Source organism: Nelumbo lutea, chromosome 2 (genome assembly GCF_056320005.1).
Source record: "Nelumbo lutea isolate HS-2025 chromosome 2, American lotus-T2T, whole genome shotgun sequence".
NCBI lineage: Eukaryota > Viridiplantae > Streptophyta > Magnoliopsida > Proteales > Nelumbonaceae > Nelumbo > Nelumbo lutea.
This window is the reverse complement of record NC_142685.1, coordinates 34,139,311-34,211,399: the sequence shown is the minus strand read 5'-3', so window position 1 is coordinate 34,211,399 and position 72,089 is coordinate 34,139,311. Positions and strand designations below refer to the sequence as shown.

At 36.2% G+C, this 72,089-nt stretch overlaps 3 protein-coding genes and 1 long non-coding RNA gene across 8 annotated transcripts; 2 read left to right on the top strand and 2 right to left on the bottom strand.

Annotated features, from left to right (window-relative positions):
* Positions 1 to 19,183: 19,183 nt before the first annotated feature.
* LOC148869763 (putative leucine-rich repeat receptor-like serine/threonine-protein kinase At2g24130) lies at positions 19,184 to 22,818 on the top strand. Its single transcript, XM_088968093.1, has 2 exons — positions 19,184 to 21,755; positions 22,469 to 22,818. Exons 1-2 carry the CDS (start codon positions 19,184 to 19,186, stop codon positions 22,816 to 22,818), a joined length of 2,922 nt encoding a protein of 973 aa, XP_088824219.1.
* A 2,870-nt stretch (positions 22,819 to 25,688) lies between these two features.
* LOC148869762 (uncharacterized) lies at positions 25,689 to 27,402 on the bottom strand. The gene is made up of 4 exons (XR_016107718.1): positions 27,315 to 27,402; positions 26,661 to 26,708; positions 26,448 to 26,499; positions 25,689 to 26,196 (listed from the first exon to the last, which is right to left on the bottom strand). It is a non-coding gene; the product is annotated as an uncharacterized LOC148869762 (long non-coding RNA).
* A 7,767-nt stretch (positions 27,403 to 35,169) lies between these two features.
* Positions 35,170 to 37,296, top strand: LOC148869761 (hydroxycinnamoyl-CoA:piscidic acid hydroxycinnamoyltransferase-like). Its single transcript, XM_088972899.1, is given in 2 exon segments — positions 35,170 to 36,243; positions 36,246 to 37,296. Coding segments are annotated over 2 exon segments (1,341 nt in total). The 5' UTR covers positions 35,170 to 35,801; the 3' UTR covers positions 37,145 to 37,296.
* A 2,896-nt stretch (positions 37,297 to 40,192) lies between these two features.
* On the bottom strand, positions 40,193 to 59,420 carry LOC148869760 (Thioredoxin superfamily protein). 5 transcript variants are annotated; one of them, XM_088970213.1, is made up of 9 exons: positions 59,267 to 59,384; positions 59,109 to 59,143; positions 51,881 to 51,964; positions 51,587 to 51,685; positions 49,668 to 49,787; positions 49,475 to 49,553; positions 46,976 to 47,062; positions 41,730 to 41,792; positions 40,193 to 40,751 (listed from the first exon to the last, which is right to left on the bottom strand). In XM_088970213.1, the coding sequence occupies exons 4-9, from the start codon at positions 51,640 to 51,642 to the stop codon at positions 40,674 to 40,676; spliced, it is 483 nt and encodes a 160-aa protein (XP_088826339.1). In that variant the 5' UTR covers positions 51,643 to 51,685; positions 51,881 to 51,964; positions 59,109 to 59,143; positions 59,267 to 59,384; the 3' UTR covers positions 40,193 to 40,673. The 5 variants fall into 5 exon arrangements, with proteins under 5 accessions (XP_088826339.1, XP_088826337.1, XP_088826340.1 ...); XM_088970211.1 differs by lacking the exon at positions 51,881 to 51,964 and having other exon boundaries at positions 59,267 to 59,420; XM_088970214.1 differs by lacking the exon at positions 51,881 to 51,964 and having other exon boundaries at positions 40,193 to 41,011; positions 59,267 to 59,390.
* Positions 59,421 to 72,089: the final 12,669 nt, after the last annotated feature.

Sequence of the window (72,089 nt, the reverse complement as noted above, 5' to 3'; positions counted from 1 at the left end):
CATGCGATGAATTTGTTATTTCATTTAACAGTAATCATATTACTAAAATAAACAGTATATCCACCAGCACACTGTTTAGAAACAGAAATCAAATTTCTTCTCAAGTTTTGTACATAAAGACAATCTTTAAGTACAAGCACTCCTTCTCTAAAACTAATTCTATGGTTCCTATTGCCGCAGCTACAACACTTGCAGTTGTTCCCAAAAGTAGTGTCACTTCGCCTTCACTCAATCTTCTACTAAATTTGAACCCCTGTAATGAATTACACGCATGAGTTGAAACCCCGGAATCAACACACCAGGACACAGAAGTAACTAACATATTAGTTTCTATAACACAAGTTTCGACGTTACCTTTCTTAGATTCTAGGTAGGCAGGACAGTTCCTCTTCCAGTGGCCGGTCTGCTTGCAGAAGTGACAGACATCAGATGCCTTGTTCTTCTTCTGCTTCTTGGGCTTGGCAGCTTTCTTCTGGGGCTTCTTTGCCTTTCTCTTTTTCTTGCTCGATTTGTTAGTTTCAGCAAGCATAACCACAGGCTCATCCTTCTTTAATAGATCCTCGGTCCTCTGCAACATATTGTTGAGTTTCTGGACGCTAACATTCAGCTTATTCATGTTGTAGTTTATTGTGAACGCATTGAAGGAAGAGGGCAAAGAATTCAGGATGGCATCCACTTGCATGCCAAGATCTAGCCCGGATCCAAGGGCTTCGAGTTCGTTAATGTAGCCCATCATCCGAAGACAATGGTCATAAACTTTCTACCCCTTGGACATTTGCACAGTCATGAACAGTTTTAGGACTTTCTGTCGAGTAGAACGGTTCTGCTCTTCATGCATTGTCTTTAGACTATCCAATATGTCCTATGCTAGTTCGATCTGATCGAACTGCCTCTGTATTGAGTTGTCTAGTGAGGCAATGACAAAGCATCGGGCTAGGGAGTTCTTATCCTCCCAATCTTGGTAGTCCCTCCTACGGGCCTCAGAAGCCCTATCACCCGGACGCTCTGGGGCAGGATTTTTCACCACCTTATCTAACTTTTCAAAAGTTAGGACCAGCATAAGATTTATGTATCAGCCGGCATAGTTTGGGCCCTTAAGCTTGTTATCATCTAGAAGCTTTGCGAATTGACCGTTTGCCATTTTTTGATAAAACAACAAAATCATTAGCCCACAACCTTAGTTTGATTTAAGTTACCTACATAGATATGGCTTTTAATCTATATTCCATTCTCATTTATTCATCTCTAAGATTTCCCTCCTTTCTCAGTGACGGAGATGACGAAATGTCTTTGGAAATGTGAGAAATCACATGGGGTGCGTGAAGCCAACTATTTCAGCTGCATAACCCCACCACCTTTCTATGACGGATCATATCCACTCATCAGATGAGTTTCCCTTTGGCCTTTGTCAGACAAGGTTCAGAGCCGTTTTCAGGTAAACATTTATATCCAGTGAGTGCACACCCATCATATTCAGGTTACGCCAAGGTACCGTGAAAGAGTTCCCATTTTCTAGTGAAGCCCCTCCCACATCGGTCTATAACGCCCCTATCATCTTATGAAACACTCTAACAGATCCAATAGCAAATGGATAGCCCAATTTTATGGTGTGTTTCCTCATTACTGATGGACCTATCATTGTGCTAATGACGGAAGGCCTTTCGAGAGTCCATCATATGGATCTCCGTATCACATGCATTCATATTTGCTGGAGGGAACAAAATTATGCCCTAGTTTCTAATTTAGGTCAAATCAAAGTAGCTCCCACTGACTTTCATAAAGTCAGATTTCTGGTGGGCCTTAATCAGCTAGGGGTTCCGTACACATCCCTTTTTAGGGTTGTGGGGCCCACCAAGAAAGGAAGGGTCATCCAATGACCTTAAGGGACACCATGGCAATGATGTGCATTCAGCCATGGTGTGCGCAAGAGCCACTAACGAGTCATCATGGGCCAAGTGCTTATGGCCCATGGTCGCAACACATCAAACATCCAATCATCACATGAAAAAGGAGGAATTGATCAAATCAGTCAACTACTGTAAAGCCCATTAAACGGCCCATTTGAAATCCATAACATTAACAATTAATGTCTACTAGGTGTATGGGCTAAATCGTAGTTAGCAGTTCGGCCCATACAGTTTTTCTCACAAGTGTGGGCTTTTACAGTTTTAACCTTTTAAAATTGGGCTTTACTGGTGGGCTGAATTAATCCCTGTAATTGAACACCAGATTTGGAACGAAAGTGTGAGAAAAGTGGACTGAAAAATAGCCCCCTTCGAACCCCCAGATTCGGTCCAAACAGTTTTGGTCCAATCTGGTCCGAAATGATCTGAAACTGATTTTCAATTCAAGAATTAATTCATGAAAGATCTGAAATTAATGATTTTGATTTTAGGCAATCACAAATCAATTATGGACTATTCGTACCACCTGCAAAGCAGAGGTTAATCACTAGGGTTGCAGTTTCACAAATTGCAAATCGCAGAGAACGATTTCTGCATCTGCAAATCTCCAGCGCCGCCTTCTTCTTTAATCAAGAAAATAAATAAAAAACAGAAATCCTATTTCTATTAATTAATTACATTCTTGATCAAATCCTATACATTCAGTCTAGAAAAAAAAAGTATTTACAGACCGAATTGAATAGAGAAAAAAAAAGGGTGCACAGACCATCTGCGCCAAATCTGCACTGCGATCTCCAGGTTCGAACAGTCCATTAAATCAAAACTAATAAAGAACAATTCTAAATAAATTTTGGATTTAACAGAAATTAATTTCAGATCAATCGCCCTCAACAAGAAACAATTTCTTGAAATTAAAAAAAAAAAAACAATCTGCGCAAATCTTGGCAGAACATCTTCTGTCCATCTACACAGGTTCATATCTGATTTTCTTTTGGTTCAAGATTCGAACCTGTGGCTCTGATACCACTGAAATAATGGTAGGATCCATCTGATGGACACCATGAAAGGTGTAGAATGGGTGAGCGAATTTCAAAAATTTTCCTACCTTCTCACAACTGAGAATCATATTCCCTAAATTTAGAATGCAATATTCAAGGATTCTACTTGAACCATAATCAAACCAGATCTGAACCAAAAGGAAACATGGAGGATTATACCTAATCCAGAGAAACAGTATCTCCCAAAGTTGGTGTTCATGCCCAAAGAAGATGCCAAGATCCGCTCCTGCTGAAAATGACACAGTTGTGGATGGAACGGAACCAGCAGGGCGCGTCCTACACACTGGATCCTTCGCAAGAACCCACTAGAAACTCTGAACACTGATTCCTTTCCAGCCTTTTTAGCAAGACTAATGTCAAGAAGTGATTTCTTGACTTCTTTCTCCTACAAAGACCGAATCTTGCAAGAAGGGTTGGCGGCGATTGGAGGAGAACTCCTGGGACAAAGATGGCTAAATAGCTTTTCTTCTCTCTGGAGTTTGTGAGATCTAATCTCTGTATACAGAAGACTTTCTTCTCTCTTGGAAAAAAACTTGGTTCGAAATCTGGTATATTCGAATCTTATTTTCTCCTCCTTTCTTCTTGATTAAGAAATCCTCATAATTAAGAGTTATCACAATCCAAATCAATATTTGGATAGGGGATAATCTTAATCCTATTTTCAGATTAAGTTAGTTTACTCCTGATCTTATTAGGAGGTTACCAGATTCAAATCTGATTTGAATTTGGTCTCCTAAAGTGGATAAGGTAAAAGGCCCAATCCTTTCACTAACATTAATCTCAGATTTACCCCATAGATGGGTGATCATATCAGCCCAGCTCGTAATGGGCTTTTGACCCATTAAGTGTTCAGTGTTTAATTAGTTTCCAATCTGTTGCTCAGTTGGGCTTCTTTGTATGGCGTGGGACCCAAGCATTGATCTACACACCAGTCACATGGGTTTGGCCCAACCTTTATTACAAGGCCCAGCCGAATTCACTGAAGAACTCAGTGACCCCCTTGAGCCCATCACATGGACCCTATGGGCCCAACACTTACATTAAGTGGTCCCTGGGCCAAGCCATCTTATAAAAACCCAGGGACTATGGGCAGGTGCAAGATTAGCCCATCAGGTATTATCCTAAATGGTCTTACACTTAACCTCTTAGCCCTTAATGATCAAGCACTGCCCGACAAGACCTCTCCCTCGGCTGCAAGGAACAGTGCCGCACTCTTAACTCACATGGATCCCGAGAATTAAAACCTTTTGCAAATCTTTTGAAACCGTACATATATATTTATATATATATTAATTTTGCAAAAACAAAATTCCAACGATTGAAATCAACTGCTGGCAGTTTAGTTTCCATCAGAGAGAGTGTATTCCCGATCATTACCATTGTCCGACAAAGGGGCTGATCATGTCACTATGATCACTCACTCAAATGAATTCTCATACTGCCCCAACATGTCCAGGTTTTGACCCCCACTAAGGATCTCACTGATTGACATATCAAATATAGCCCGATCTGACACCTAGTGAAGTGTCATAATCGAGTCCAGGGGTCAGGTGTAATTTTTCAGTTTTGCCCATCTGTCTCCAAGGTCTAGGGCAATACTGGAAATCTGGTCCGGTTCAAGGATTCAAGCAATCCCATACTGCATGTGCCTTGGGTCTTACCCTGATGGCCAAGACAAGTCATCCCAACACTTGGTGGTACATCAGTATCAGCTTTGGCAAGATAAATCTCCCCAGACTTATCCAATGGCTGTGAACATTTAAAACTAACACGAGTCTCTATAAGTGTCCAATTTTAAGGTCTTACACAGAAATATACCAAACTACATGAATCAAACATGTACTTTATTTATTTACACTAAATGTCAAAAGTACATCAAATTGGATTGAAGCTAAGTGCATACAAAACTGTCTAACTGAGTCATAGGCCACTTGGGAGCAAATGAGATGACGAGGTACTTAACCAAAAAATGATACATGACCAGAAAACGTTACATCAGAATACATCAATAAAAAAGACATTAATGAAAAAAGAAGTAAATTTGCATTGACAAATGGCAGATTAATGCATATTTACATTGATAATAAGATGTAAAAGTACATCAATAAAAAATAAGTAAATTTGTACTCAAGTGGGCTTTTGATAAAAAAAAAAAACATATGCTTTATTGAAATTCATTTTTGCATCCATTACAGCTAAAAATTTGTTTGGTAAGAAGGTAAATTTGTCAGTACAAAACTAATCTAACCTTGCAATTTATATGAATCGCTTTATACTATATATTTGTATTCACACTTATTTGCATCGCTTCCAAACCCAGCCTAATAATTTGATAATTAATCATGTAGATGCAGCTGATCCGTAACCAAATGAGTGATTCCGCGTAAAAGCCGTAATCACCCAAAAAATTTTCTCAATATGTTTTTTCATTATGGTTTCGTTTTCAAGTTTTGAGAATGCTATAAAACATTCTTTCTTTTCTAAGGGTAACAAGATGATGCTTTTTAAAGAGGAGTCTGCATTCCTGCAAAACCACCCAAACATGAAAGCCAAGAATGTTGGCTAAGAAACCCATGAGCAGTGGTTGTCATGGATTGGAGATTTCTACAGTTGATTTGATTGAAATCTCGTCATCTAATGGAAACAACTTGAGATGCCATAATGTCAACGGACTTGCAAAGATGACAAAGCAAGCAGAAATTTTCATTGACCCTCTAACATGGGCCATGTTTAGCTCTTCAGAAGTCTAAAATCAAACCATAAGGGGGTATTCATCAACATGATTTTTTTCATGGGCTTCATCTAAGTTGAGGCCCATCAAGTCATTTGGTTTTATATTTTTAGGCTCCATTTGGAAAGAGTATAAATACAAATATGTATGGTATAAATGCATACAAAATAATATAAAATATAAGATTTTTCATTTTACATATTTGTATTTATACTCTTTCCAAATGGAGCCTTAAATGAAAATTTTGAGATAGTATTCTTAGGGGTGTTCACAAATGTGTATCGTTTTGGTTTGTAAACCAAAAAGAACTATTGCGTCAAAAAATAAATAAAAAGAAAAACCCTTGAAAGGTCTTTGTCAATATTTGCTGATGTGGAAATTATTTTGATTTTAAAAATAAAAGGAAAATTATAAAATCCTCCTTTGAGTTTTCTAACAATCATATGAACCTTTCATTTTCTCCCTGCAAAAACCTTTCCAAACATTTTGAAAAAGGGTGAAAATGCCTCCCTTCCCTTAGTTTTAAGCTCCATTCGTTTTTTTTAAACATTTACTTGGGTAAATGCAGTTACCCCAGAAACACTTACCTAGGTAAGTGAAATTACCCATGTTCTTTTTCTGTTTAATTTATCTTGGTAAATGAGATTCTTTACTTTCCCATGTTCTTTTGCAACATCCACTTTCCTGGGTAAATTGGTATTTTTCACCTCTTGCCAGTTTTATCCTTTGGGCCCAAATCCATGTTTTTTTAACGTTTTGTCCCAATAACTTAGCCAGTCCAAGAAATGATAAATAATAAAACAATTAACAATGGCTGGTCAATTGTTTAACAAACAGACCCATTATGGTGCAAATGATAAAAATAATACGTACTTCAGATGAGAAGTCCCATGTTAAGTTATGTAAACAACCACTAAGAAGACTACTAGAGAAAGGATGCCCATGGTCACTGACCCATAAATCTGCAACAAATAACAGACAAATATTAGTCTCACAGTAGCAGCTCTTCCAAATTTGCAGTTCTGTAAGTATTGTTTCATATTAAAAGCTTTGAACTCGACTAATCAAATTACATATCTAGGATATCAGTATCCAACTTGAACTCGACTAATCCAATTTCAAACTGGATTAAGACATCACAAATTCTTAACAAATAAAGTAAAAATACGGTTATTGAATCAGTTCTACTAAAAAATATGTAAAATACATCTATCTTTATGGTAAGGTTATCAGATCTGGTTTCTATCAAATAAATTTGAGTGCATCTGGACTCAAATCCATTGATCAAACAGATGTATCATTAATATCCATATTTGACTAAGCAGATCCAAGCCATGACCTGATTCACAGATCCATAACCTTCTTTCTAAATTAATCTTAATCAAGTTAGCAACTAGCAAACCAACAGTATATTTGGAAAGGTCATATTTTATACAAAAGCCTTAGTTCCAAAGAGTGCGTTGGATTCTTGGGATTTATTAATGAAATTATCCAAATCTGAGAGAGAATTTTTATTGAGTCCAAACTCATGTCAAACTTGGTATCAAAAAGACCCAAATTCTGAGTTGAGTTGATGAATGGCTCCTCCCTGAAACATAAATCCATTCATTTTAATGCATATTATACAGGGTCAGAAATGACGAGGGAAGGCAACAGTTGAAATAAAAGTGACTCTTCAGCAAATGATATACTAATTAGAAGTAAGAGCTCTGATCTAAATATGAGAAAAAGAACAACCACTGCATAAAATTTTGGCTAAAATTATAGATAGAATTGAAACTTAATGCAACCAAAATTTGAAGCTTAGAACATGAATCAGGACCCTAATTTGATGTCTGTTCGGCACTTTGAAGCAACCCAGTTTAGGTTAAGGCCTGAAGAGTTTTATTTCCCTTGATGTTTCATGTAACTTTTCATTGGGATTGACAGCTGGAATTTTATTAAACATCAAACAGAGAAGATCACGGGGGCTAACAAGGCAAAGATATTTTGGTGGGGGAACCACAATGATTTCTGATGATCTATTTCATTGCAGATAAGAGTGATAATCCATGAAACAAGAATTTTCAAAAGAAAAACTACAAGAAAACAAAAAGCAAATACATCAGTATGTATCTCAAGAATTTTCAAATAAATGTAGAATGAATGTAGACCTCTCTAACAAAATTAATAAAACCCTAAAGAATGTAATGGTGTTAATTATAATTTAAAATCAATAGAAACAATATCCCTCCATTCAGCAATTTATCTAGAAAAATGACGCGAATGGCAATTGACAAACAATCAGTCATCTGGTTGAGAAATGTTTCATTCTCAAAGATAAAATCATGCAATTGGCAAAGAAGGGTTAATTGACTTAGACTTAAGCAATGACGTTGCTACTACAAATGTCACTACTGTTGCATTCGAGTCCTTCAATTCGACATCTCTCTCTAGCCCTTGTAAAACTCCACCCCCACTTAAGAAAGCTATGGGGAAAAACATTCAACACATCAAAATATTATCAATACCATTGAATAATCAATTATCTGGTTGAGAAATGTTTCATTTTCAAAGATAAAATCATGCAATTGGCAAAGAAGGGTTAATTGGCTTAGACTTAAGCAATGGCATTGTTACTAAAAATGTCACTACTGTTGCATTTGTATCCTTCAATTCGACATCTCTCTCTAGCCCTTGTAAAACTCCACCCCCACTTAAGAAAGCTATGGGGCAAAACATTCAACACATGAAATTTCTGTTGGATCTTTTGACCTTATTGTTTGTGATTTTAAGTCTGAAATATCATTAAATAAAGCACAAGATCAAGTCTTTTTATTCTAAATAAGTTATTTTGTTTGAATAAGAGATGACATTGTTAGAAGATGACTAGTGGGCTACGATTTCTTGACATAAACATCATGTTAAGCCATTATCTCTGATTTGAGATCAAGACAAATGAAGCAACAAGTAAAACCAAGGAAACCCCTTAAAAGAAAAAGGTTCAGAATAGACAATCAAGTTACATCTTTCACACAGGTCATCCATAGTGAGATTTTTGTACAATCTCATCAACCAAGAAATCCGTGCATGTTTTAAGTAGAAAGGCAACTGTGGATCACATTACAATTTAAGTTATTGATGATAAGCCCGAAAAGATAATTAAGCAATGTGTATTGGCATTTAATAGGTTGGGAATGCCGACATCTCGTAGTTTGATGTTTGATAGATTGGGGCAATCAACATCAACTCAACTATTATTCAGATAAAAGGAAGATTGGACATGGAGAGAAACAAATAAAGAAAGCAAGTGGACAATCACTATGAGGTGGGAAAATGTAGTGATGACCACTGCAATTCTATCCCTTTTTGCATAAAGTGCAAAGTTGTTCTTGATATAAATTTAGTTGATGCTTTGACAATCAAGCGACAAACATTGGTGTTCACCAATCGAGTTCCTAAATCAAAGTTGAAAAAGAACAAGTTAAAAATGATGATAATATTGTTTTTGTAAATTATGAAAATTCTTCACAATTGTTCCTAGATACGAGCCTAAATTATCTATCGGTGCTTTTGGATACATTGTAAATTACTCAAATACTACTCCTAGATACGAGCATAAACTGTTTATAAGATTTCCGAGTATGAATATAAATTATTCAACTTCTTAAAAAACAAAAAATTTGCTCCTAGATATAAGCCTAAACTATCTATAATTGCTCCTGGATACGAGTCTAAACTATCTACCAGTACTTTTAGATACATCATAAATTACTCAAAATTTGCTTTCAACTACATGAAAATTTGATCCCTTTTTGGTATGTAAGCAACCTTAAAAGGCACAATTGTCCTCCTATCAAGTCCTCTTCACCACTAGGCAATTTTTTTTTTTTTTTGTCCTTGAAACTTTGGATTTTTTCCGTTGGGAATCCAAGTTATTGCCTGAGAAGTTGGGTTTATTAGCATGAAAACTTCCATGGAGGAACTGTAAATCCAAGAGCTTCATTCAATTGCAGGTATATCTCTTGGATTCCCAGAAACTTCGAGATTATTACAGAAACTAGTGTAGTAGATCTTCAATTTCTTTGTAAAGTGAATAGCATGTGGTCAGTTGTGAGCAACCAATTCTTATGGGTCTTAATGGTATGATTCGGCTTCTGTGAATCTGCAGTGTTTGAAAGAAATCAAAATGTGTTTTCTATTTGTACTCCCAACTCTTGAATTAAAGGTGAAAAGTCATTCAACTTAGACAATAATTCTAGGTCAATCAGCTAGTCTTTGAATATTTGATAAAGCTGGGATTGTATCTGTCGGCTATATATACATTAAGCTTTATATATCACTGAAAATGACTTTCGATCAATTAAAATATTTCTGCAGCAGATGGTGAATGATCTCTCTTGTTTATGGTACCATGAGCATAGAAAAGTTAAGTATCTTTCCAGCAATAGCACTTGTATCATAATTTAGGGTTTCATGGGGATTTTATCTCAACATGGCTAATGTTATCTGTGTGAACCAATGAAGGATTTTGGGAAAAGAATGACAAAATATAATCAAACATTGTCAAGAGGTTAATAAGAAATTTAACAGGTGATGAAGATAAAATCAATCCAAAGTCTCAAGCACAACAAATTGAGAGACTTCGCCAACAAATTGCACCGACTAGGCCAAACCCTACGGTGGGCAACCACAGTTCATATATATGTTTCTTTTATCTCGTGGTGGCATGTATGCATCCTTTAACCACAAAGGATCCATTCCTTAAGCATAGATCAATATTCTACTTGCCACCTCCTCCACAATGGAAGTAAATTTTGAAATTGTATTCCTTTTCTGGATACACTCTAGTTCTTATTTGTTGAAAAAAAAAGCTAAGAAAAGAAGGAAAACAATGAATTAAATTATCTAATATATAAGAAAATTATAAGTTTGAGAGCTAGCTGCAGTTGTGAAAATACATTTTTCAAGTTAATTGGACAATTTTCTTCTACTTTTGGGTCCATTTGAGACCAAAGACATTGCGATAAAACCATGTAGAGGACAGGACTCTAGAGATTGAAAGTAAGTTCATAGTACGAGAGCCACGCCGGACCTGAGCAATAGGTCATTTGCAATGTGATGATAGATTAATCCCTAGTATTACCGTATAGAATTAGAGATCAAATCAGCCCCCCACAAGATTATCTTTCCACAATGTTCCATAGCATATCCTTGTCATGTATTGAGAACATTTCCGATAATAATACTAGAAATGATGATGTCATCATCACGATTGAAATATAGTATCGGACGTTATGGGGGGCTGATTTGAGCTCATAGAATTAAAATTAAACAGACCAAAGGTTTTCTTTTGAAACGAAATAAAAAGTGAAAGAAATGTAAAGGTTCATCATCAGAATTTTCAACAACAACCGAGGTTGTATCATGTCCCATTGGACTGACCAAAACACCTTTTTCACTTTTCAAAACTATAGGTTGCATTTTATGACATTACATTTCCAATATAAGAAAAATTAAGATCTCTTAGGTTAAAAGTCTTCTTGATAAGAACACTGAACCACCTACCCGCATGCATTTTCTTTTTGGGGATCTAGTAATGAACCACCATGTGTGGACCAAAAGCTCTATTTTTTATAGTTAATTTGGTATGTAATCTTTTAAACTACGAAATGTTCTCTCATTCTCTTTACATTCAACTTGTTCCCTACAAGTATGCTCTCTAAGTTTAGTATTCTGACCCTTGGATTTTTTTTTTTTAGTAAAATAAGATTATTCTAACGTTTAGAATTCTCACCCTATCCATACTGACTTTCTCTTTAATCTCATGTAAAAGATTTGCGACGAAGTTAACACAGAATTGTCTTGATTGATTTTACCTGTTGAAATTGTTTTTGGAATTTATAATGTCTTTTTATCAACAACTATTGATTTCCTGAACGTTAAGCCAAACAGTTCCCACTGCAACCAAGATCCTAATAAAGTCAAAATGGATCTATAAATTTAACAGAAGTTTGTTGTCAATATGCAGTCATAACAACTTTGTAGTGTAAAACATGGTTTTCAAAACCGGACCGGATTGGATGGTTGGATCGGAAAAATTGGGAACCGGTCAGGTTCATTTTTCCCCAAAACCAGATTTTCTCCAAAAACCGTTGTTTTTGGTCAGCAAACTGCTGACCTGGACAGTTAACCATTCAAACAGTTTTGACCATTTTTTTATTTTTTTTATTTTTTGTCAGAATGGGTTGACCATTCAGTTTGAACGGTCGGATCATTCTACCCGATAACCGAATCCCTGACCAGTTCGGTCTGTAAGTTGGTTTTAAAAACCATGGCGAGAATATGAAGGTTTTACATGTTTGAAACTTTCTATTCAATGGGCAAGAGAGAATTGAACTACTGCTTTTTTTTACTATAAAAGTGTAAAACTTCCAAGACACAAGAACTAAGTTGTATTTAGGTAAGCTTTTGGTTTTGTGCTTTCTGAAGCACAAAAGTAAGAAGTTGCCTTTGTGCTTTTACTGTATACCTTTATATATATACTAATGGGACCGGTGCGATGTATAGAAAAATCTGAAAGATTGAATAATTTTATTTACTATTAATTAATTGATAAATTAAGAATACAAAATTGTTATTAATTAAATAAAAGTATTCAAAGTTATTGTTAATATTTAAAATTTTAATAATTGTGTTTTCATTTAATGTTGATTCATAGAAAATAATTATTGTTAATTAAATATGAACAAATATTTTTAATAAATTTAATTTTATTAATCATTTATAGTAACTTTAATAATTGTTATTATTTTTAAAGGATTAACTTTAATAAATAAAAATAATTACAAAAGCTAAGATTTTTATTAATTTCACTAATTATTAACAATTATATAGGAATGACAATGGGATGAATTTAAGGCAAGTCACTTTTCCCCATCCCTATCTCCGTCCCGTATTTCACCTTCTATATTATATTTTATAAACTTTGTATTTGCATCATACATATTTATATTTATACTCTTCCCATACAGAACCTTAATTTCTTTTTTGAGATGCAATCTTATCCTACAACAAACATGAGAGATTAGCTAAACGAATGATATCAACAGGGTGGCTTATCTTAGCTGCAGAACCAAACCAAGGAACAGAATAAGCTGGTTTAGAATGCAACTTGATATAACATTTTGTGCTTCAAAAAATGGTGAAGTATAGCTGCTTGTCATAAACTGATTTAGATGTAATGATTATGATCTTATGAATGGTTCGTGGAGCCTCAAACGAGGGCTTTTCTGAGCATCTCATGATAAAATTAATTGTACTGCAAATGGAATGAAAAGGCTTAAGAGTGAACGAATGATCAGCAACTTTTTGGGCTCCAAAATAATTAAATAATTTTGTTGGACAAGGAAGATTTGTGCATCAGTTAGAGTTCTTCAAAGTTCTTCACAACAAACCCATATATTTATTATAAATTCGCTACAAATCACAACTATCATTATAAAAACCATTAACTTCATTTAATTTGTTTTAAACTGCAACGAAGAATAAGAGTAGTATACACCTTAGGCTCCTGTCTACGGGTTCAGCAGTTTTCTAGGCTCAGTTTGGAAGAAGTACAAATTTAAATATAAATATATATAGAATGTAAAATCTTGTATTTTATATGTATTTATATTATATATATTTGTATTTATACTCTTACACAGAAACAAGAGAACAGACCTTGGCAATTAGAACTGGTTTAATTCACAGTGAATTGGATGGTGAAGGATTCTTGTCACAGTTTAGGCCATACCAACCCTTGTATTCAAAACCTTTGACAATTCCTTGGTATTCCATTTTATATTAAATATTTAAGTAGATCTAACTTTTCCTAAAAGGAAACCAAAAATCTTCAAAAGTGAAACAAGTTTGAATAATGTCTTTTCTTGGACAGAGACGGCCGACCCGACTCAGAAAAATAGCCTTTTCGGCCATTACACAATCTGCAGATTGTATTTTTGAGACATTGAATTTCATATACAAGATCATATCTCTTGGGTCAAAGTCTTCTCGGTTAATTAGATGATTGTGACCACCAAACCCTGGCATTAATTTGTTCATCGGCTATATATATGAACTAACAGCTTATTGTTTTATTTCTTTTGGTCGGTGTTAATTCTTTTAACTGAAAAATACTGTCATATACTTCCCTTTAAATTCATCATGTTCTTCTCATGATAGATGTGCGATTCAAATCTTAATATACAAAGTCAAAAACTTCAAATAGCAATTGCTACATTCCGAATATTAGTTAATTTCTTTCTCTTTCATATATATAATTACCTATTTTCTTTGGGTAATCATGCATTCAGGAGTATTTTTAGAAGTATTCCTAATTATACTCTACTAAGACAACTCTTGTGAAAATGTATTAACTATCCCCTCATCCCCATAGCCCTGATAGCTCTTCATTACTCAATTAATTACATTTTGGTCATGGCCCAATAGCAAGGTTTTTAAAATTGAATCAGACAATGAAACGGTTAGAGGTCTGGTTCTTGGGTCAAACGGTCTGATCGTTCGAACTGAATGAATAGTCCATTCTGACAAAAAAAATAAAAAATAAAAGATGGTCAAAACCATTAAATGGTTCGAACGGTCCAACCATGCCCAATAGTTCAGTTAGTCACTTGGCATCCCTCTGAGGTCTGAGGAGACAAGCATAGGTTCAAATTAAACCACAGAAAGGCAGGCTCTTAATGCCATGGGATTCATGTGTGTATCCTTGATTCCTTGTTACTCTAACCCTGCCAATTGGGTCTAGAGTAGGGGTGTTAATGGACCGGGTTTGGATAGGATTTCATTCAAATCAAAATCAATTTGGGTGCATTAGATGGACCAATAAGACATTAAATTGAAGCGGTCCAGATTTATGATCTCAAGTATTTATTGAATTGGATTGGACCTTGTCTATCCATAATGGATTTATATTGGATTAGGTCAGATTGAATCAATATCTAGTTTATTAAAGTCTATTGATAAAAGATAAGAATAAAGTATCAATGAATTGGGCTTGGGTTAAAACCAATCTAAATTAAAATCAATTTGAACGGATTAGATGAGTCCAAACATTAAATTGGACTGATCCAAAAATGGTCTAGAGTATTCATTGGATTGGATTGGACCTGATCCATCTGTAATGGACCCATCAGACCAAATCGAATTATAGTACCCTGTCTTTTTAGGTAATAAATAAATAAAAAAGATTAAATAACAATAAAATACAGAATCTGGGTAATAACTAATAAAGTATCACAAATAAATTGAAAAGAAATGGTAAGACCCACAAACCCAAGCACCCAGCCACTGTGGTGGGGTGGGGGTGGGGGAAATCCGCATCACATGCTTAAAAAAAAAAAAACAGAAAAACAGAAAAACTTATTACCACGATTCTCAAAAGTCTATCTGATTATCTTTTTTTTTCATTAATTAAAAAGTCGTTTAGATGAATCAAATGCTGGTGGTAACTTGTGCATTTAGGTAGGATATCTTATCCTGCAGACAATTTGATATTAGATTGATAATATATGATATATTATTTTAAAAATTTTTATAATATATGATATATTATTTATTATTTAAAATATAATTTTTATATATATTTATATATTTTATTATATATATTTTATAAAATTAAAAAACTGAAAAACAATGAAATCAAACCAATGGTAACCAAACTATCCAATCGATTATATATATTTATAATATTTTATTATATATATTTTAAAAATTAAAAAACTGAAAAACAATAAATCGAACCAATGGTAAACCAAACTGGTCAATCGATTATATTTTAAAAACTATATAATATTTTATTATATAATAAAATATATTATATTTTATTATATAATATATAAATATTATATATATTTATAATATATATAATATTTTATTATATATATCAAAACACCTCTGTTTTGATATCTCTGACCTCATTTCTCTATTTATCTTCAGGACAGCGGTACCCATGAGTTTCATATACATGCTGTTTTGGTTGCATTCCTTTCCTGGTTTTTCTTGATCTGAATTCGATTTGTTTATAATTGGATAATGATGGATTGAATTAATATGAATCCACCCCAATCTCATCAGATATAATCCAAATATGACAATACTTAATATGTATATGCATGCACAACGCGTGCATATACATACACACATGCCTAACTAAGATTAATATTTAATAAAGTGTATTTTGTGTGTTTAATTATGAGTTCAACTCTCAAAGTCATTTCTAGTTTATCTTATTAATAATATATATAATATTTTGATCTCACTTTTAGTTTATTTTATTAATGATGTACTTATAATATCCAAATCTGATGCAAGTCTGATTTCAATCCTACTGATCAGATTATCTTGGTATATCCATTAAATCAGAACCATTTGCAGCCCTACAGCCAGTACCAACACACTCTTCAAGCTATTGGTTAAATTGTCTGATTTCTCAAGATATGAAGTATCCAAAAGGAGCCCATTATGGGCCCATTAGGGCACTACCAACTAAAGTGATTCTTCAGCAGAGGCAGAGAGGAAAGCCCACACTTCACCCTTTCTTTTTCTTTTTTTTTTTTCTGAAAAAGGTCAGCAGAATGTGTTATACATGTATGCCATTGTCTCCAAACGTAGTTTATTCTTGAACTCCCATGCCGACCTAAGTACCTAGTATAAAATATACTAATCTTCTCTTATAATATATATATATATATATAGATATCCATTGTGATCAGAAGATTGATGGCGATATGCATTCATACTGTACAAATAGTTAGTCTTTCTCGGTGTAGATGCACTATGCTTAATATAATCTATCCTACTACATAAGCTAACCCTTTAGGGTCTATGTGTGTGATTGCGGTAATTTATATGTATATATAGCTAGTAAGAGGAAGAAATGTTACGCGTTTGGTATTGAATTCTGGTTTATTCTCCTACAACACTTCATCCAGTTAATTATCCAGTTTTTTGTGCAATTGCCAAACACTATGCTTTGTTTAAGTGTTTACATTGATATACATACCGAATCTTTGGTTGGTGAAATGGCCAAAAGATGTATTGAGTTTTTGGGGTCAGATCAAGATTATTTGATAAGTATTCTGATCTATCTATCCTGGTTTATGGGGTGGTCTATTTTCGGCTTTCGTTATCAAAATAAAAAATAAAAAAAAAAATCTACAAGCTCGAAAGACCGTACGAAAAGACTTGCCCGCCAGATAATTTGTTTACTTTTACTGATTGCATTTAGACCTAACGTACATTTTCTAACATTACCAATCAGGATTAAACACGTACCAAAACACCGTTAATTACTTCTCCCAATGGGCTAATGATGCCTCGTGTCGCATCCTGATTGGTCATTTTGAAAAACTATTAGTTACCCACCAAGACTTTTCTAACAATCCCCAACTGTGTATAATACGTGCACGTTATGGATGCAAAATCTCCCTAGGCTAAAGCAAGGTTACGTATCGGGCAACATGTATCGAGCTGATGACTTCTTCGTACGTTCCCACGGGAATTGTATCGGATCAATCACTGGTTCAGAGGGTAATGGGGCCTTAAATCGGTCCCTCTAAGCCAATTTCGAAAATAATAATAAGTAAAACATAAAAAAAAGCACCAATACATCGAGTGTCAATATAGAAACTTGGCTACAAGAGTCCACGTTCTATGTTCTATGCATTAGACGTGTAAACCCACCAATAAAAATGCTACATGTCAGCATTTCAATTTGATCTTAAAGTTAATGGGATTTCATCTGTTAGCGACTGGAATCCAATCGAATCGGACCCAAAAGGAATAACTTCTTTCAAGGGATTTCATTCAAACTCCCTTTCATTTCTTCCTCTCCTTCGTGCCCTAATAATGTGAAATCCACCGGCCGACAAGAAATCCGGTGGTAAGAAAAAAAAAAAAGGTACTCTCACTCTCTCACTAACGAACTTCCTCTTCTTCCAATCTTCTTCTTTCATCCTTCATAATAAGTTTCCACATCACAGTTTCTGCAATAAATTTTAGAGTCAACTTGCGTTGGTTGTGATCATGGATCGGCTGAATTTTTGTTTGCTTCAGGTTGTGGTGGGTTAGATTTCGGTGGTTTTATAGGCTCTGGGGTATTTTCTAGTGGTGATCCTACAGGTTCTACAACTAGGGCTAAGTCATCTACTGATGGAATCATTGTTTCATCAGGCTTTACAGCCTCAGGTGGAGGATCTACTGGTAGGTGGGTCAGTCTCGGCTGGCTTCTTAGTCGCTATTTCAACCTTGATGGCATCCGTTGTTGTTGCCTCTGCAGATGTAGGTGCTTCAACCTTTGGTAGTGGTTTCGGTCTTTCGGAAGTTCTACGGGCAGCTGGAACTCAAAGAAACATCTCATTTTCCTAATTCCCGTTTTTTGTGGTTGATTTTACAACTCTATTTAAATGTGCAAAACCAAAATGGATCTTCTTCCTTGCCCTGTATATTTTCCTCATGTAGGGCAGAAATCACATCCTTTTGTGTCATGTCTTCTGGTTGGTTGTACTGAAGATGAAGAAGAAGAAAAAGAAGAAGAAGAAGAAGAAGGGCTCGGAGGAGAGGAAAAGATGGGAGGGAGTTCGAATGAAATCCCTTGAAATAAACCATTTTATATTTTTTGCCTTTTTGTGAGAGATTCAACCAGACTTATTCAACTCACAGCTGAACACTCAAGTTATCAAAGTTTTAAAATGCTGATGTGTAACATTTTTATTGGTGGATTCATGCGTCCAATGGGTTTACAGAATGAGATCACATCTCCTTCCCATAAGGAACCGCCCACATCCCCGCTGTGTATTGGGAACATCTACCAATTATACGATGTACATCAATCATCAGGAGATGTTCCCAATGCACGGCAGGAATGTACAGTGGGGGCGTTGTGGGGCGGCTCCATGTGAAGCGGAGATGTGAACTCTCACAGAACGCGGGCAATACGCACGAGCCTATATATAATCTACTCTCCACCATCACCCGATCCGACTACAATAACTGAATCAGCAAAACGCAGTTGCCAAATCATCACCCTTCCCTCCAAACAAAGCCTAACTTTTCTAAATTAAGCAAATTAAAAGGACTAGTAGTACCAGAGAAACCATCAAACTAAAGTAGGCTGCAGAGTCACCTATGACCCAGTTTTAGTTAAATAACGGTGCTTACGTGTCCTAGATCACGTTCACAACTGTTGATCTGCTGTGGTCTTCTGGGTAGCTCACAGTCAAAGAATTAAGGCGCCAAACGACTGTTTCATTAATTTCATTCCTTCAGCGGGAGTTAGGCAGGACCTTCATTCTATTATTTCTTTATTTTTATATCTTCCTCTCATGGATGACGACGTAGAGACAGCACTGGCGTTCTTGTTATAAACCCCAAGTGGTGAAGGTCATGCTTTCTCCATTCTTTCGTTGTCTTTTCTTCCTGAGAGAGCGATTTTGATAATGATCATGATGATGGGTTTCTGTATATTTGAGAGATTTAATTCCCTCTGTCTGTTCATTCTCTTTCTTTCCGTCTCTTCACAAGTTAATGCTCGAAGTTTGAATGATAGAGCTGCACTTCTCTCCTTCATGTCTGGTATTGATTCCGACCCCGGACAAGTGCTCGAGAATTGGAATTCTTCGGGTGTGCACTTGTGCAACTGGACGGGAGTTGAATGTAACAGTGCGAGAGATCGAGTTGTGAAGTTTGATCTCAGAAGTCGATCACTGGGAGGGACTGTTTCTCCAGCTCTCTCCAATTTATCATTCTTAACTGTGCTCGATTTGTCGGGCAACTTCTTCCATGGTTCGATACCAGCAGAGCTTGGAGCACTTTCCAGGCTTGAACAGCTCAGCTTGTCATTTAACGTTCTTCAAGGAAAGATTCCTTCTGCATTTGGTTCTCTCCGGCAGCTGGTTTATCTCAATTTGGGGAGTAATAAGCTTGTGGGTCAGATTCCAGACTCACTATTCTGCAATGGCACCACTACATTGGAGTATATAGATCTGACTAACAATTCTCTGAGCGGCGAGATTCCTTTGTGGAATCAATGTAAGCTAACTGGGTTGAGATTTCTTCTGCTTTGGTCTAACAATCTGGTCGGTCAGATTCCTCCAGCCCTTGCAAATTCAACCAGGCTTCAATGGCTTGATTTAGAATCGAACTCTCTCAGTGGGGAGTTGCCAGCAGCAATTGTAGATAAAATGCCACGGTTGCAGTATCTCTATCTGTCCTACAACAACCTCATTAGCCACAACGGTAATACAAATCTCAGACCCTTCTTTGCTTCTCTTGTTAATAGTTCTAATTTCGAAGAACTTGAATTAGCGGGAAATAATCTTCGTGGAGAATTGCCTTCTTTAATTGGTGATCTTTCTACTAGCCTTTCGCAGCTTCATCTTGGAGAGAATCTTATAGTTGGTTCAATTCCTGCAAGCATTTCCAATCTTGTCAATCTCACCCTCTTAAACTTGTCTAGCAATCTCTTGAACGGATCTATCCCACCCGAGCTATGCCGAGTTGCAAGACTAGAGAGGCTTTATTTATCAAACAATTCGTTGTCTGGCGAAATTCCTTCAGCTTTTGGCAACATTTCCCACTTGGGTCTTCTCGATTTGTCGAGAAACAAGCTCTCAGGTTCAATTCCAGATAGTTTCTCTTATCTTTCTCAGTTAAGAAGACTCATACTCTATGAGAATAATCTCTCTGGAACAATACCTCCAAGTCTAGGAAAATGTATCAACCTAGAGATTTTAGATCTTTCGCACAATAGAATATCTGGGTTTATTCCAAATGAAGTTGCAGGACTGAGCAGCATGAAATTGTACTTGAACTTATCAAGGAATCTCTTGCATGGGCCACTGCCATTAGAGCTTAGTAAACTGGACATGATTCTGGCCATTGATCTGTCATCGAATAATTTCTCTGGCGTAATCCCTCCCCAACTAGGGAGCTGCATTGCACTGGAGTATCTCAACCTTTCAGGTAACAACCTTCAAGGCCCACTTCCAGTCTCCATTGCAAATTTGCCTTATCTTCAAGTGCTCGATGTATCTTCAAATCATTTGGTTGGAGAAATACCAGAACCTCTACAGACATCTTCCACTCTCAGAGAAATGAATGTATCTTTCAACAACTTCTCTGGGACCATTACAAAAGAGGGATCATTCGCAACACTAACAATGGACTCTTTTCAAGGAAACCCAGGCGTCTGTGGATCCATCTCTGGAATGAGAGCTTGCCAGAAGAAACGGAAACATCAAATTGTAATTTTGCTGATTGTTCTCTCACTGTTTATTGTTACTCCTGCACTGTGCTTCTTGGGGTACCCACTAGTACACAAGTCAAGAAGACGATCATCAGCAGCAGTTTTTGCTGGTAGCAGGGACTCTGGTAAAGAGGAAAAAGAAAGAAAACAAGAACTCAAGTACCCGAGGATCTCTTACCAACAACTAGTAGAAGCCACCAATGGATTCAATTCCTCGAGCCTAATTGGGTCAGGTAGTTTTGGGCATGTTTACAAAGGAGTCCTTCAGGACAACACACGAATTGCTGTGAAGGTGTTTGATCCCAGGATGGGCGTTGAGATCTCTACGAGCTTCAAAAGAGAATGTCAGGTACTAAAGAGGACCAGACACAGGAACCTGATTAGGATTATAACAACTTGTAGCAGGCCTGACTTTAAGGCTCTTGTTTTCCCGTTAATGCCAAATGGAAGCCTGGAGACCCATCTCTACCCAAGCCAGAGGTCAAGGCCTGATCTCAACTTGGTTCAGCTGGTGAGCGTATGCAGTGATGTAACTGAAGGGGTGGCCTACTTGCACCACCATTCTCCGGTCAGGATTGTACACTGCGATCTAAAGCCGAGCAACATCCTTCTCGACGACGACATGACAGCTCTGGTAACTGACTTCGGGATAGCCAGGTTGGTGAAAGATGACGACGGTGGTGGTGGTGATGGGGTGACGACTGTCACCATTGATTCTTCTTGCATGGACTCTACAGCCGGACTCTTATGCGGGTCGGTTGGTTATATTGCTCCCGGTAAGTGGTTTCCTTGCCATAATAATATAATGATCTTAATTCTTAAAGGGAGGGGAGGGGTATCATAACTAGACGATTAAAACTCCAGTTCAGTCAGATTTGTCGATTATCATAATCAGGTCTTATTGGGTCAGATCCATGAACCCGGTTAATTATAGATTGGTTCTGGGTGTTCTTTCATCAGTTAGGGACTTTATCTACCTGCCTGCCATAAACCCAGATCAAGTAATACCAATTATTGATGGTTAAGATGCACAAACCCACATCACCATCCTTATTAGGGTTGTCAATGGTGGATAGATCAAACAGAACTGAACCGAACCGACCCAAATATATATAGGGTCTGGGACCTGCATTATGTATGGCAATTGTAATTGGGTAGGTTCTGGTTTTCACTTTTCATAGTTTGTCCTCGTTATATAATCGGGGTTTGGATCGGATTTGATTGTTCTAATGAGTCGATCTATACATATATAGTTGTACATATAATTCTGATGTCTAATGTATCAATTTAACAAATAAGTAGGTTTCTTGACAAACTACAGATAGAATCGGGTCAGAACCGAGTCTATCTTCACCCAACCCGACCCATTGACATCACTAACCATTCTCAAAAGAGTGTTGCATGTATCTCTTTCATTAATATAGTATAAAATATATCCCACCATATAGATCTAGTTGTGTGCTGTACTTATCATCTCTATTCAATGCAGAATACGGAATGGGTAAGGACGTTTCAACAAAAGGAGATGCCTATAGTTTTGGTGTTCTACTACTAGAGATCTTAACAGGCAAACGACCAACAGATGTGTTATTTGATGAAGGTTCAAACTTGCCGGAATGGGTTAAGAGCCATTACCCGGACAATCTGGAGCCCATAGTTGAGGAAGCTCTGGTAAGGTTTGAACCACCAGAGACGCCAAGGAATTGCAGCGATAGATGGTGGGGTATCATCTTAGAGTTGATCGAGCTTGGTCTAAGGTGCACGCAGAGCTCTCCTTCAACGAGACCTTCCATGTTGGACGTGGCCCTTGACATTGGTCGGTTGAAACACTATACCTAGCTAACCAACCCTCATTCCACCCCAACTGTTGAAGAAGCTTAACTAATGGCCTTGCTATAAGCTGATCATTCTTGACCTTAGAAAGAAAAGAAAGAAGATTGACTAAATTTGTTCGATTTTGTTGAGTTTGTGCTCATTCTATTCTTTCGTTTGATCAAAAACCTCAAGTTGGTCCACATTGTGCCTCGTGGATTTATAGATAACCAACAGAGATCATGCATTTCTATTCATGAATGGAGATATAGAATTTATTGATAATGTTTTCAAAATTCAAGAAGATTTTTTTTTTTTTCTGCATGATTTTTAAGGTACTCAGGGGTAGCCCACCACTGCTGTACAACCTTTAATTTGGAGCCTATATATATATACTAAATTAAAGTAAATTAATATTTGATGTTTCCATGAGATAAACATGAAGTAGCTAGTGAGGTTAAATCAAAATGAGAAAAATTTTAGGCTCCCTTTATTTCTCACTTTTGTTTTAAATTAACTCTTAGGTGAAGTTTTCATAGACGTTGGAGGCGTTTGGGTTCGGGCTTTTGATTAGAAGAAAAAATGTCTAATAGTGGCTACGAATTTCACGAGTGATGTCATTTTTTTTTTGGTCAAACCATTGACCCAGAAACCGGTGGCCAAAATGGTTCCGGTTCCGGGTCATTTTTTTAAAACATTGACTATTAGTATTATTTATTTAATATTCTTTTTATTATGTTTAGTATTATAAAAGGTCTATTTCCATTGGATAAAATAGTAACTTTCATAGTTTTAAACCATGGAGGATTGCTCCAACTCAAACCATCTGATCTTTTTAGAGACTCTAAAAATCAAAAAATAATTTCACTTCTTCATCAGTTTTACAACTGCAACGATAAAGAGCTTATGTTGCAACATTTATAGTTTAAGGTGCATTTTATGGTATACAGTAATTAAATTTGAGGTAAAGTAATCACTACTAAAATCCTATTTGTTGGTTTAGGAACCAAAAAGGTCCTTAATGGAATTGCTAGGGGAGTGTTAGGAAAAACCTACCTTTTTATTTATTGTTGAAAAGGTCTTCAATGGAATTGCTACAAATAGGGAACAAAAGACAATTTGATCACTTAAAAAACGCAAAAGTGTCATTATTTTAGGTTGCATTTGGATACGATGTAAATCAAGAACCGGTGTAAATTTTACATCGGTTCGGTTTTGTATGCATTTGGGAAGAGGATGTAATTATTATCAACGTAAAACTATACTCTGATTCAGTTTTATGTGTGTTTTAATGGATTATAATTTTACGTCGATAATAGATGTACCTCTAAAGTTTTTACTATATTGATTTTATGGATGTAAAACTTTAAACTCTTCCACCCATTACTATTTTCAAAAAAGCCACGATCACTTTCTGGTTCAATTAAAACGCCATTAATATATTTTTACACTGATTCAAAAAGTGATTTTTTAAAAGACGTACAATACTATCCCTCATGTAATCATCATGTAATTGACAAATATGTCTCTTGTATTTTCAATTCAACATGGGTGTGCCCAATTATCTAAAACATGTATTTTCCAAGCTATTTCTTTATGATCACATAAAGTATACTTTATGATTGCTCACGGTGTTATTAATACTGTAGAAAAGAATATGGTGGACTATTATATTCGGTTTTTGTTTTATTTTTTGAGTAAATTTTAAATAGGTATCTGTACTTTGGGGTAGTCTTTTAATGAATGTCGATTGAGATTCTTAGTTTTCAATGGAAAGCAGTCCCACTGAACACCAATTCATTCATATGCATTAAACATCAAATTGTTGTTGCCCTGCCAGGCTGCCATTGGCTATTACAACAAAAAAGGAAGAAAAGAAATATCAAAGATAAAATGAAAAATATTTCAAACACATCATATCCCTCTTCTAATCTCAAGATAACCATTTAAGACAAAATGCAAAAACCAAGCTAGACTACATTTTATGGAATCTCGTTTGTCTCTACGTGCAACTTCATTAATCGCCTAGACTTCATAAATCATAACAAGGCCGTCCACCATTCCGCATCAGATCTCTAGGGAGTCTTCAATGCTTCAATTTCCTTAATTAGTCAATGACTTTTGCTTAAACAAATTCAAACATCACATTAGTTGTTGTACTTGGAAATTCCTGAGAAGAAGCCAAATATACGTCAAATGATCGAAAAAATAAAAAGAAAAAGAAAAAAAGCTAACCTTGTATCATGGACACCCATAGAATCTCTTTATTGGATTTTCCTCAGTCCAAGCTACCAATTTAAGTCCTTTCCGCCCACAACGACAAAATACAAGTGGCCGGTGTCCCTTTGGAGTCGAAACTCGGAGATCGATGACTTAAAACCGAAGAGGAAAACCCTTCCATTTCTTCCACCGTTCTATAGTTTTGTTCTCTAGTAAAGTATTGGATTTAGAGTTCTTCCATTGTAGTTGAGGACAAAATAAGATGATCGAAAGTGAATTTTTGCCCTTTCTTTTCATTTTGGGGTTTGGGGGATGGGTGGTGACTTTTTTTTTTGGTGTGTGTGTGGGACCCACTTGTTAATGGATGATTGGGTGGGATTTTCGAGTGGGACCCACCTCTTAATCAAATTCACTAACTCAGCATTCTATTATATTTTAATGATTGTGTAATGGAGTTATGATACATCGTTTATTTTTATTATTATTATTATTACTACCATTATCATCATCATTATTATTATTATTTGGATAGTTAAGGTTTGTATTTCAACAACAGTATGAAATTTGCACAATTTATGGAATATTTACTGAATATCAAACTCACAATCCAATTGTCATATATATATATTTTTTTTTTTGGAATAAATTCTTGAAGTGAAAGTACAGAGCAAATTGAATTGCAGGTAAAGAGTTATTTCTTCTTATAGATTGATGACTGCAAGTTCCCCAAATAATCTTATTTTTTTTTCTAATGTAAAAATGCCCACATACTCATTCATTCACTAGCCAAACCTGAATATTACAATTAAGCACCAACTAAAAATTAAGTTTCCCAAAATAAACTACATTTCTGTACGAAATCTGATTATCCGGGAATTTGAATTGGTCACCATGGAGCAATCTCCATGTCTTTCAGAAACATGAGATCCTCAAAAACAGCCAGAGATTCCTTAGCTTATACAATATTTTCTTTATCCTATCTCTTGTATCAATTTGCTTATCATCTTCTCAGATGCTTCAATAGCTTCTGCAGACGAAATTTCTCTCTCCACCTCTAATTCTGTATACAGTTTTTGACCTTTTGTAAAAGCTGTTTGTTGGGCGAGAAGTGCTTTCAGAGCAGATGTCTCAGTACTTCTGCGTTTAGCCATTCCTAAACATACACTAATTTCAACCATAGCACATCTACGCCAGATCAGAAGTAATCAAACATAAATAACTCTAGATGAAAGGCAATTTTTGTTCAATTTGTACAGAAACCCAACTGAAGAAACCAATATCCATTTTCTGTAATGGAAAATTTAAAAAATCAAAAACTTTTAAGCAAGGAAAATTTAATAATGAAGATTCAAAAACCAGGTAGATAGCATCTCATGATGCACAAAAAGAACAAAAACCATCCAAATCACATACTGAAGATACCACCAGGAGATTACCTTGGAGTAGAAGAGAACCAGATGGATAACATCTCAACTTGATAAAATGATTCTGAATCAGAAAACACAGCATATATCAATCATCTTAATCTAGAAGAGAACTAAGCAATTTCATAAGTGGGTGCGACAAAGTAGAAATTAGTGAAAAAGCTGTTAATACCATAGGAGAAAAAGCGAAAGAGTGGCTACGGATGATTTAAATTTCCAACTTACCTGATAGGTTGCTTGAGATGCCAAAATCAATTCTTGAGCAAGACCCAACTGAGAAGAAAGCCACTGTTAATATCCAGAACTCTGACTCAAAAACTATTCCAGCTAACAAACCAAAGGGTCTATAAGCATCACTGTCAAGTGTCAAAATTTTTCCTCGTGAAGCTCTCCCAGACAACAAATTAGATACTTTGTGTGTTGAAACAAACTAAAGAAAAAACAGAAACAAAACAAAGAGACTCTAATTTTACTTCCAAGCTAACAGAAACCTACTACATCTGTACAGAGAAGAGAGAAAAATGAAAAATTCTTAACAGAGAGAAAACTAAGACTGTTCTCTTTCCCCTTTTCTCTTTCAAGAGGAGTCAGATTTAACTTTTTAAAGTATATATAAAGCAGAAAGATAAGAAGAAACAAAAGCAGAAGCATACAACCGGAAAACCACATCGTTACAGATAAAACAAAACAAACAGAATAGCAGCAATCAAAACCAGACAACCATAGATGTTACAGAAATACATCGTTACAAAGAAGCAGAAAGCATTCGATCACATTTCTTTGCAGACTAACTCCTTTAGTTTAGTTATAATTAGGATCGCTCCTTTTTTCTAATTGAATGAATCTTCGGTTTTAAAAAGTCGTTAGTGAGAACCCCACAATGGCTATAATATCCTTTCCTTGGTGCGTGCTTTGGAGAGTGGAGTCCAACATTATCCAACAAAACCTGAGAAGGACCTGTACCTACAAACACAACTATTGGGGAAGGAGGAATCAATCGAGGAAGAAGCCGCTTAGCCAAAACCATAGATACCATTAAAATATGGATAAATTACTTGTTTTTGGTTAACCAATATGGATGAATTAATTAAATACCCCTGACGCTTCTGAGAAATTCTTAAACCTCCCCTGATGAATTTTGACCTCTCCAAATACCTCCCTGACCTGATGTCTTTGGGGGATTGTTAAAAGTAGGAATGATGTCTCAGATTTCTGGGTTTTTCTTGAACAGAATACCCTTAATTCTTCATTTGGCTCCTTTTTAGTATGAGGATAATATAAAACACATAATTTGGATTTCCACTTTTCACTTCATCTTATTACCTCTAATTAAGGCATATATAAGGTATTAACTCCATGCATTCTTTAAAACATTCATCTTATATCTAAAACATTTTTATTTCTCATTATTGTATTATACTAATTAATTTCAGATAAAAATTCACTAATTAAATATATGATCCATATTTTTAAGGCTAACTTAAAAATAAAATCGTTTGTCCATTTAGGTAGCAAGTTAAAAGCTCAACCATTTAAGTCAAGGTTTTTAGAACCGAATCGGACAATGAATCGGTCAAGGGTTCGGTTCCCAGGTCGAATGGTACAATCGTTCGAACCAAACAGGAGGCCCGTTTTGACAAGAAAAATTAAAAATGGTCAAAACCGTTGGACGATTTGAACAGTTCAACCATCCGGTACGATCCAGTTTTGAAAACCATGATTTAAGTCAAATGGATCAAAACATGATATCATAATTAAATAAGAAATTTCAAAAATAAAGGATATACAGAAAAAAATTAAATTTAGACAAATTTGTGATATTACATACTTATGATATTAAACATAAATAAGTGCGGTAAACAATAATTAAAATTTAAAGTTTATCAACAATGTAACTTTTTTGTCTAAGTGGTGGGTTAACAGTTTAACCATTCAACTTAAATGGATCAAGCCATGCAGTCATAGTTAAATAATAAAATTAAAAAAGATAAAAACACAAGGGTCTAACACATCTCAAATATTATACATATCCATCATATTTAAACAAATAAGTGTGACATGTAAAATTATTTTTGTTAATGATGGAAATGGAATTTTTAATGTTTTTTCTGAGTAAAAATAAAATTTATTAAGAGAAAAAAATGAATAATTTTTGTTAATGATGGAAATGGAAATCTGCAATGTGGACCCAAACTATAGGTCGGTATGACAGAGAAAGGGGAACTTAACACCAAAGCAAAGGAAGATCATAGATGAAGAATTTGATAATGTCCTATAGGTTGACTTCTTAAGGAAGTCAAGTATCTAGATTAGCTAGCAAATGTTGTCATAATGGGAAGTGGCAAATTTACATAGACTACACGTAACTAAACAAAGCTTTCCCAAATGATATTTTCCCTCTACCTCAAATAGATCAAGTTGTTGAGGCCACCTTGAGATACTCAACTTCATTGATGCATTTTCTAGTTATAATTAAATTCAAATGGACCCAATAGATCAGGAGAATACATTTTTTTATTACCGAAAGAGGCTTGTATTGTTATAAAAGTAATGCCTTTTAGTTTGAAAAATGACAGAGCAACTTATCAAAGATTAATGGTGAATTAAATCTTTAAAAAGAAAATCGGTCATAATATAGAAGCCTATGTTGATGATATGCTTTTTACTTAACTAAACCTAAATCCAAGAAAGTATGTCTTTGGTGTCACCTCGAAACAATTCTTAAGGTTCATGATAATTCGATGTGGCATCAAACCAAATGCCTAAAAGATGTCAGCTATACTTGGCATGGAGCCACCAAAGTCTATAAAAGAAGTAAAGGCATTGATGAGGAAAGTTATAACCCCGAGCAGATTCATATCCAAGTTAGTTGGGTGATGCTTGCCATTTTTCTGAGTTATAAATAAGACAAGAGAATTCCAATAGATTGATGAGTGTCATAAAGATTTTGAGGAATTAAAAGACTACCTCAGTTCGCCACCATTGTTGACCAGCTAGAGCTAGGAGATGAGTTATATCTCTACCTATCCACAAGTGACAAAGAAATCCGTTCAGTGTTGATACGAGAAGTAGATGGAATTGAAAAGCCTGCCTATTACATTAGAGATGGATTCTCCCACAAGTAGAATGATAACTAAAGAAATCCCATTCAATATCATGTTCGATATTGAAGTAAATCATACCAACAGAGATCAGATTTCTCACTCTACCAATCAAGCTGCACAATAAAGACGAAAATAATATAGAACCATGGGGAAACTTGGACTTATTGGAGGGAACTCAAGAACAAGTTCAAATCCTAACTATGACCCATCAATAAAGAATTGCCAAGTATTATAATACTCAAGTGAAACGAGGTAGTTTCAAGATAGAGACTTCATCCTCAAAAATGTCACAGTTCCTAAGGTAGGTGCCGAAAACTCACCCCAAACTAAACTAGGAAGGTACTTACAAGATAAAGAGGGTGCTAGGACCAAGAAACTATCAACTCGAGACATTAGAGGGAAAATCAGTACCACATATATACTTGAAACTCAAAAAATCTGAAGATGCATTATCTATAACTGATGTATTGATCCTCTCTCAGATCAATAAAGTCTCATTTTCTTGTACAATTTGTATTTATTAATTTCAACTCTGCTTGGCCACTTCAATAGCCGAGCAAGGATAACTGATCAGCTCTTGCTAGTTGGGATAACTTAAGAAAACTAATGAGTTGCCCGGGAAGCAAGTTGTGGCTCTTGGCAAAGTCCTAACCAAAAGTTAGGCATAGCTAGGGTGATAACACACAACTCAAAGTAATTACATGTCGGCTCAGGTGACTCAGTTTATACTCTTAGGCATAGTTTGTATGACCTCAAGACTTCAAAAGAAAATGAAAGTACACCTAGTATAAGAAAAAAAATCTCGAAATAAAAGGCAAAAATGTTTCCATTATCTCTGTCAAGCTCTATTACTTGTGTGTGTTAGAAAAAAGGGGGCAGCAAAAGAAGTCTAAGTACAGAAGCCCAGAAAATCTTAAGTATACAAGGGCAAAGAAAAAGGGCAAAACAACATCAAGTGTTATTGGGGGCATGTCATCTCTAACTTCCTCATTGTCCCTTGCTTCATCTGTTCTATCCTTCTCTTCTCCATCATCTACTCCCTCGATCTCCCGCATGCTAAGCTTTAATAAGTTAACTCAATTAAGGTCAAGGTCGGGAAAGCGAGAGGCAATGGCTCAGTGGCAGATCTTTAATTCCTTCCTTGTCAAGTCCAAGGCACACTCATTGAGGTTGTCTATATGTACTCTTGAGAGGCTACTTAGTCTTTCACCACCTTAGCTTTGGCGTCCTGTATCTTTTACACATGCTCAATTGATCCTCTTTCCTACTTAACCAGAAGCTTGTCGAACATCTTTTGGGCCTCAAATGCTCTCTTCTCTGCTTTGGATTCTCTTTTCACTTCCCAGCTACTTGGTCCTCAGTAGCCTTTCTTAGCCGTATGCCCTAAAACCAATTGTGTGACACTAGAGAGGGGCAATTCTGTACTGTTCAAATTTATCAATTAAAAGGGAATTTTTCTCATTCATATATATTTGCAATTTTTAGTTTCATATTAATTAGGCCATAGTTTCTTTGTTAAGTAAACATATTACTAAATAAGTTAGAAAATTCGAGACATGTTTCCACTAACACAAAGATCCTAATATGGTTTCTAGTTATAGGACTATCAAGAGAGCTTTAACAGTTCGGATAGACTAGCATGTATTGTGCTTGCCTTATAGAGTGATGAATCCTATGCCACTTATGTAGAGACACTAAAGCAAATATGTGGGTCCCTGGTAGAGAATAGGTTCACTGAACATGACCCATAATAGAATAATTACACGGAGTTACTGGTTAATAATTGCTTCTAACATCCTAGTTATATATACAAATAATCCTCAAACTTGAGGTGTCATGGATATCTTGTGTGGCCATAGTGTCTTATACATGGAGGAATGTGAATGCACAACATGTAATCTATCACAATCCATGAGGAGAGAGAATGTCCTAGTGGTTGAAGTTGATGAGTTCAAGATGTCTTTGGCCAAGGTGGAAAGTTATATGGAAAGATTTCTAAGTGCTACCATATGAATCACCATTAGGTTGGTGGTATATGGCTAAGCCAGTAGGGCTTGACTTATTCACCATGATTCTTTGCTCTCTTGGGACATTATATGATAGAAGGATTTAATTATATGGTAATTAGAAGCAGAAAGATGGTTCAATACTAAATTTAAGCTATTAGGATAGCCATGGCATACTACCAAGTGTCACTCATGGTTTCTAAAACCCCTCGTGAATATTAGTTGATTATTCACATTCAAGGGAGGATTAGAAGAGGTTTAATTTAATTCAAATAGAAAGACTTCTATCTAGGATGTTGAAGGAGACCAACATCATTTGCCACTGCCAATAGCATTGAACCTAAGAAGCCACACACGCATCAAGGGGCAAAACACACACAAAGTATGGAGGAGGGTGTTTTCACTAAGAAGAGTTTTAGGAGGATTTATTGGATAGATCCTTTCCTAATTAGAAAAGGAGTGAAAACCATATAATATATAAAATGGGCGTCCCTAGGGTTACAAAATGCACTCTTTCCATAAAACCCTATCTACCAAAAGATTGCTAGCACAATCTTGGAGCCACCCAATAATCCTCTTTCTCCCTCTCCTCTTCTCCTGTATCATGATCTACATAGAGAATTGGAAACTTTAACTGATGTTGCTTCATGTGGATCAATATTGGAGGCCAAACAATTATGAGGCTACAGTTGTGATCAGTTTCTTAAGGAACTGCTACATTAAACCGAATCTACATAAAGGTATGCAGTTATGTTACATAATCAGGGTTTTGTGTAGCTCCATGGGTGTGGTCTTGATTATTCAAGACTCTTTGATTTTTAATTTCTACTGCATTATGATAACAAGGATTCACTAGAATCTTTCATCCTTTGTCTTCCCCTTGGATCCTTCCAACCCAGACTAAAAGGATTCCACCTTTAGCTTCAAACTTGGCCTTTTGCCTCAGTAATAGTTTTGAGCTCAACAATTCTTTTTTCCTCCTGCTTCATTAGATGTTCAAGCTCTATCACTTAACCATCGAAACGATCTATAAGGCTATTCACTAAGGTGTTCCCTTGTTGAAAGAAACTTAGAACAAATAAAGAACTCTCATGCAAGGAAAAACAAATTCAGATTAGGTGGCGTTTTGGACCACCACCTTAGATCTTAGAGAAAATGGTCAATTCCTCTAGATGATGGTCTAAACTGCCACCTTAGATCTTTCCTAACCATCGGTTTAGGTTTTGTCAAAAATGATCTAATTCTCCAGGTTGTGCTCTAAACCACTAGCTTTGGTTCTATCGGACCACTACATTAGGCTTTGCTCAACATCTCCCGCTTGATTAGGCGGTGGTATGACCTGTCGACTTAGATTCAGATGACCGTTGCCTTAGGTCTTGTTTATGGCTAATTCGGAAATTAGATGATCACCGGCTATACAGATTTTTATGCCAAGTTAATTCAAACATTTTTTGGTACCTACACTTTGATTGATCCATCACTTTAATACCTTCTTAATACAAATGTCATGACAATACATGAAACTTAAGCAACTTAAATAAAAATTCATGAAACTTAAGCAACTTAAATAAAAATTCAATTTAAAACAAAATCTAAAAGATTAATTATTATAATATCCAAAACAAATTATTCAAATACAATATCCAATTGACATATAAAAATTATAGGGACTTCAAAAAAGTTCAATTTATCAAATAATGTAGCACATCTTCCAATGAAAATTCACTTAGCATAATGGTTTAACTTGTAAATCATAACATATAAATTGTTAGAGATTGTAAAGTAAATGATATATCAATAAAAAACTGTATAAAAATAAGACATTGAGGGAGGTGATCATGATTGAAATTTAAGGAAAAAAGTAATTCCTAGAATGCATATATAAATTTTCAACCAAAAAATAATAATAATTTATTTGTAAATTTGGTAGGTAAAATCAAAACCTAAACCCATATTGACCGACCCAATATGGAGATTGTAGTGGGTTAGGATTGAGAACAATGGATTGAAGTTCAATTAGGGTTAGGGTTGGGGTTTCAACACATTATATTGGGCTAGGATTGACCTCAACCCAAGACTACCTGGTCCAATTTGTACCTCTAGTAGGAAAGAAGCATACCTAAAGGCATGGTCTGATATCTTGTTTCAGCATTGATTTCAAGTAGGCCAGCCTCATCTTCGTTGCTTGTTGCTCCCCGATGTACATCTAACAGCCCACCTCTTTAAGCTCAAAGGCATCATAATTTAGCATTCTCATATCAATAAATGAAAACCCCAAAAAGAAATGGAGGAAAGTAGTGTATGAGCATAAAAATCGTCTGCGTTGGGACATGTTGTACTTTTACCGTTCTTTCTGGGGAGAGTTAAGAGAGTTTACCCCTCCATGCTTCTATATCTGTTTCACATCTTTTTTTCATTAATGAAATGGTTTTGTTATTGATCAAAAACTGGGACAACAGAACACCACAATGGAGTTAAAAGGGAGGACATGGAGGAACAAAAACAGGGGCAGAGTAGGATAAGTTTACTACTTCTCACACCCTCTCGCAACTGGTCCAGGAGAGAAGTTGGATCTCCTTGATCCTTATTGTGAGTTTCATGGTGTGTGTGTGTGTGTGTGTGTGACTTTCTGGTGGTATGGATGGGCTTGTGTGGCTTATTAACTCCTCTTGTTTTCTGAACTGCCTTCTGCACTAGCTACTTACACAGTCAGTTTCATTACATCTCTTTTAATGAAGCAAAATGGAAAGATAGTTTTGATTCATTGATTATAAAATTAAAGGAGTTTGGAATATGAATCCAACTAGGTTCAGGTAAAGCTAAGTAGTAGAATGACAACCTATCACAGGTTAGAATATGATGTATGTCACTACTAAATCATCATGTCATTAAGCATTTAAAGTGTTTTATGTAGATATTAAGTACTGATTTCATTTTCTTGCTGAGTGATGGACCAGCTAGTGATCTGAGTTGAGATCTCCAACAGAGGTACCACTAGAGGCTTCTGAAGTGAGAAACCCAAGAATTAATCATACAGAAAATATGCGTTTCCAAGTCTTAATAGGAACTGACTTTGTAATCAAATATTCTTCTGTTTCTTCGTGACTTACTGTCCTCCAAAAGATTACATTATGCTTGACTATAATTTTGAAAACCAAGGAGAAACAAAAATGTAATCCACTTCACAATACCTCTCTTTCATTTTCTTCCTTTATTTCAGATTTTTGAGAAGGTAAATGAAATTGTATCAGTGATATTAGAAAATACTGTAAATTAAGTCTTGAGAAGGGAAAAGGGACATTACTGTTCCACTCTAATAGCCAATGATCATAATGGAAAAGAAATTTTGTTAATTATCAGAGATTATAAGCAGTAATATTATGAATTTGTTTCATCTTTCACAAATTCCTTTTACAGACAACATGTACTAGAGTAAGTTTAAATAAAATATGTCTGCTTTAGATGAATTTCCACCATTAACAATTAAGAGAAAATCAGTCCCTTATTAATCTTTTGCTTTCAAAAACAGTAAAATCAGACAAGTATATATATATATATATATATATAGAGAGAGAGAGAGAGAGAGAGAGAGAGAGAGAGAGAAAACACAATGAAATAAAAATTAAATAAATCAGGAAAATAAAAATCTTTTAATTTGGGCTTTTGGCCTACTTCATAACAATAAAAATTACAATTTTGTTTTTTTAATAAATAACAGAAAATCATACAAATTTATAATTAATATAGCTGTTGAAAGAAGAAAGTACAAAATGGTGGCCGGTGGACGATTAGTCCCCATCTGCTGCACTTTTCCGGACAACTGCACTCAGCAATCAGTGTTGGAAGGTGTTCCATTTATCCATTGTAGTTGAAATTCACAACTTCACATTCAAATCGAACACTTGTGTCACAGATTGCTTAGAGCAGTACGTTCTTTAATACATTTGACAGAGCAACTGAGTAATTAGATTTAAGATGAAGTCCTAGAAATTTGGTAGACTGATTGATTAATGCAGCGAATGAGATATAGAGCGGCACAGTCATCGACTGGTGTGGGTTGCACTTTACATTCATGGCATCATCCTCGTCGGGAATTGAGATATCTTACTGTCGAGATCATGACGGATTTGTTCATGGGAAAGCTGGATTTCTGATTACGAGAAGCTGGATTAATCTACAGAACAAAGGTTGGCTTATAAATAGAGCTCTACTCACTGCTTCACAGCAGCCCAACCGTAGAAGAAAGCTAACCAAAAATGTTGAGCATCAAGAGTTCTTACACCGTCAAGCAGGCTTCTCCAACCCCCAACTGCCGGCTCTGGTTATCGGACTCCGATCAGCTCGAACCCTATACCCATGCACCCACCATCTACTTTTACCGATCACCCATCGGCGTTTCACCGTCCTCGGCGGTTGAAACCATGAGAAGCTCTTTAAGCCAAGCGCTGGTGCAATTCTATCCATTAGCAGGCCGTCTGCAGTGGATTGATGGAACTCGGCTTGAACTCGATTGCAACGCCATGGGGGTAGAGCTCCTTGAGGCTGAGTCAGAAAACAGAATCGATGACTTCGGCGACTTCCGGCCAACCCCAGAGATCAGACAACTCATCCCTCGGGTTGATTACGGTCTATCCATTAACGAGATCCCGCTATTACTGGTGCAACTCACCAGCTTTCGCTGTGGTGGCATTAGCATTGGGTAGCTATATCACACAGCGTCGTGGATGGAAAATCCGCCATTAATTTTATCGGTGCCTGGACCAAGATTGCCCGGGGTGAGAAACCGGATCCGACCCCACCATTCCTTCATTGGACGGTTCTACAAGCGAGTGGACCTGTTGTGGCCCCACGTTTTGATCACGTGGAATTCGAGTCTCTACCCCACTTGATTGGCCGACCGGACGATAAGGAAGAGAGAGCGAAGGAAACAACGGTGGAGATGTTCAAGCTGACGAAAGAGCAAGTGGAGAAGCTGAAGAGCAAAGCTAACGAGGGTCGAACCAAAGATTCCGGTCGAGCCTACACTCGATACGAAGCCATTGCTGGACACGTGTGGAGATGCGCGAGTAAAGCACGCGCGCACGAGAGGGAGCAATTAACGAAGGTGCGCATCATAGTTGATTGTCGCAACCGGTTGAATCCTCCCCTCCCGAAAGAGTATTTTGGGAATGCAATTTTTCCGACGATCGCCACCGCTCGATCTGGTGACTTGATGGATCAGCCATTGGGTTACGCAGCAGGCAAGATCAGAGAGGCAGTGGTGAAGATGACGGATGAGTACGTGAGATCTGCCATTGATTTCCTGAGAAGTCAACCGGATCTGATGCGATTTAGGACTTCTTTCCATTCAATAGGCTGCTCAGAGGGGGTTTTCTTTGGAAATCCAAATCTAACGATTACGAGCTGGCTGGGCTTAGCGATATACGAAGGAGACTTTGGGTGGGGAAGGCCCATACACATGGGCCCAGGATTAATTGCTTCAGACGGAAAGTGTAGCGTCCTGTCCGGTGGGGAAGATGGATTTCTGGCCATTCCGTTAAGATTGCAGGTGGCCCACGTGGATGCTTTTAAGGAATTGTTTTACGAGGATATTATGTAAGGGTGCAATGATATCTGGTCTGACATGGGTACATATGTTTACCACTTTCAGAAGTAGAGAAGTCATGCTTCTTAAGGGCCCACTGTAGCCCATTTGAAATAATCGCAGTGCCAAGAAGTAGAACAGTCATGTTTATTGAGGGCCCATTAGGGCCCACTTAAAATAGTGTTAGCTTGTATGGGCTTTTTTCCTTGAATAATAAACATGGGCTTTGGGGATATTAGAAGTTCTAATTAGTTCTTAAAACAAAAACATAGAAAACAAGTTTTTGGTTATCACTGTTTTTTGTTTTCAAAATTGAAGCCAAAAAAACTTGTTTTTGAATTTCTTCTTTTTAGAATATGTTTTCTTATCGTTATTTGAAATTGTATGATTTATAAGCACAATTTGATAAATACACATTTGTGTTCAGTTATGCTTGGATAAATACACAATTTGAAATTTTCCTTATAAATCATACAGTTTCTACAGTATAAATTTTGTACAAAATCAGAGTTGAAGAATATGTTTGAACCTTAGATAAATACACATTTGTGTTCAATTATTCGTATGTATTTGCCAGTGTTTAATTTCAACCCATCGTTCACCCTGCTAGTCAGACTTGTGATTAGGGAATGGCAATTTTCCCCATTCCTGCTGGGTATCTGACCTCCCCGGCCCCATCAATAAATTTATTTTTCAAAAAATACTGTTCATTAAAAATTTTGGGGATTTGGGTCCCCTGCAGGAAACTTGACTCTATTGGGAATCGGGGATGGAGGACAACTTTTATCCTTGGCAGGGATAGGGGTCAGGAGTAAGAATTTATTTGAAAATTGGAGTCAATGATGGGGAATATGATCCCCGCCCTGGTACCATTCTTACCTGTGACCCAGCAATCAGGTCACAATTCCGGTTCATCAGGTCAATTTCTAATATACTATGTTATAAAAGCCCGCTGACTTGATCAAGAACCCATTAATCTGATGGTTGAACCATTGAGGTCAATTTCTAATATACTATGTTATAAAAGCCCGATGACTTGATCAAGAACCCATTAATCTGATGGTTGAACCATTGATTTGTCTAACCCGTTGCGTGGCTTATAGGTTGATAAACTTTGATAAATGACCCTAGACCAGCTAAAATTCTGTACTTGGATCATAAAATATTTGGAGTTTGCTAAGAGTAAGATTAAATCAAGGTGAAATATCATGGCCCACAACAAAGATAACATTATCATGGTCTGATGGAAACCACTTACCAAATCCTCTTTCAAGATCAGCTTTGATGCATTAATGTGGGGGCAGCACAGTTGAGTGGCAATTGGTATATAGAAACTCTTAAGCCTTTCGCTTTTCGGTAAGTTATTTAGTCGGGTAAATGCACCTATCCGAGTAAATGTTTCCCAGAAAATACTTATCGAGTATGTGCATTTACCCATGTTCTTTTATTTCCCAGGTAAATAAGGCAATGACCATTTTAGCCATAAAATTCTATTATTAAAAAGGGTATTTTTGTACCATTCAAGTGTTGACAACTTTCCACCCATGTGGAATTTTTATGCTATGGAGCTAATTTTTCATTCTAAAAAGAATGTGACCCTTGGCAAGAATTTTGTAATCAAACGCTCTAATGTTATTCATTCTTGTCCATTCTTGGCTTTCATCACTTAACTCGGATAAGCGATTCCCAGGAAAATAAAGTTTCCCTGATCACCACATAAATCTGAATAAAGAACATGGGTTTATTGGTCATTAGGAACCAAAATCCTATTGACCAACTTCTCCCCTTTTCAAAATCCAAAAAAAAAGAATGACCCCTTAATTGAATGCCTGGAAGATGTAACGAACCCCTTGAGCTTGAAATAGTCAAGTAGTTGGTGTTCTGTTAAGATAGAGACATAGAGTGATAGTCTTTTAAAATAAGTAGAGAATTTCCCCAGTAGTTAATATATTGAATGCTGCAAATCCTAACTCACGTATCTAAGCTATTTTTCAGTTAATGAAAAGCAAATTTGATCTTCACCGGCTGGCCAAGTCTCCCTATTGCATTTAGACCTGGCAATTGGGTTGTGTGGGTTGGATTAGGGTTGGGTCATGGTATTTTCGGGTTGATTTTGGGGTTGGGTCGAGTTTTTGGGCTAAGTTGGTAAATTCTAGAACCTGACCCTAAATGTTTGGATTAGGGTTGGCCCATGGGTCAATTTGGGTCAACCCTAAAAATAACTTCAATATCAGAAAATAAAGAAAAAGACATGAAAATGCCAAAATTAAAGAAATTATCCTTAAAATTCCAAACTCAAAAGAAAATTTTGATAATTCAAGTAAAAATTAAAGACTAAATGGTAGAGATTAAAGAGTGAAAACTTTTAATAATATATAAATAGCCCCACTTGAACTTGAAAATCGGGTCATCAGATTGACTTGTGACCTAATCCAAAAATACTGGGTCGGGTGAGGTTGTGTAGCTAGACCTGAGACCCTAACCCTGTTTTTTCAGGTTGAGCCATTTTTTTTCCAGGCGTATTTGCATCATATTACTACCTGAACTCTCTCAGGTATAGAACAATATAGGGTATACCCCCTCCCCCCCCCCCCCGTTGTGTAGCCCCGTGAAACAAAAAATAATAAAAGAAAAACATGAATATATCTAATTGAATCCGAACCATTTGCAATGCTATGGGGGTTTTATAGCCTATATCCCATTATTTTAATTTTTGATGACTTCCCCAAAGGGATCGTTCCCTGATGTTGGACCCAGCTAATCTGAGTCTTGGAGGGGCGACTAAATAAGGAGCTATAACCTTCAGGGTTTTCTTGCATGAACACTATAACCTTCACGTTTGTCGGCCTGAGGTTTTACTTTTGTTTTAAGCAATGTCATCTATGGTATATCTGCAATTGTGTTGTTCTCCAATATTGCCATAATAATCAAATTCATGCAGCCTTATTATCCCAGCTATATGGGATCGTCTACATGAATCTGGTTTTGCCACCCCATTCTGAACAGGATAATGTTGGCTGCCAATTTGATGCAATCCTCCTTTATCCGGCTTGGGACCAGCAGTTGAAAACAAGCTCAAACTAGCGAAGTAATGTTCTTCAATATTACACACTTGATTTTTCTTGGGGTACAATCGAGTTAAACAGTCAAGACTAAATACACTGAACTGTAGCCCCATGGACATCACAATAATTAGAAGCTACCACCTTAGAATGCAGAAAAAGTTCTATATGTTATGATTGAGAGAGAGAGAGAGAGAGACAGAGAGAGAAAGAGACAGAGAAAGAAGCTACGAGAGAATCATCTCACAAGGAACTGGAAGACGCTATCATCTTTTGAACTCAAATCGTGTGCAGCTATTAACTAGGTTTGCTGCATCAGTCTGGGGGCTCAGTTAGACTTTGGACTAGATTCTTTTAAGTAGGGGTGGTAATGTTCTCCTTGATAACCAACCAAACCCGGAGTCTTGGATCATCCACAAGATCAAATTTTCTAGACAGAAGCTTCAGCTTGTGAAGCACTTTTGACTGGGTTTGTTGCATCTTCAGCTTGGATCTGATGTACGTATTCCATGTCGCTTGAAGAACTCTCTAAAACCATATGCACTGACATCATAGTTGAACTGGAAATCAATGAAGAAATCAGAAAACGTATCTCATCAATCCCATTAACTGAAATCATATAGTAGTACATGAGAAATTACAATAACTAATAAAAACTTTATTAATCAACAAATTTTTGTCTGTCGTAAGCATATGTCTTAGAAAGGTGAACATAAAGACCAACTGCTAAGAAATGGCTCTGTTTTTTTCTGAGAGGAAGCTTTGCCATTCTATGATTCTGCTAGTCCTTCATAAATAGTTCCTTGTTCTCTCTCCTTTTCTGTTTCCCCCAACCATACAAAATCACCACCATTTAGATGAAGTAATTTATATTCTAGTGATTATAATTACACAAGTAACTAAAAGACTAGAAAGTTACACTGCATGCCTGCAACCATCACAAGGCAATGTGCCTTGTCTTATTGCAAGTTCAACAGTGAAGGACCATCTCAAGCCAGTGTCCTCCCAAGACCCCAGGATAGCTAGGACGGTAGGATGGACATTGGGTAATGGTCTTTCTTTATTAAAAGTATTTGGCCTTTGAAAATAATAATGAAATCGTATGCATGGTGCAATCCCAAATTTGGGTATTGCAGTGTGAACTAGAACCGGAACATGCCTCAGGTTTACTGTATGTAGTAATGTTGTAACAACTGGACCAGACTGGGTGATTGAATGAGTGACACAATGACCCAGTGACCTTTCTGGGTCCTTGTTAAATAATAGTTTCGTGGTTTGAAGGGCTAACTGTCCAGTTCCGCGACCCAATGAGCATAACAGTTTTATGTCCAGACTGAGTCTTACTACATTGGTATGTATAGACATAAAAGAACTCGGTGTTTTTTTGAGAAATAGGTTATGTGTCTCCAGCGGTCTTATTTCAAATAACAAAAGAGTAAAAAGTAATGTACCAGAGCATGAATGGTTTCAAATGAAAGGGAATAGAACCAAAAGAACTTAAAAATATTTAATGACTACAAACAAGATTCAGAACTTACAGGCATCACTTTAACTGAGAACTTGGTAATGTTGGGATCAGCAATTCTTCCTTGGTTAGCTGCCTATACCAAAATAAAAAGGGTTCTTATTTGTAAGCTTACATAAGCAATGACACAAAACTAACATGGGAATACATATTTGAATCAGGGTTAACAAACTAAGACAATCCACAGAACAATTCTCAAGAGAAATTTGCACAATAGTTAATATAGAAACAAACCCAGCAACTTCACTTTGTAAAAGATTTTGAACACCATATTCACTTTCAACTCTTAAAGATGCTTTCCCCTCCCTTTATTCACTATCTTTATTTAAAAATGAGCCAATTTCTTCTTTCTACTCAGTTGCGGAGGGACTGTCTTGGAATTTAGGTTTTAGAAGAGGTCTAAGAGAGGCTGAATGTGTATCAATCTCTAAGTTTCCACTCATTCTTGACTCAGTTGTAGTGTCTCCCTCTACCCCAGATGAAAGAATTTGGATTCCAGACCCTAAAGGCTCCTTCTCTTGTGCCTCCTTTCATTCTCTGAATGCTCAAAGCTCCTTTAAGGTCTTCCTCTCCAATAAGTGAGGTGTGGTGCAAACCAGTTCCCTTAAAAGTAGAGGCTTTTTGTTGGGAGGTCTTTCATGAAAAATCAACACTTTAGATATGCTTCAAAAGAGAGAAAAATGCTTGTCTATCCCTTAACTGGTGCACACTCCGTAAGGCAAATGGTGAGACTGCTTATCACATTCTAATCTCCTGTCCATTTGTAACCACGATCTGGGAGAGTCTCTTTGACCTCTTCGGATGCAGGTGAACTCAACCTACAAGCTTAACTAGTCTGTTTGCAGATGGCTTTTTTAGGTGGCCAAGGAAAAGAGGCAAAATTTTATGGAGATGCACTAAGGATGCTGTTGTTTGGACAGTTTGGGAAGAAAGAAATGCAAGACTCTTCAAAGATGAGAGAAATCTGGAGGCAATCGTAGATTATATCCTTCTAAGGGTGATTCATTGGGTTAGAAAAGCTGGGAAGGAGGAAGGTGGATATAGAAAAGCTGGTAGAAAGACAGATAGTGGTAGGAAAAACTTTAGGTCTATTTTTCCTGGGAGGAGAAGAGGTGGTGAGAAAGGCTATAGATCAGTACGAAAGAACTAGAAGAGAAGAGCAGGACAAAAGGGCTACTTGGGGATTTTCTGAAGAAGGGGAGGAAGGGGAAGGGAAATTAGCAGGCTCGACGGAAGAAAAATAGGACTGCTGGGGGGAGTGTCACTATCTCAATACGCTTTCAGATGGTGTATGGGCCAACTATAGAGGGGAAAAGAGGGGAGTTGTGAGAGGAGTTGGAAGAGGCAAGGAGAGGGTGGGGGCCTTGGTGTTTGGGGGGGGAGTAGGGAAAAGAGGGGAGTTGGAAGAGGCAAGGAGAGGTTGGGGGGCCTTGGTGGTTGGGGGGGGATTTCCTAAACGTTCTCAGGCTTCTTGTGGAGAGTGTTCACATCTATGCTTGGGGTCTCTGGTTTTCATCCAATTTCAACAGCAGAGATTTTCTCTAATTGGCCTAGGCTGAGTAGGAGTAAGAAGGTGAAGGTGTTATGAAGTCGTATCCCATTTGCAATTTGCTGGAACATATGGAAGAAGAAGAGGAACAGAACAATCTTCGAAGACAAAGCTTATAGGATGGACAAGATGATTGTGGCTGTGGGCAGCTCTGTGACAGATTGGGTGCTGATCCTACTAGATTTTTGACAGCTAGAAAAGGTGAACCTCGGAAATAGATTAGGAGAGGTCTTGGGTTTTCAAATATGTAATGTGGAGTTTGTTCGTCAGTCTTAAGTTGGTCTATGCAATTGGGTGACAACTTGCCACCCTTATATGTAATCTCTTTTTGTTTCTTTAATAAAATTTCTTCTTTACTAATAAAAATAAATCATTGGGTTAAATCCCTGGAAGTGTTCTCTCTATTTTCCTTTGATGACATAAAAAGGAATTGGAGGGAAATGGCCTATTCCTCTACAAGAAAGAATAGAATAGTACAGGTTTGGGAGCCACCACCGGAAAGTTTTATAAAACTCAATTTTGATAGGAACTGCTTTGGTAACCCAGGCCCTTCAGGCATAGGAGGGGTTTTCAGGGATAAAGAGGGAACTACCTTAGCTCTATTTTCGGGCCCTATTGCCCAAGAAGATTCAACCAAGGCTGAACTGTCTGATGTACTGTATGGGGTCCAATTAGCAGAAAAAATAAATTTCAGAAGGCTCTCTTAATAGGAGACTCCCAAGTAGTAGTAAGCTGGCTAAAGAACAGCAAGAAGACAGCTTGGACCTACCGAGACTTGGTAAAGAAAATCAAGTGGCACCTGAGAGGTGTGACAGTATCTTTCAATGGGTTCCAAGGGTGGCTAATGGGGTAGCAGACTCTCTAGCAAGGCAAGGGGTTGTTAGGAACAGGTATTTTGGGCTCAGCTGTTTTAAGGAGAAAATGTTAACCTGATCCTGCGGGTAAGGGTTGGGCAGGGAATGATTGTATAGGACTTAATTGTTACACATGCTTTAAGGGGTACTCATTCCCTGGTTATATCACCTTCTGTATATTCTTGTTTATATTATGAAATACTTTCTGTTACCTATCAACACCAGCTTGGGGGTGGATGAAGGGGTGGCTACGAGCTATTCGAGCTCGGCTCGTGAAAAGCTCGGCTCAGCACGGTTTCAACCGAGCTTCGAGCCGAGCTCGAGCCTAATAAAGCTCGGATAAACAAGAATACATAATAATAATAATAATAATAATAATAATAATAATAATAGAAAATTATAGAAAATATTATATATAATATTTTTATTTTTATATATAATAATAACTAATTATTATAATTCTTAATTTTTTTAAATATCAAATAAAAAATATTTTTTATATATAATTTTTTATTTTTATAAAAAAAAATCTCAAGTCGAGCTTGAGCCAAACTGAGCTCGAGCTCGAATAGCTAGCTATTCGGCTCGGCTTGGCTCAAACCCACCCCTAAAACTGAACTTTGATAGGAGTACCCAGGTCTAGGGGTGCTCATGGTCGATTAACCAAACCATTAGCACACTTTGGTTCGGTTAACTGATCTTTTTGGTTTTCTAAAAGTTTGAACTGAATCTGACCACATCAACCAATTAACCAGTTGACCAGTTCAGCTTTTCGGTTTTATATATATTTTGATAGATAACAAAGACTTTTATTAAAAGATAATAACAGAAAAGGTACAAAAGAAGGGGTAAAAACTCTTAACCCTCCCAAGAAAGCAATTCAGATTACAATGTTGCCCAGAAGAAATTAACTCTTCCCACCCCTTGTTTGGCCAATGAATCTGCCAAGGAGTTGGCGCACCTCTTTATCCATTGAAACTTGACTTCCATATTTTGTACGAGATGTCTAACTTTCTTTTTTTCATTCAGAAACTTCCACAGACTATAAGTATCCTTCATCAACCAATTTATAGCCAACTTAGAATCACCTTCCACTATCAATTTTCTGATATTTAACTCTTGAGCTCTTTTTAACCCTTCCAAGACGGCCAATATTTCAGCTCTAAGAGAGTCCCCCCATCCAATAGAACCAGAATACAATGCGATAATTCGACCTTCATCATCCCTGAAGGCTCCCCCTATACCCGACAGACCTGGATTTCCTTCACTACTACCACCAAAGTTTAGTTTAGTGAAACCTGAAACTGGAGGGGACCAAATTGGGTGAAATACATATTATAAATATATATAAGTGAAAATTAGGGTTTACCCCACCTTATAAATTTTTATTTGTTTTTGTATTTTATTTTGCAAAACCCCCACCTATGACACACATACCCCCCCCCCCTGTATTGTGTCAAATTCCCCCACCTGTCACTGTTACAAACAGTGACAAATTTAAGAGGTGGGGGAATCAAAAATTTGCCCTATATATAATATAAATACTATAAAATATTTAATATATGGTCATCTACTAAAACACCCCTACAGTTCGAAACTGATTTACTTAATCAACCTTCCATTAGATGGAAGTGGGAAATGACAGTTTTGACCTTAATGTCCATTAAACAAATGTAATTAAAAGAAAATAAAAATAGAAATCTTGTTCTTGCCCCTGATAAGATGTGGGCAATCACTCCATTTGGTCAGTTTTCTTCTTTGTTGAAAGAAGTTTTAGGGGTACTTTTGGAATATATAAACATGGGCCCATTCCCTTAAACATTTTCCACTCAGTTTAGATGGCCACACAACCATTTCTAGATAGCAATAAGAATGGTTCTTAACAGAAGGTTGATTAAGTAAATTGATTGCGAACTATAGGGGGTGTTTTAATAAAATGCAAACTATAGGGTAGGTTTTAGTTTTAGTAAATCCATGAAACAACAAGGAGTGTTTTAGTAAATGATATCGGCCAGTTTGGTTAACCATGCTTTTTTATAGGTTAATCAACAACCAAACCGATCGCTTCGGTTAACCAGATTTTTTTATTTGGCTCAGTTTTCGGTTTTTGAGGAGAACCCCTACTGAGGTCCATCTGGAATAGGGGGTAATAAGGGATGAGGACGGGATTTTAATTGCACTGTGTTCAGGTCCAATAGGGGAAGGAGATTCTATCAGGGAAAAGCTTAAGACAGCAGTGTTTGGGGTGCAAAAGGCTAAGGAAATTGGAATTGATAGATTGATTATTGAAGGTGATTCAAAAGTGACTATTAGCTGGTTGGCGAAGAGCAGTGGAGCTAATTGGATCTACAAAAATGAAACCAGATGCTTTAACTGGATCTCAAGAAATATGCAATTAGAAATACAATGGGTACAAAGATCAACCAATAGTTTGGCCGATGGGTGAGAGAGCAGAGGCCATGCTCACAAATTCTAATTGAAAAGTAAACTGGTAACCTCTTGTTGCACCTGATTATTTCTTAATTATGAAATTCCTGTTTTCTGTTGCCAATCAAAAAAAAAAAGAAAAAGAAAAAGAAAATAACCTGGAAGTCAACCAAATAAAGCAGCACAAAGTTGTATCTCAAAACAAAATTTTCTAAAATAGAAAGGCAAAGGCTTGTACAATGAGTAAAGTCTGCCTTATCTACTAGTCATTTGAATGCTGCCTTGTATTAGTAAGCTTCACTTCAACTAGTTGAAATTCAATTTAAGTTGTTTCAACCACCTAATGGTTTTGGAGGCACTGCTTTTAAGAAGTACAGCAAGTAAAACCAGGATAAATAAAGCCAAAGTGAAACAAAGCAAGCAACCTACTTGTTCAGGACTGTGAAATATTTCAATGAAAGGATAGTCTTTCTTTTGACGTGCTAAACAGAAACCAGGATATTTTGGACATTCAACCTGCACAACACCATAGAATAAACTCAGGATTAAGGAGGCAAAGGATAAACGACAATGGTCAATGAAAAGACTCCTGAACTACATAGTGTTAAAGGTATCAAATTTTGCTTATAGTACATATTAAATTTCAAGAACAGAGAGAGAGAGAGAGAGAGAGAGAGAAGAAATCAAGCTTCTAACAAACAAGTCTACAAAGCAATGGTATCTATATTGCACAATTGGTGACACAATTTAAGGTCTAGATGCCCACATATAGATATCGACATAAACACATACAAGGAAAACAGGGACACAACTCCTCATTTCCTAAAATCGCACATACATTGGTTGTCTATTTCTTTTTCTCAGTTACTTGGACAGAGACCTACCTTGCAGCCCTTCCCAGGCCAAAATGCCTAGATGTTGCCAAACTGCCTTAACTACACTGAGAAAAAGGCATAGACAACCTTCCCTCAATACTAAATTTAAAGAGGTAAACATCAGTCATATTCAAAAAGAACCCTTTACACCCCGGATCTTGCATATCAATCTGGCAAAGCATATCTCTTGGATTCACCTAATCTGAACCAAAATGTGCTCCATGCTCTTGGATTCCACCTGATTGTGTAAGCTGAATCATTGCAAATGGAAATGAAGAAAAGCAATGCTGCTTGGCAATTACTGACCAAAAAAATTCTGCTTGGTAATCCTAATACCAGTGGAAAAATAACCACATCAGCATTAATTCAATCTGCAGCCACAATGGGTCCAAAAAAAGCCCACAATATACCACCATCCACAACATAGAAACACAGCACCTAAGATGGCTCTTTAACCTAAATTTTTTTCATAGATAAATAAAGAAAATAATTACTAACTGTAAAAAGATTACAAGAGAATCTGCTGACAAGGAGTCAGCATTCCAATACAGAAAAACAAAAAGCATAACACACCTACTCTACTTTTCAAATATATTACATCAAATAATATTCATTGTACATTGATGGAAAATAAACTCAATGTCTGGTCTCAAATAACACAAGTTTCCTTTGAAAATAATTAATTATAAACAAAAAAAATGACAAAGTCGAGGATTAATTCTTAATTAAATTTATTTAAATTGCACTTAATCACAAGAATTGTATAAATCATAAAATTTATGAATCAAACCACATGAGTCAAACAAAAATCTTAGGGCTTTTGCAGAAAAGGATTTAGGCATAAGATTCAAATTGAAACCCTTGGGATTCATGATTCAAATTGTGAATTGTATCATAAATCATAAGACTATGACAACATTGTTCAAACATTCTTTTCTCTCTTCTTCTTCTTTCTTTATCTTATCCTTTTTTTCTCTTGAGTTCCTATTACAATTCTGCATCTAAGTGAATCAACTAATAAAAAAGGTCATTACCCAATGTTGGTCCTAGCTACCGCAGGTCTTGGGAGGGATAGACTGGATATGGTCCTAACCTTTGGCATCTTTGCATGGTGGCTGCTCTCAAACTTGAACCAGCATTCTCACACTTGCAGCCCAAGATTTTACCATTACACCAAGTAGTGGCCCCTCTAAGTGAATCAACTAATATTATACAAAATAAATAAATATGTTGATGCCTCACAATTTTCTCCCAAGGGACATGGATTGAAGTAATGAGAAATGCTCAAGGGTCCATAACTTAGCAATGGAGACGGCACTACTAAACATGGCGGAATGGTGGAACAGGATTTATGTAGTGAACCCCATATAGTTTGGACAAGGTTGTGTTGTGTTGAGTTAAATTCCTACCAGTCAAAATCTGTTCATATCCTTAAGTTATCTTAGATAAGTATTTCCCTAGTACAGTAGTACCATTAACCATGTGAAATCTTCTTGGATAAGCATATTTCCCAAATACCATTAACCATGTTAAAGCTTCAACAGTTGGAGTTAATGGATTTTCCCATATTTTTGCCATTCCACATTGATCCTACCACCTCTTTATTAGCTTGTTGCAAAAGGTTTTAGTTTGGAATATCCCTCTTAGTCATCTCTCCACAACCTTCAGCCTTTGTTGTACAACTCCAAGGAACTCCTCCAGTAAGATCATACTGTGAGGGTTAACCATCTGAGTAGTGTATTGTTTGTGATGCCAGAGGTTAGGCCAGTACCAACTTGCTGCCAAACCATTGCTAAATTTAGTCTTTATGTAAAAACAAGAATAATTCTACCAACATACATGACTTGTATATTACACAACCATTTTTTCAGAAACCAACACAAAGCAAAAAAAGGACCTAATTTCCTTTTTTTATTACAAACATTTTTTATAGATTTTTTTATTAGAAACATTAAGGACCCATTTTCGCAACTCACTATGAAATGCATCATTCAGAAGAGAGAAACATTAAGGACCCATTTTTATTAGAAACATTAAGTAACTGTAAGCTTACACGCATAAATTTTATATGTGGATAAAACTCGGATGCAGCTTCCTCAAGTACTCTGTCAAGATGTTTTGTGTAGTTACATCTACAACAAGCATCCAAAAATAGATCAGGCTTGAGATCACTCTCTATAAGAATTCCTAAAAGGGTTTCAAATTGAAAAACAACGGAAACAAGAAGGGACAGAAATCTAATCTACCTGATGGTAAATGCAACAACAACAGGATGACCTTCATGCAGCAGCTGGACAAACTCACGTTCCGAGGTAAAGTGAATAATACGTGAAGGCCCAAGATCCTTTGGATAACCAGTGTAATACCTAACAGCATCAAAAATCAAAATTAGGTCGTCCTCTATCTTCTACAATAGAAGAACTGAACAGACATAGTTAATCAACAATGCTAAAAGACTCCGATTTCTGAGCTATGAAGGGCTGTCAATGGGTCAAGCAGACCTAACAGAACCAAATCAACCCAATTATATAGGGCCTGGGTATGCAATACATGTCCCAATTATAATTGGGTCAGGAGCGGTTTTGGTCGTTATGAACCAATTAAGACCTGAAGCAACCATATTGGCATATTACAAAGATACCTCCAGCCTAAAAGTTATTTTCTCTTTCAACAATAAAAAGTAAAACCTATTTTTCTGATTTTCCCATCATATACTTGTAATTTAATCATATTATGATGTCCAATTCTGTTGATTTAACAAATAAGTAGGTACTGTAAAACTACAGTTTAAAAGTATAGCTATCACTCATAGTTGGGACAAGGCTTAGATGATGATGATAATGGTGACAATTGGGTTAGACCCGATAGTCCTGATTACAGACCCTATAGGGTCTGGTTCATAACTGGTTCTGCACATTTACCTATTGGTTGGGACCAGGTCTACCCTGAACCAGACAAGACCCCACTCATTGACAGCACTAGAGTCATGGGAATCTGCCAATCTGGCACATCTGCCTAGTGTACAATTTTGGGAATGCAAAAGGGGATAACTTGCAAGTAATTCTAAAATTTCAAATTACGGCATATAATAAAACAAAGCATACAACTTCTCTTGAGTATCTTAATTTATAAAAGGGCAACCCATTGCACAAGGCTCCCACCAATGTGGGTCTAGGGAGGGACAGATGCATGCAGCCTAACCCTTGCACATACTGACATACATAGAGGCTGTTTCCAAGATTTGAACCCTGGTCACCCAGGTCGCAATGGAGCAACCCAACTGTTGCACCAAGACCCACCCTCTCTCTCTCTTTAGTATCTTAATTAACAAGAAGGAAATAGAAAGAAAAATAAAAAAGATTAAAGTACTGCCACCAGTAACACTTTACCCCCTGTACAGCAGAAATGCCTTTTCAAAACAACTTTGGGATGGAAACAAGTACTTATATATGGATGCAACATGGGGTAGGCTAGTAATTTGTAATTTGGGTGTTGGAGGAGTCTTTAGGAACAATATTGGAGCCATAATAGCAGTCTTCACAGAACCCATAGGATTGAGGGACTCAACAAGGACAGAATTGCTAGCTTTACTCCAAAAACTGAAGTTCACCAGAATGCTGAATGTTATAGATGTGGTAATAGAAGGGGACTCACAGGTCATAGGAGGATGAGTCGACATAGAAGTCAAGGACCATAGCAATATTGACATATATTAGAGAAATCAATCATCTAAGTATGGAAATGAGTGTTATTTGTAATTGGGTTCCAAGATCACCAAATAGCTTAGCAGAGAATTTGACAAAACAAGGGGTAAACAGGGAGCAATTATTTTGAGGGAGGCAGGTTATAGCATTTTAATAGTGAAGTTGTTCTTTATTGCGGGGTTAAAGTATTTAGTGATGGATTAATAGATTAGAGGCACTTTAGATCTTTGTATATATCTATTCTTGTACCCATCTTATAAAAATTGAGTTACCAATAAAAGAAAAGCAAGTACTTAGAGAAGAGATATAATCTTGTGAACAAGACATATATCATAAAAACTTCTAATCAGAAATTAAAGTACTAACAGCTTACCAACAGGGATGAAACTCTAAAATAAAGAGTCTAGGCTAGCCAAAAATTAGGAATATCAAATGGAAAGCAGAGTCTGGAAAGCTCGTACTTGCTTGTTGCACGGAGATGACCCATCAACCTATCGAAAAAGGTGGAATCCCCCATTCTGATTAAGCAATACTGGAGTCACTCACCTTTAATCACCACACTGCAAACACAGTCGTTTCAAGAATTAGCAGAAATCATTCTAAAGCATTTCGAATATTTCTGAAAAGATAGAACTAGTCCAATGCCAGAAAACAAGAAAAACATTTGTCATTCAATCTATTGGAGAATATCAAATAAAACTAAAAACGTTATCACAAAACAAATTTTTATTCGCACAAAGCTAACGCTCACTCACTGGTTCTTGCTGATAGTTTTGCTGGAGTAAAAGGGTTACTAGAGAGGTCACTGATGGTCAGCGGTAGATGGCCAATCTGCCATGCTTGGGCACAAACCAATCCATAAAATTATATATACCAGAAATTAAGAAAAAAAAATATTAGTAAAAAATGGAATGACCTCGTTCATTAACGCAGACCCATCCATCCAAAAAAAAAATCACCTAAAACCTATTCCAAAACTGATGCATAACAGTTCTAGCTGAAAAAATATGTGTTAAAAAAGGAATAAAAAAAAGCACCTGTTTCAGTGGAGACGAATGCGCTCTTTGGTGGTCAGTAAATATGGAGAGGTCGGACAGAAGGTATAGAGATCTCGGCAGCAATGGAGAAGAAAAACAGGGTTCAGGGCTTTTCGAGAGGACGATTTCGATTTGACACATATTTAGGGTCCGTTTGGTTTCTGGAATAGGTGCTGGAATCGGAATTCTCAATTCCAACTGTTTGTTTGGCAAGAATGGGATTCTGTTTCTCATTTTCGGCGGAATGAGATTCCCCCATTAAATCAAAACGTTTCTCATTTTCAATTGCGAGCTAAGCTTCCTATAAAAAATAAAAAGTATACATATAAAAATATTTTTTATTTTACATACCAAAAAAATTAAGAATTGCAAAAATTATATATTGTCATACATATAAAAATAAAAATATTATATATATATATATATATATATATATATATATATTAATTATTACTATACATATTATAATAAAAAATATACATAATAAAAAAAATATACTTTAAAATCTGATCCAAAAGGGAAAACCCTCATTAAATCAAAACTTTTGCATTTATGTTTTAAACAAGTGCTTTTTACTAATTTGTTTAGTAGTTTTCATGACAAAGATCATATATAATTCATACTTTGAGGATAGATGGTATAGCTTTTGCTGCAGTTTTTGGTAGGCAGTAGGCTTTAGGATTCTTGTGGTCATGCTAATGAGTCAACTTTTTTATGTTCTTTACCCAACCATAATATAGTAATATCCTATTCTACTTGAGCAAAGCCATCTAAATATCAACACTTGACAAAGTTACATACGACTTTGCAACCATAGTTATCTAGATTTAACATTGAAATTTCTATTTCTCCTAAACCCTCCAGAACCCACCATCCTTCAGTTAGCCACCTATCTCTAAATACCTTTTTCAAGTAACAACTCTTTCAGTTAGGGTTGTTAATGAACAACTTTCTAAAATGATGAGATCAATTTTAGAATATAATGCATACAATTGTATTATATGTAAACTCATGGCGCATTGAAACCACACTAAAAATTGGGAGCTAGCAATGTATAGATTAATGTATAATCACTCCAGTTTCAAATTTGTTAAGGTGGTGGAGGCTTGCTATCCAAGAAGCTTTGGTTCTCCCTTGGGAATTTAGATATCAAAAAATTGTTATGCTTTCTTTTTTTTTTTTTTTTTTTTGATGAATGAAGATTGTTGTGGTTGAAGGCACCCTAAACACTGTAAAATTTATGATATAGCTTTAAAGAGAAGCTCCTTGGACTAATCATTATCTTTACAAGCAAGAAACTTCCAATACCTCCCCACCATATACTCCATGGGTGAAGTGTCCATATTTCTTAAACTGGTTTTCTTTCACTAACATATTCTTAAACTGGTTTGTTTTATTTTAATATAATTTTGGTAAGATTTATTCCCTCAAATTCAAGGGATTTCATTCTATATAACAAGAATTTCTTAAATCAAAATGAATGCCTTCTTTATTTATTTCTTGTCCATACTTCTGAAATGGGTTAAGAATTTCAAGTGTGCATTTAACTATAGATTCCACTTGGGGTTGTATTAGCAATCCACCTTTAATTCAACTATCCCATTAACTTAGCAGTCTAAAAATTGCTCCTGTGCTGATTGCTGAAAACTTTTTGGTTCTCAAGTCTCCAACTCAAGTATTGTACTACAAAGTTTTACAAGTTTATAGAGTGCTTTTATACTTTGTAATATCTAACCAACTTAAGTGTTTTCATGGTTTTAGCATTGGCAGATTTCCATTTCAGAGAAAGGATAACAATAACCATTCTAGCTTCATATTGTACTGGACCACTGGTTGATCATTTCTAAAACCAAACCATATTTTGCAAACTGCAAGTGAACCTCTCAATAAGATTCAATTTGAACAAATTCTGCTTGAAGGCAGGGCTGCAAATTATGAGATTGGATTGGATATGCCTCAATTCATTAATATTCAGATTCACATCAAATATTATCTAGTGATTCAGATTGGTCTTGGATTGATTTTGGATTTTGAAAATTGTTCATAAATTAAACTAAAAACAAGTTCTTGATATGTTTATGCCCTAGAGCATTAGAAAGCATGCACCGGTTTCTAGGCTCCTTCAGCTACTTTAAGTTGTTTGTAGTGTCCACATATGCATATCTCCCTAAATTGATATCTATTCATCAACTGATATTGTTTCTGTAGATGGTGGTACATTCTAGCCCCCTGTTTGTGAATATTTAAGAAGTTGTGAATTATGAAATTGGATCATAAACTGACAAATTTTTATTTTAGTGAAATTGGATCATATGCCCCTAGTTGAGGTAAGCATGTCATATAGGAGTAATAGGGGCATGGTTTGACTTTATTTTATGTGATGGAAACCCAAGACACTTCTATGTTATATTCCAACATCACTAATAGCCTAAACTTAACTCTAAGGAAAAAAAAGGTTCAGGAAATTTCACTAATATCCTTGTTTTTTTTGGTTCTATAATCTCTTTTGAATTCAACTACTATAACAGTGAATAGCCAAAAACCCTACTAGATTGTTGGTTGTGACTTGTGTAATGAACTAATAGAAAGTACAGTATGATTTCAACCTCTTATAACCTTAACCTGAAACTGATTTGGGCCTCTTTGCTGTGTGTGTTTGAACTGTGTTGGGGAGTAGTGGTTCCTTAAAATGATGATAACGGAAGGGATGGTACAATTGAGACTGTATTGGGGTGTGTGTTGAACTGTATTGGGGACTACATTGGTGTCTTGTATAGAGAAGTGCATGAGTGGGGCCCATTTTAATATTTTTGTATAGGTAAATGTTTATGTGGGACCAACAAGTACCATTTGCATGTCTGAACGTGTTATTGGGTCTTATGTATGACATTTCATATGTGTGTAAGTAGAACTCGTAAGTACGCTTGCCAAACAGTCTTTTGATCTTTCTAGCTTTTAAGAAGATCTTTGAAAGAATTTGCAACCAAACAGTCTTTGGTCTTTGAAGATCTACTTGTGAAAGCTCACCAGTCTTTGATGGTCTTGAGCTTTTAGAATATCTTCCTAAAAAGACTTGCCAAACGCCTCCATAGTCATTGCTACAAAAGCTATTTCGACAAGGAAGAAAAAAGTTAGTTTCATTCTACATTATTCTAAATGCCCCACTATTAAAGAGGGTTTCGCAAGTCTTTTCAGGAAGATCTTCCAAAAGCTCAAGACCTCAAAAGACTGACGATCTTTCACAGGTAGATCTTCAAAGACCAAAGACCATTTGGTTGCAATTTTTTTTAAGATCTTTCAAAAGCTAGAAAGATCGAAAGACCGATTGGCAAACATACTTATCAGTTCCTCTTACATACATGTTAAATGTTTATGCGCGGGACCTAGTAACACATTCAAATATGCAAATATTACTTGTGGTTCCCACTTACACATTTACTTAAAATATTAAAATGGGTCCCATTCATGCATTTCCCTATACAAGATAACATATTTACACATTGACATATGCGGTTATCACCTACGGGCTCCACTTACGCATTCACCTATATAAAACAAAATAAATGTTCATAAAAGATCATACGGAAGAAAACTATTAAAAAAGGTTTTAGAAATAATTAATAACTAGTTAATGACTAGAACAAGAAAAGCAATAACTAGTTAATAACTAGAAGTTAAGGGTCAACAAAAGGAAATCAATAAAATAAAATTTTAAAGGGGAAGCAGCCTTTAATGAGGAGCATGAATTTTCAGTCCTGCAATGATCAAAGATAATTAGCAATAGAATTTTATTCATTTCGAGGTCCCTTGCCTTTTATTTTGACGTGTGTGTCTTTTACTTTTTTACTATTATGTACTAATAAGCAAAAATGTTACAACTCTTGCATTGCATTTTGTAATGCAATATTTTAAATTTGATATATGTATCAAATGAAAAAGGAACCAATGAGAAAATAACTTAAAGTACCAAATAGCTTTTTCACTATATCCAGAATTCCCAGGTTCATAAGCTCCTTGAACCACAAGGTAAATAATGGTGAGAGTTCTTGTCTACACACATAATATGCATACAACAATGTAACAACATAGGAGAAAATGGTCCACTCTCAGACCTGAACCTATGTTCTAAACTTCTAAGGTTTGTAACCCTTAGATTTTACCCTTGCACCAGAAATGGTCCATGGTTCTAGATTGTTGTCTACATACGTGTTTATCAGCAGTTCTGTGCCTGTATTTGTCCCCTTCGTATGTAGACAACAATCTAGAACCATGGACCATTTCTGGTGCAAGGGTAAAACCTAAGGATTCCAAACCTTAGAAGTTTAGAACATAGGTTCAGGTCTGAGAGTGGATTATTTCACTCCTCACAACACCTTCAGTGGAAGTTCAATATTTTGGGCAGTTATTTAATTAAGAAAAGTGGCTATTGACTTTTTTTGTAGGAAATGAATACAGTCTAATCTAAAAAAAGATGTTTTTTTATAATTAAGAATAAATCTATTTAAAAAGAGAGGAGGGGGAAGAGACCCCAATACAAGAGGAAAGTAGGTATCTTTCAATCTAGTCTGAAATCAATACTAAATATAAACTTAGATATCCTTGAAAAGTAACTAGAAAATAGTAATAAAGATGTACAAAATCTCAACTGTAACATTTATTTTGATTGGAAAAGCTTCACTATAGCATTTCAAATGGAGCAACCAATAAACAACCAGGTTGATAGATCTAAACTTGCTTCTCTTGATCATGTAAATCTGATGCAAGTAAATTCCTCCAAGTGGGATTTGAGCTTGTATTGTCTTGTGAAAAACTTGTCTTGGTCAATAGTATGAGATTTGAGCTTCCCACCAACTACTTTACTCCAACCCTCAATGGAATAAGTCCACCTTTTTGAGAGAACTATAATCGAACCAATTTCATAGAGATTGAGCTCCTTACTTTTTAGATCACCGGTCACTTCCGTTGAGTTTTCAAGGTCCATTAACCTTAGTTCAGTTCATGCATGCTATGATCTTCTCACTTTATCTACCTTTCCACTGTACTCCATCTCCTAATGTTCAACTACAGCTAACCAAGTTGAATTTACGAGCCCAAATCTTACAGAATTGAAAAAATTAGACAAACTTAAACCCAATACCTTAAATACTGAACTTTATTTTAGTATATTCATGTTTTTTTCTGATAGCAATTTCCAAACAAACCCTTTGTTTTGTCATTTTTTTGTTGCAGTGCAAATCTTTGGAGCAAAAGTCATACTTGGTTCAGTTTTGTTTTTGTTTGTTTGTAATTGTGATTTTCATTTTTACCTGATACAAAATTTATACTTTTTGCCTTTTTTACATTCAATGAGTGTAAATTTTACATCCCAAAAACTGATGCAAAATTTGCACCAACTTCCCGCTACCTCAGTTCTTTCTCTATTTCTCATATAAAGTGGAGATCACCTTGCATCCTATTTACTCTAAACAGATAACCCAACTCCTATCTCCATTCTCTTTCATAGGCTGTGTTTAGTTTGAAAGAAAGGGCAGGAAATGATAGGGAAGCCTACATGAAGCAAAAGTAAACCAAAATTTACACTCATCCCTTTTACGCTTCCATGAATCTAGACCATGGTGAATGAAGTTTAGACTGCAATCAAACGTAGCCTTATATTCCATATAAATGCAAATGACGACACATGCATGGACTTCCATTCGTATGTGCAGAAACTCTTGCAATTCCATTCTCATTGAGAAGTAGCATCCATCTTTACCATCATATGTAAATACTTACTAAGTGCTTCCCAGACCACCAGTTACCAAACTCCCCATTACAATCATAGAACCTTGTGCAGCCTACAGATTCATGAGATTTCCCCTTGAGAAACTAAATGGGCCATGTGAAAACAACTGCTGGTTGAATCCTAAGGACAGGTTTGAAAATTGAAGTCGAGGTGCCATTTCCTTGATCCAAAAAGTTAGTGTACAAATAAAGGGGAAACCTTCTAGATAAATCAATAAAATCTAAATGAGAAGGAAGCCTAGAATAAACATTGGCATTGACATCTGTTGTTTGATTCACAATCTGCTCATTCCCATTGTTCCCAAACTTCATTGCGTTCCTATAAGCAAAGTATTGATATGATTAGGTTGTGATGTTTCCATGAGAAGACTTCACCCATCCAGCCAAAAGAAAAGACCTACTTGCTGTAGTAAGAAAATCTCCATTTGAACCATTGAAGTCCAAAACTAAGGTAATCACTAGAGGTTGGACATCATATTTAATCAACTTTCCTTTAGTTCTAGCACTTTGTTGCACTAAGAGCATTTGTTACACTAAACCCAACTGATGCTGCCTTCCATCCAAAACTTTTCCTAGGAATGGAGTAATATCAATATCGTATGAAGAGAGATCAAAAGAACCAATTCCAGAGATGGGTCTCCAAAGCAGAGGATTGATCCCTCCAGTGTATATTACAGTAGAAGGCCAGACAACCCCAACTACAGTATCATCAATACTGACTATAACCTCCCTAAAAGGTCCATTTCTTGGAGTCTGAGTAAGATTAATGGAAATCAATTCCTTAACTCTCCACAACCACCTTAAATTACAATTTTAACATTAACGTGCAGGGCAAGTCACCTAACATCAAACAGGTTTGTATTGCAAAATTCTTCATTCTGTTTAGACGCATATGGGACATGTGCAATGCAAAAATCCACCAACAAAGCGTGTTGGATCCCCTGCAACTGGTGGAGAAAGCTGGACCCTATGGACAAATTACAATTTTTCTTTTTTTTTCTTTTTTGAGATGTATATATGATTGAGATTGCAGAAATCTGAAATGTAAATAGACATCAAAAGATGTTGATGATAGAACACTAACAAATGTTAAGCCCTAACCTGGAGCCTCATGTGTCAATGGAATCCGAAAAAAAAAAAGAGCAATGACAGTTGATTATACCTGAACACGGTGAAGAACAGCTGGTAATTAGCCTCCTACAAGAAAAGATGGCTATTAGTACTTGATGGAAGAAGAAGAAGAAGAAGAAGAAGAAGGGGAAATTCATGGAACGATGAAAAAAAATAGAAGATTGAAGGAATTAAAAGGAGAAGAACTACCTGCGTCGATGCTTCTCAGTCGCTTGGGGCAAAGTTCCTCTTAGTCACTTTCGAAAGTGGAGAATGAAGGATATTTGTTGAGTTCGAATTTTTGCTAGATGTAGGTGAAAAGCCCGAATAGACCAAAAGCTTCGATTGTAGCTTTTAAATAAAGACCATTTTGGGCTTTTTTAGGGGTCTTATCTTTTGGTCTAATGGGCTTTCGTTATCCAAATAAAAAAAAAGACGGTTTTTGGTCTACCGGGTTTCTAAATACCCAATACTAGACCTGTTCATGGGTCGGGTGGCCTGACGGCCCGGCCTGGCCCGGCCCCCGGATGGGTTTAACATCGGGCCAAAAAGCTCAGCCCACAATAAATTCGAGTTGGACTCGGGATTTGCCAAAATAGCCCGGCCTAAGCCCGGCCCAACCCAACCTATAACTAAACCTAAAAACCCTAGTCGAATACCCCCTCTTTTTTTCACATCTTTGCCTCTTTCCTTTCTTTTTCCAGCCGAACCATTCTTCTCCATATCCTCCACAATTTCTCATCCTCACACTCTTAGGCAGCCACACAACCGGCGAGGCAGTGAACGTTCACCGACACAACAACTCCGACGGTGAGTCCTCACTCCTCTCCTTCTCTCTCTCTCTCTCTCTCTCTCTCTCTCTCTCTCTCTCTCTCTCTCTCTCTCTCTCTCTCTCTCTCTCTCTCTCTCACGTTTCTCTTCTCAAATCTCAGACACCGGCGACGGCGAGGCAACGAATATAGGCATTGAAAGCGGCGATGAGCTCTCTCTCTCTCTCTCTCTCTCTCTCTCTCTCTCTCTCTCTCTCTCTCTCTCTCTCTCTCTCTCTCTCTCTCTCTCTCTCTCAGACGCAAACTGATCACTATTAAACTTAAAATCACAAGCCGCAGCTCACAGACCACAGTCACCGTGAACTCAGTTTCGGCGAACACAATCAGGCTTCGGGCTTTTTATCAGGGTTAGGTTCGAGCCCAAGTTGTAGGCCCGTTAGTCAGGCCGGGCTCAGGCTCGGGCCTAACAAATTTTCATTCATGAAGAGTAAAAGTCCAGCCCGACCCAACCCAAAAACAGGTCTACCCACTAGTGTCTCTAACTTATCATTTTGTAGAAGCAGATGAGCATAAGCATAGATCCGCTATGTTTTTTTTAGAGGGAATGTTGCTCGACAATCACATGTAATAGAAATTGGTGAAAGCTCAAGGAATAACGCTTTCTATGAAAAATGTATTTTTAAATCCACATTTTTTATAATTTTATAAAAATATATCACACACTTTGATTAGTTATACATCTATCTGCTATTAAAAAAAAATTGAATGGATGAATTTATTTTGTGTAATAATGAAATAATAATATAACAAAAAACAATCCTTTTTGGGTGATGGATTCATAAACCCTTTTATAAATAGATCATAATAAAGTAACTTTATGAAGCCCCATACAGGATTTTGAATCAAATCATCTTACCAATTAAATCATGTTGATAGATAAAAAAATGAAACAATATTGCTAAAGAATGCTTTTTATAATCCAAAGCAATTTTTTGTCTAGGCAAAAATAAAAAAAAAAAGCATAAAATTGCATATAGAATAAAAAGCTTTAAGTGACATTATAAAAAACGGTATTTAAGCCAAATAATTTTCCCAAATTATTCCTAAGGTAAACATCTAGCATTCTTATGCTTTTACAAGTATAAAGAACCTCATGTCTATATTGAGTCCTACAACTAAGCACTTTGATCCTTTTTATGACTGGAGTTGAGATCTTCTACCAATAAAATACGTTCCAACCCCACCCCCCCCCCCCCATCAACTTGATCTAACACCACACATCTCACCATGAGACTGGGATTCCACCATATAAGAGATGTGCAGAGAGTGAGATCATGTTGGTAGGTAATTGGAATGTATTTTGTTAGCAGGTGATATGGACTCTTATAACTGTGGTGAATTGGAGTATTGGTTGGCATGATTTCTCATGTTAGATTAGAAAAAAATTAAAATAAAAAGATGAAGGAGAAAGAAAGACCTGAATACAAAAGCAAAATTTTTTTAATGGTCAACTTTGATTTTCAAGTGCAGTAAACTTTTCTTCTTACTTCATCTCCTTATACGAAGAGGAGCCAGCCTCTTTCAGTTTCTATGACGAAGGAAAAAGTAAAAGAAATGAATGAGAAAGAAACTTGGCTTGGTCCATAACCTCGTAGGAGAAAGGAGGTGGAGGGAGTCTATTGCATGTAAAAGAGGTGAAAGCATTATACCGTTGCCAAGATACAACATTGCACTTACACATAGCTAGTGCAAAATTTATAGCTCAAGGTTCATTTAGGCTATGTTTGGTTTGAAGGAAAAAAATAGGGAAAGGAAGGAAAAGGTAGGGAAACCTTTAGAAGTCGTGTATAGGTTTCCTTACCTTTTCCCTCAAACCAAACATAGCCTTAATGATGATGGTATACCACAAAACATATTTTTATATATACCATAGAATTGGGGTGGTGATTAGAGCACATCTCATATTCCATATTTGGTAAAGGGACACACGCCCTAGTTTTGAAAGGACAAGCACCCTTGTGGATCAATGTACTTAAAGGCTATGTTTGGTTTGAAGGAAAATGTAGAGAAAAGAAGGGAAAAGTAGGAAAACCTATACAAGATTTGTAAAGGTTCCCCTACTTCTCCTTCAAACCAAACATAGTCTAATAGTTCTTTTTGTATTTTCACTAGGGATGTGCCCTATTTATCAAATTTGGGGTGTGCCCCAAATACACATCTCTAAAATTGCTCAAAAATCAAACTATACGTTGTTATTTGAAAAATGCATTTTCACCTCTCTCTCTATAAATTTTTTATAAGAAAAGGAAATATTATGTTATCAACTTAAGAAGGGACTACAAGGCATCAAAGTCAGCACGAAGAAAAGGCCCAACCCAAGGATGGTATGGTCTGGAAGTGGCAAAAGCGGCAGAAAAAGAAAAGACTAACAGCATGGGCTACACGATTAGGTTGTCGACAAAATGCTTGACCCAGTTAGGGTCCCTTCTTTCTATAAAACATGTGATCTCTACAACCTGCAGTGTTTGGGGTTGATCTATACAAATTTTTGAGAAATATGTTTTATCACATCACAAATCCATGTTTCATGTAGAAATAGCAATTTGTATTAATTAGCTCAAAAAGTTCATATTAAAAAAATATATTTTCACAAATTTATATCGACCAACCCCAAATGTTATATATATATATATATATATATATATATATATATATATATATATATATATATATATAGGTTAAAATGATAATGGTACCAAACACAACTTTGGTGTCTTGTTTGGTTATGATGGGTGCAAGTACCAATCTAAAGGCTGAAAGTCTGAAACCAGCCAAATTTATGCCGATCAATTTTGAGTACACAAACAATTAAAAAAAAAAACAAATTTATTTTCATTTTCAGTATAAAATATATTCTTACAAATGCTTTACAAAACTGAACTGGATGCAAATTCACATTGATTCCTAAACCTTGTGCAAAGGTTTTTATGAATTAATTATTTTCCTAACTTTTGCTTTTCTGCAAGTTCTAATATATGTTGTGATCAAGTTAACGGGGATTGAATTCAATGCATCGGAGACAAGATCTAGAAGAGAGAGCCCAATATACAAAATGCCTGAACATATATATATATATATATCAAGTCAGTCCTGACTTAGCAAGGTACTCCCAGTTTTTGTTGCAACTTGCAACAACTGTTGCAGGGAACATTCACTCAATTCTAACTTATACCTACCCAAAACATGACCCATCATCTTAATTTAATACACAGATGTATGTCCTTTTCTATTGCTTCCATCATAATATATAAGTTAAAATGGAAATGTCTCTCTCTCATAAGACAAACCTAGCTAAAGATTATTTAATTTAGCAAATAAAAAAAATACGTGGTGGATAAACCGTATTAATTTATTAAGAAGATACATTGCACCCTGAACTACTATTCCTTTTCCTAATTACTTTTCTAATTAGCTCTTAACATGAAGATTTACCACGTGGCAATACTGCCATGTTGGATTCAATTATAGGCATCAAATAAGACAAGTGAGCAGCTGCTTTTAAGATTTTATTGAGAATGGTTGAGCTGCAAGTCGACGTGCAATTAATGGCCATGCATGTTTGTGGCTGCTCTCTGATTGTGTCAACACGTTCTAAACACATGAACGCTTGTTCTTTGGTTGATTGGTCCCCTTTTTGTTTTCTTCATACAAGAGACCAAATGTGACTCTTCCACAAGCTGAGGTTGGGTCTTAATCCATCAGCTGTTAGCCATGGATGTGTGACCGGCAATTGGAACAAAGACAAGGAGATGAGTTACAGGAATTAATTAATACATTTTGGGACCATTTCTAAGACCAATTTGATAAAACTAATGAAATTGTACTGTTGGGCCTATCCAATTGTACTGATTTGGGGTCATGTCTCTTGGTAGGACACACTAATTCTAGGTTCCATCCCACCAACGTGCCTCAACATGTCATCTAGTTCAGCCAATCTTAGTGTTTGATGGGTCTGCTTCTATTCAAAGAGTCATTTAAAGGCTTCAACAACAAACATGGGTCTGCTTTGTCATTCTTTGCTTTCAAGAGTTTATTGCCCTTAACAACCCCTATTAGGGCTAGTATTCAAAATTAAGGGAAGTGATTTGGGCACATACCAAGTTTGATAAAGGGGCCACACCATTAATCTTAATATGAAAAAGAAACAAAAAATACTTATATGTGGTTAAGTTTCTCTTACAAACATGGGTTAATTAATTAGTCTTTGCACTGGGAGAGTGCCCGAATCAATCTCAAACAGTTGGGCTGAACGGTTGCAGTCATCCAGTCTGGTTGGGGCCAGGTGAATGGCTCCATCATGTGCCACAAGTCTAGGGTGTTAAGGGATGAATTATCCCTTGATTGCTAACCTTTTTTTATTATTATTTGGGTTTGGATCCATCATTCTGGCCCGGATTTGATACCTCATTCAAGGACATTGTCTAATGACTCAAAGCAAGGGCTGTAGCTTGTTACCAAGTGGTTGAACATCTATCTGAGGCCCAGCCAAATTTCTATTAACTAGTTATGTATTTGGGTCCAACTCAACCCCAAGAAAGGAGAAAAAAAAAGAAAAATAAATAAATAAAGCTGTGTTTGATTTGAAAATTAAAAAACGTAGGGAAAGGAAGGGAAAGTAAAAAAAAAAAACCTTTACATAAATAAATAAAAGTTTCCCTATCTTTCCCTACATTTTCTTTCAAACCAAACATAGCCTAAAAAATGGAATTTTGATTGGAGTTACCTCACCTTACAAGATAAATTTGGGCTTGGGCTTTGAATTAGCAACCGACATGGGAGAAAGTTGTGCCACAGTTCAAAGAATCAAGCGATAACATCCTGCTTGCGCTTGGCAGTTACCAAACTTTCTATTACTTTGAGCTAATATGATGTTAACATCCAACCTCTAGGCCAACCTAACCTAGCCCAAACAAGCCGTTGGCATTTTAAGTAAAAGACCAAGTTCGCTGTTTGTTTATAAAATGGGGTGGTTGAGGTGATCGACCAAACAGGGTTCACATGTTTCTTCAAATGACCTTCTTCCACATTTTCCTAGTCCTATCAAATAAAGAGAATTCCAAATTTTCCTAGTTTTTCAAGCTTCAATAATCAATAATCAAGTTAGGCAATCAAGGAGCTGCTTTTATGGTCAATAGGGTCTTAAGTGAAGAACAATTTAGTGCACCTGTCTAGATGAGTTATGGGGGATAGAGCTACCCCAGATCACTGTTGCTGTCTGTCCTTTGTTCTGCAAAAAGAAAAAGGAAACCAAGAACTACAATGAAACTATTTGGTCGGCAAAAAGTTCAAACACTGGATCCATAGTGTTGGCATGGACAAAGATACTCTTACATGTGAATCATTCAAGGCAAAGACTTCTCTATAAGATGGGTTGTCTGAATCTGCAATCAGAGCCTTCATTATTGTAGAGAACTCCTGTTGCAACAACCATGGTAGCCCACTCTATAACTTGCTTCATACAAGATGGTATCAAGTTGACCTTGGGGATTGATTCCTGGGCCCTATCATAAAACCAGTTTAAGCTTTTGGCATTTTATCAATTGGGCTTGGGCCTTTTCCCTATTTCCAACAAGGCACAGCTTGTTTGGGCTATACTCATTGTAATGCCAGTTAAGGATTCATGAACATATCTCCTCTCTTAGGTCAAAAGTTCACTTGACCTAGAACCAATAAAATAAGAGGGAAGGGGGAGATCAGAACTACTAAATCCATAGACCCTCTTCTAGATAATGTTCACATTGACTTTTATAAAGCATTTAAGAGAGAATGATGCATCAAATGATCTGTCCATCTGAACCCTGATCTAGGATGTTCACAAGACGACCAATTCTTAATTCAACAAAAACATCCCACATGACATGCCTAAACCCTAATTTCTTCTACCTTCAACATATAAGGAACCCCCAAGTGTACATTGAACCCACTTATAAACACATTAGCTTTATTTTAATTGGCTTGATGGAGATAGAATATGGGTTGTCAGTATTTCTCTGCTTTAACAAAGATAAAGAGATAAAGAGAAAGAATGACCAAAGTACAAAGGTTTACTTTTTTTTCTAAACAGTTTCCTCTGTCAAGCATGTTGAACTTTTTTCCCTACTTAGTACTTTTACATTACTGCCCACTGGATGAAAAGAAGAAGACCAGCCTTCAGCCTTGCATGCGTTTAGAAGAAGGAGCTCATAAAGAATTGGTTTAGAAGAAGGAAAATAATAGAACAGTTCAATGAGATAATAGAGTTGTCAATGGGTCAAGCCGGTCTGGTTGGAACAGGGTGGACCAGTTTAACCAGTCCTATAAAAATGGATCCATAACCGAACCCCTTTTTATTCTGGATAATTAGGTCTGATTATATTTGACATTTATGATTATCCATGACATAACAATTGGAATTTTATTTTTGATAATATAACCTTAATAAAAATGATAGTAAATAATAAACTGTTTATACAATGATGCATTGATAAAATAACTATTTTTAACCAAAATTATCTTATACTGTTCATAAAATTTACCCTTTTAAATATAAAATACAACAGAAATTAAAAAAAAAAGAAGGAAACCTTTATTTTTTATTAACTAATAATTATTAGTTTCATTTGGACAAGAACCAGTCCTGACCCAATTATTAATTAGGATTTAGGACACAAACCACAGAACCAGAACTGACATAATCAGTTTGGTTGTACTGGATAGACCCAACCCATTGACAATTCTATGAGATAAGGCAAATCTCAGATGCAACTACTATTCCACCATTTGTGAGTTGTGGCCACTGCACTGAAACAAGTACCAAAAGAAAAAGTCACCACTCAAAGAGATGAGTGTTTATGTCCTGAAAATATTTGAGGACCTTGTTTTTATTGGGTTGTAAATCAGTGAGAGTTCTTATGGAAGGAAGTACTGTTTTAATCGTTGGGTTGGCCTGGAATCAGATTTATGCTACTTTCTGCTTAGAGGTGCTATTCGGGGATGTGTAATCTTATCCCACCTACAAGAAAAAGAGAAAAGAAAATAAAAGAAAGGAAAAAAGAAAAGACAAAAGATGGAAAGAACGCGTCTTTCCTCTCACATGGGGGACTCTTAGTGAATCAGAATCTTTTTATTAGTGTGCAAGCTTAGGAGAGGGAGAAGCTTCTAGTGTGGACCATTTCGATCCTTTCACTGTCGCTCAACAGGAAAGCTAGCTCCATTGTCACTTGCAGCATTATGTCTCACTAGCACTGAACAACTCATCCATGAAAGGGTAGTTTGGCTATTGTGTCTTCCATGTTATTCAACAAAAGGCCTTGATGGATCTATTTCTCTGGAGTTATAAAATAGTGGTTTCCTTGTGTCGTTGTATAGGGCCTGTCAAGGTTGAAGTTCAAAAATCCAAGTTCTGTGGTGTTAGAATTCTTGGTAGGCAATCTAAAATCGGTTGGGGATCTCGACAACGGTACTTGGTGAAATAGTAAAATTTTGGGCTGACAAACGTGAAAATTTAGGTTCAAGTTTGTGAGTGGCCACTGTGTGCAAAAAATGCCAAAGGTTGGTATTATATTCAATCAACCCCTCCCAAGACCCCAGATAGTTGGGACCAACATTGGGTAATGGCTTTTATGGCCTTTTATTAGGAGTCAGGTCAGGTCTGGGACAGGGTCATATGTGGTCAGACCCAAACTGTTCAGTCTCTGTCCATCCACAATGTAATCCTCACTGCTCAGAGAGAGAGAGATCAAAACAAACACGGCCTTAGTGAAATTTATTAAGATCTATAGTGCAAATCTTGACTGGGTGCAAGATTTGTACCTGGATCAGTTTTGTTTTCAATTGTTTGTAATCATGATTTGCATTCTTACTTGATACATAATTTGTACTTTTTGTCTCTTTTGCTGTTTTGCACTCAATGACAATGCAGATTTTGCATCCCAAAAACTGATGCAAAATTTTCACCACCTTCCTCTTACCTCAATTCTTTCTCATATAAGGTGGGGACCTTATCATTGTGCACCTTACCTTACTCCTAGGGAGATAACACTCCAACTTCCATTCTCTTTCATTTAAAGTGGCGCATACTTTTACTTCTAACAAAGACAAAATCAAATTTAAAGCAAAACTTAAAAACTAAACCAGAATTTACACTCACCCCTCTTGTATTCCCATGCATTTACTAGTGCAAATGAAATTAGTACCACAACTGCCTTAAAGAATTAAAATTAACCATGCATGCAAGGTCAGATCAATAGAAAAAAAAAAAAAAAGGAATTCAGTTCAATATGGATAAAAGAGAAAAATAAAATTGGACCATTCGTTCTGGACTCAAACCCTTCCAACTGGGACCGGGTTTATCTGGAGTCCAGATAATTAATTGGTCACACTGACACCCCTTTTGGTAGCCATACCATAAGGTTGATACTTCATATTAATGTACCTGCAGTTACAGACGACTCCAAGGAACTATTTATAATTGGTACAGTAAGAAACTTACCGTATTAATGCTAGCTTTCCTCATTGATCAAATGTGACTGTCTATTCACCCATTTTCATTAATTCTAAGCTTGTGCTTGACTCTTTCAGGTAGGGTTTGTTTGTTAATTGATCTCCTGGCCTGGATCAAGCCACATGAATGGTGATGTGACATGGAACCTTACTTAGCTAGCTTCCATTTAATCTCTTACCCATTAAGATTTCAGGGTTTGTTTGTTGTACAGGCATTGTCACAATGAGATCAGTAGAGAGTAGTGCTAAAAGTGACCTGCACTGAATTCAGGCAAGGAAGCATAGCCACCACAAAAAGGAATAGTTTATGGGGATGACAGGACCACAGTCCTTGCAACCATTAGCCTTTACAGACTAAAGAGGGGGGGGGGGGGGGTCAACTATGATTACTGAGATGAGAATGGGTCCCCTAGAGACTATTTCCTCAATGCCAATACTGAGTTATCCAACAGATGGTGACTCCAAAGTTCAAAAATATCAAGTGCATCTCTACCGGTATGCATCCATTTTCAGGGTCATCATCGATACGCTCAATACAAGAATTTTGGACAATGGCCTTGTTCAACAGTTGATATCCTTCCCAGAGATAGCCTGGTTCGAACTTCAAAACTTGGAACCTAGAACAATTTTATCTATGTAATTGCCCCTTTGAATCATATGATACTTTGAATCTTGGCTCAAATATGTACATGTGTGAATACAAGATTTAATTTACAATACAATATACAAGGTTTTGCACTATACAAATTTATTTGCACTGATACAAAATCATGATAGCATAAATGATTTCAATGCAAATTATGATTTATTTTCATTTCAAAATTTACCTTACTTTATTTGATTAAATGAAATAAAGTAAAATCCAAAACAAAATTAAACCAGACTTAACATTCAGTTGCACTTTCAAGCATTTGTACTAATGCAAATAAAATTGCACTGCAATCAAACACAGCCTTGATTTGTTTCTCTAGACTAATACACGTATCCTTCAAATATTTATAAAGAAGAAATAATATAAAAGAAAGATGAAGTGTAGGCATGAAGTATCATATTGAACACATGGTACATATTGTAGATAGTACATTTAGGTGGAAGAATTGCAAGGATCAAGATGATCTACTGCTCTAGAGTCAATGGACAAACTGCTAATTAATTCTGGGGTTCTTCTAGCTACTCTACTGGTGTCTTGCTTAGCCTTTCTAAAACAAATAATTAACAAGTGACGAGTCAAGATATGGTGACCATATGACCATGCTTAATTAAACCACATCTATATATAGGCTTGGAAATCTAATTAGCCCTCATAGATTAGGTTAACTCCTATTAAAAATAGTTTAGTTAGTACTTAGGAGTTCATCTTCCATGTTTGTTTTTTTTTTTTATTATTGTTGGAAAAGTTTGGGGAAAAAAAGTGATTTTCACCTACTACACGTGGAGGGTAGTGTTGAAGGGCAACCTGCATTAGCCGAAATGCATGGCCAATCCTTTAAACTATGTTTGGTTTGAAAGAAAAAATAGGGAAAGGAAGGGAATGGTAGGAAAACCTATATAAAATTTGTAAAGATTTTCTTACCTTTTTCTTTCTTTCCCAAATTTTTCCTTCAAACCAAGCATAACCTTATATATAGTTCGTTTGGGATGACAGGAGATCATGGCGGGAACAAGCTCCTCATACCAGGTCAATGAGTATCTCATTCCGGGCTGAATGGGAAGGGGGAGGGTGGCCATGACCCATGAGGACAAAGGTTCAAAGTATCGATGTGTATAGCATGTGCACAATTCAAATGAGTGATACTCTTAAATTAATTTAGGGTATGTTTGGAGTTTGAGAAATAAGTACTTATTTTTAAATATTTGTTTGAATGAGTATTTATTAGTGTTTGGGAGGTCTTATATTACACTTAGTTTAAGTATATATATATATGTGTGTGTGTGTGTGTGTGTGTGTGTGTGTTATTTTATGAATATTATATTAGTACATTTTTATGAAAATGACAATTTTACCCCTCATGACACACATGGGCCCACGTGTCACGTAAGTGGCACTATTAAATAATTTATTTTATTTAAGAAAATATAAAAAACAATTTCCTGTAATAATAACAACAACAATAATAACAATGATACTAATAATTCATTTCATAATGATAATCAAGTAACAATAATAATATTGTAAAAAATATTAATATTATGTGAAAAAATAAAAAAAGTAGAACAAATTTGGATTATCATTTCAATCATAACGAAAAAAAAATCCTACTACCAATTTTTCTAATTAAACACAAAAACACTACACAATCAATATCATAAGCAAATATTAACATGTTAACCACATTTTCTATATGAATAATTTGGGTATTAGCAATTTCATTCACAACAATTAGAATAAATAAAAATGATAATATATTTTTAAATAACTAGGAAAAAGAAAAAAATAGGTTTAGAACTCACCAAATCAGAGATCACCGCTGGCTAGGTGGTTTTTCTACTTCCCAATAGCAAATGTAGGGAAAAATGTTGCAACAAGGAAGGGTAAGATAGAAACGCCATGGAAGTTTGCCCAAAACACATAGAAAATAAATGGAGAAAAATGTAGGGAATTCAGGTATCTGGAATGTGAACTCCGCTTGCAGTTGACTATCACTGCCATTGAAGCTGTTGACCATGCAATTTGAAGGAATTTTGAAAAATTTATGGGGAATGTTTTGTCGGAAAAGGAATATGCACTTAATTAAATAAGCACTTAAAATAGCTACCCTAGGGTTGCTAGTGCTTATTTGAAAATGAGCACTTATTCAATTTTTTCCAAGTGCTTGTTTTCACTTAGTGTGGTCCCACCACTTATTTTAAGTAGTTATTTGAATAATTACTTAAAATAAGTGATACCAAACAAGTGTGTAAGCACTTATTCTAATAAGCATTTATTTTAGGCTGGGACCACACTAATAAAAACATATTGACATTTGGTAAATAAGCCTCAATAAGTTCTTATTAATTTATGGAAATAAGGTGGAGTTTGGGAGTGCTTATTGAATAAGTCCGGATTCTAATAAGCATTCATGAGAATTTGGTTAAAAAGTACATATTTCAAACAGGGGTAATATAGGTATTTTCAAAATGACATAATAGGCCAAGACAGGCCATAAAGGAAATAAGCACTTATTAAATAAACACTTAAAAATAAGCCTAAATTTTGGGTAATAAGCACTCATTCAAGCTTATTTTCCAAATGCAAATAAGTGCTTATTGATGTGGTTCCGACCCAAAATGAGTGTTTATTTGAATAAGCACTTATTTTTAAGAACTCTGAATGAGATCGAGTCAAGAATGAGATCGAGGACTGTTACGAGCTCAAGAATGAGATCGAGTCCCTCATTCGCCATGGGCACTTAAAAAGATTACGTTGAAAGCAATGCCCCAACGTCATCCTCGCAACAACCACAAGTTGGGCCCTACACTCATCACCCTTGTCCAGAGTCATTGAAGCCATAACCGGGGGATCGGCTTCGGGGGGAGTATCCACCTCATCTCGAAAGGCATACGCCAAGCAGTATAACATCTAGAGCCAAGCACCGAAGAGGCTGAGGCAGGATGACCTCATCTCCTTCTTAGATGATGACCTACGGGGGGTATCTGTGCCCCACAACGATGCGTTGGTGGTGTCAATGATCATCGCCAATTACACGGTAAAAAGGATCCTTATAGACAACAACTCTTTAGTC

Excerpts from the sequence above, each read along its gene's own strand:
- LOC148869760 (XM_088970211.1), bottom strand. The coding sequence starts at position 51,642 with ATGGGGGATTCCACCTTTTTCGATAGGTTGATGGGTCATCTCCGTGCA. Across the intron at positions 47,063-49,474 it reads CACATATAAAATTTATGCGT|GTTGAATGTCCAAAATATCC; the intron begins GTAAGCTTACAG and ends GGTGTTGTGCAG. Across the intron at positions 40,752-41,729 it reads TCTCAGTTAAAGTGATGCCT|TTCAACTATGATGTCAGTGC; the intron begins GTAAGTTCTGAA and ends ATTGATTTCCAG.
- LOC148869763 (XM_088968093.1), top strand. The coding sequence starts at position 19,184 with ATGGGTTTCTGTATATTTGAGAGATTTAATTCCCTCTGTCTGTTCATT. Across the intron at positions 21,756-22,468 it reads GGTTGGTTATATTGCTCCCG|AATACGGAATGGGTAAGGAC; the intron begins GTAAGTGGTTTC and ends TATTCAATGCAG.